The sequence below is a fragment of the Eptatretus burgeri genome, chromosome 4 (genome assembly GCF_056783735.1).
Source record: "Eptatretus burgeri isolate ZD-2024b chromosome 4, Ebu_testis_v1, whole genome shotgun sequence".
NCBI classification, from domain to species: Eukaryota; Metazoa; Chordata; class Myxini; order Myxiniformes; family Myxinidae; genus Eptatretus; species Eptatretus burgeri.
In genome coordinates, this window is record NC_140964.1 from 89,735,915 (window position 1) to 89,808,003 (window position 72,089).

Here is a 72,089-nt window from a genome sequence, read left to right on the forward strand (position 1 = left end):
TGGCCTTTTCTTTTGTTTCTGTGTAAAAGTGTGTGTGTGGCGCCAGTCTGGTGAAGTAAAACTGTTAAGTGTTGCCGTGTGCCGGTCTTATTCGGTAGTATCTCTGCGTCATTGTTTCTTTTGTTACATTTGCTTTTTGTGCATAATTGTTTTAATTGTATATGTGTGCTCTCCGTGTGCCGTGGAATAAATGTGCATTATGTTGAACTGTTTTCCCGTTTCGCTTCGTCTTTTCTTTCATTGAATCTCCATCTTGCTTCACATAAAGGGTTGGTAGTGGGCTTAATACGCCCAATAATTAATCGGAACCGTCGAGGCCGACGATAACACCGCTCGGTTATCCCGATAGTACGGAACGGATAGCTCAAGCGGCCCGTGTCCAGAGTCGACCTGCGGCGAGGTGCGATCACCCGGTCTACCCTCCGCGTGGGTACTTAGGTAGGTCGAGTTTGGCGAACAACCCTATCCCACGTGGGTGGCCGATTGGCACGATCGTGGTGAGGCCGAAAGGCCCACCTGTGACTAGCTCCCGGCGTTAGTCCGAGAGGGTAAAGACAGAATTGTCCGTCCGGTGGGCGACGTGCCGCGATTCGAGTCACGTGGCCGTTCGCACGCCGGCGGGCGCGAATTCGCAACAATATATTATGATGCAAAGATGAACCGATTCAATTTCGGCATCAAGAGGTTAAAGGTCAGAGGTCGTGTTAGGTAAAAATGTGATTGAGAACAGTTGAAGTGATTTAAATCAAACTTGGTTCAAGTCGGTATATGATGTAATAATGTGACCAGAGGCATCAGTTGACGTCGCGATGTCGAAGAGTGCCGTTCTAGTTTAAGCAATAGCTGGTATCGACAGCAATGGCTGGCATCATGCCAGTCATATAGAAATGATAGTTCTGAACCATTTGAGCTTTTGACTCCTTTAAGACGATGTAATCATATTACGTTCATAACTATGTCGTCTTATTTCCTTCATAAGTACTTATTCAAATAGTTATAAAACAACTACATAGCCAAATAAAAAAACAATTTTATTTTAAAGAGAAAATTATTCATAAAGTTTTTTTTTCATTTTTATGCCCAATTTTTACCACTGCCACCAAAGGTGGACGAAGGTTATGTTTACACCCCTCTCTGTCTGTGAGCAGGATATCTCAAAAGGTGATGGACGGATTCGGTCGGACTAAACCTGGTGGACAGGTTGGGTGTGTGACAAGGAGGAATTGTTTCGATTTTGGTGAAGATCCAGATCTGCACCCAATAATTTTTAAAGTGATTCTTCACCCTTGAGAGATGGGGCCAAATACAATATTTAGCTTGTTATTTCAAAAAAGTTGTGGACAAGTTATGACAAAACCTGGTGGATGAGTTGGTTTGGTGACAATAACAAGATGATTAGATTTTGATTAAGGTCCAGGCCTGGTGTTGGCTTAGTGGTTAGGGTGGCGGCTTGGGATCCTAGGGTCCTGAGTTCAAGCCCCCGTTGGCCGCTGAATTAAATATACCATCAGGGATGGGGAATCCCCCGCCATTGAATGAAAAAGGTCATACATATTCCAGATAATGAGGGAGGTGAATTGGAAACAAGACACCATTTGGTCATCATTTCAAAAAAGTTCCCCAGGGGTGAGGAACGTAGTAACCAAAAATAATTGAAATCAGATAAGCGGTTTTCCATTTATTACAAAAAAGATTTTTTTAAGATGGCCGCCCCAGTTGGCCATCTTGGATCCGGCCACGCCCAAAATCAATAGGGTTCTTCCTTTTCAGGTGGTACATGTGTGACCCGAATTTCAAATCGATATGGCGAACAGTTTATGAGTTATCGCACTCACAGCTACAAATGTTGACACCGCCCCAGTCGGCCATCTTGGATCCGGCCATGCCCAAAATCAATAAGATTCTTCCTTTTCAGGTGGTACATGTGTGACCCAAATTTCAAATCGATATAGCAAAAAAACATTTTTTTCAAGATGGCCGCCCCAGTCGGCCATCTTGGACCCGGCCACGCCCAAAATCAATCGGGTTCTTCCTTTTCAGGTGGTACATGTGTGACCCAAATTTCAAATCGATATGGCGAACAGTTTATGAGTTATGGCACTCACAGCTATAAATGTTGTACTGGTAAGGGGGACACTGCACCAGCGGCATAGCCGCGTCCCAACCAATGATGCAACCAGCAGCCACAGGGTGTTGACGCAAGACATTTCAACTTTTCATTTTTAATTAATTTGTAAACATTTCTCAAAACATGTTTTCACTTTGTCATTATTTTGTGTAGATCAGTGACAATTTAAAAAAATATATAATCCATTTTAAATTCAGGCTGTAACACAACAAAATGTTGCAAAAGTCAAGGGGTGTGAATACTTTCTGAATCCACTGTGTGCCTCTTTTTCTTCCTCTGAATTCTGGTTCCAGGTTTTGAGGCAAGAGCTGGTTCACTCAGGGGTCTCTGCCAACTTTCTCAAAGTTATGTTTCTGGTCGTTATTTGCCACGTTTTAACTGTTTATTTTCGTACCTACATGTTAATTGTACCACAGTGTATGCCCCGGTTAGAATAGGTGCACCATATCCCTGTGTGTCGTAAGAGGCGACCAGGGTTGCGTCAGGAAGGGCATCCGGCGTAAAAACCTATGCCAAATCATTATGCGGACAACAAAACGAATTTCCATACCGGATTGGTCGAGGCCCGGGTTACCAACGACCGCCACCGGTACACGGTGGTCAGCAGGGTACCAGTGGAAATTGTGCTACTGCTAGGCGAAGGAGGAGAATGAGACGGGGAAGGCGAGTCCGGAGGCAGTGGGAGAGGGGGAAGGGTAGAAGTGTGGAGGTGAGAGTTGGAACTCTGAATGTTGGTACGATGACTGGCAAAGGGCGAGAGTTGGCTGATATGATGGAGAGAAGAAAGGTGGACATACTGTGTGTACAAGAGACCAAGTGGATGGGGAGTAAGGCGAGGAGCATTGGAGGTGGTTTCAAACTGTTCTACCATGGTGTGGATGGGAGGAGAAATGGTGTCGGGGTAATCCTGAAGGAAGATTATGTCAAGAGGGTATTGGATGTGAGGAGAGTGTCTGACCGAGTGATGAGTGTGAAGTTGGAAATTGAAAGGGTGATGATGAATGTCATCAGTGCATATGCCCCACATATGGGGTGTGAGATGGAGTATAAAGAAGATTTCTGGAGTGAGTTTGATGAAGTGGTGGAGAGTGTATCCAAGGATGAAAGAGTGGAAGGGAATAAAGAGGATGAGGAGGTGATGGGTAGGTACGGTCTCAACAAGAGAAATGTGGAAGGGCAAATGGTGGTAGAGTTTGCAAAAAGAATGGAAATGGCAGTGGTAAATACGTATTTCAAGAAGGAGGAACATGGTAACATACAAGAGTGGAGGAAAGTGCACACAGGTGGATTACATCTTCAGTAGGAGATGCAACCTGAAAGAGATTAGTGACTGTAAGGTGGTGGCAGGTGAGAGTGTAGCTCAACAGCATCGATTGGTGGTCTGAAGGATGATTTTAGAGGTGAGGTTGAGGAAGAGAGTGAGGGCTGAACCAAGGACCAGATGGTGGAAGCTGTAGGAGGAAGACTGTTGCGTGAAATTTAGGGAGGAGGTGAGACAGGCGTTGGATGGTGGTAAATATGGGTGGGATGATTGGGCAACAACAGCAGAAGTTGTGAGGGAGATAGCTAGGAAGGTACTTGGTGTGACATCTGGACAGAGGAAGGAAGATAAGGAGACTTGGTGGTGGAATGAGGAAGTACAGGAAAGTATAAGGAAGAAGGGGTTGGCGAAAAAGAAGTGGGATAGTCAGAGAGATGAAGAAAGTCGGCAGGAGTACAAGAAGTGGCGGCGAAAGGCAAAAAGAGAGGTGGCAAAGGCCAAGGAAAAGGCATATGACGAGCTGTATGAGAAGTTGGATACAAATGAAGGTGAAAAGGATTTATACCGATTGGCAAGACAGAGGGACCGAGCTGGGAAGGATGTGCTGCAGGTTAGGGTGATAAAGGACGCAAATGGGAATGTGCTGACGAGTGAGGAGAGTGTGTTGAGAAGGTGGATGGAGTACTTTGAGGAGCTGATGAATGAAGAAAATGAGAGAGAGAGAAGGTTGGAAGAGGTGGAGATAGTGAATGAGGAAGTGGGGTGGATCAGTAAGGATGAAGTGAGGACTGCTATGAAGAGGATGAAAAGTGGAAAGGCGGTTGGCCCAGATGATATACCATTGGAGGCATGGAAGTGCTTCGGAGAGATGGCAGTGGGGTTGTTAACCAGATTGTTTAATGAAGTCTTGGAAAGTGAGAGGATGCCGGAGGAGTGGAGATTAAGTGTGCTGGTTCCGATTTTCAAGAATAAGGGTGATGTGCAGAGCTGTGGAAATTACAGAGGGATAAAGTTGTTAAGCCACACCATGAAGTTGTGGGAAAGAGTAGTGGAAGCTCGGTTGAGAGGAGAGGTGACGATCTGTGAACAGCAATATGGGTTTATGCCAGGAAAGAGCACCACTGATGCAATGTTTGCTTTGAGAATGTTGATGGAGAAGTATAGGGAAGGCCAGAAGGAATTACATTGTGTGTTTGTGGATCTCGAGAAAGCTTATGATAGGGTGCTAAGAGAGGAGTTGCGGCATTGTATGAGGAAGTCGGGAGTGGTGGAGAAGTATACTGAACAAAAATATAAATGCACCAAGCGCAAAAATATAAACGCACCAAGCGATTGTTACTATTTTACCTCAAACTCATTAATACTAAATCTTCACAACAATTTGGTTATAGAATCCATGACAATTGAGCATTAAATTTCAAAGAGTTCCTTGAGAATTCTGGCGACAGTCTTTGCGCTACAACAGCCGACACAACCGAGGTGTCACTGTCAGAGTTCACACAGTCAGTAGCGGGTGTGTCCACCGTTGGTGTCGCGCAGAGCGGTGCATCTCCGGCGCATGGACATCACCAGATTATCGATGGTGGCCTGAGGGATGTTTTCCCATTCCTCCTGGAGAGCTACACGGAGCTGACGGACGTTCTCTGGGACTGCGTAACGTTGTCGAACGCGTCGATCAAGAACGTCCCAAAGGTGCTCGAAGGGTGACATGTCGGGAGAATATGGAGGCCAGTCGAGGACATCAATGTCCTCCTCACCGAGGAAGTCCATGCAGATCCTGGCAACATGGGGGCGAGCATTGTCGTGCTGAAACCTCACATGGTGAAGGCGCACAAACGGCACGACGATGGGTCTGAGTATCTCGTCCCTGTACCGCTGCCCGTTCAATTTGCCTTCAATGAAATGAAGCCGAGTGCGCTCTCCATGGCATATGCCTGCCCACAACATAACACTGGCACCACCGTGTGACACCCGACGAAGGACATTGGCATCAGTGTAGCGCTCCCCAGCCCGACGCCAGACGCGGAGTCCGCCATCAGCCCGATACAGCTGGAACCGCGACTCATCGGTGAACAGCACTCTCCTCCATCGTGTGAGGGTCCAGCGCAAGTGAACATTGGCCCAGTTCAGTCGGGTCTGACGCCGGACTGCAGTGAGGTCGAGTCCCCGGTGTGGTCGGCGGGCTCGGAGGTTGGCCTCCCTCAAGCGGTTACGCACCGTCTGGGCTGAAATGCGCCTGTTATGCAGCCCGACAGTCTCATCGGCAGTCCTCGTGGCCGGTCGGAGTCGATCCCGGAGATGTTGCAGCCTCATGTGACGATCCTGACCGGCGGTGGTCACACGTGGTCGCCGGGCATGTGGGCGGTTCATGGTGCTTCCAGTCTCTCTGAGGCGCGTTCTCGGGCGGCTAATGGTGGAGTGGTGGACATTGAAGTGTGCTGCAACGGCCCGTACTGACGTCCCAGCATTCAGCATGCCAATGGCACGCTCCCTCAAGATTTGTGACATCTGTGGCATGTTGACATTTGGCACCAGTCCACATTTTGGGGAGGCCTTTTATAGGGCAAGCTATAGGGAGTGTTTGTGTCCTGGTCATGCTCACTGACCATCACTCTGTCAAGCCCCATGGTGCTCATGGGAAGGATTACTCAACGTGTGAGTCCACACACTCAGAGTGATCAATTTCAATGGGAACATCTGTCTTGAGCAAAACAAAGGAACCATTGCTCAAACATATCATCGGTTTGACAATTTTCCCATAATGGCAATCTTGACCTAGATATTTAGGTTGGTGCGTTTATATTTTTGTTCAGTATATGTAAGGATCGTGCAGGATATGTATGAGGACAGTGTGACAGCGGTGAGGTGTGCGGTTGGAATGACGGACCGGTTTAAGGTAAAAGTGGGATTGCACCAAGGATCGACTCTGAGCCCTTTCCTGTTTGCAATGGTGATGGACAGGTTGACGGACGAGATCAGACTGGAGTCTCCATGGACTATGATGTTCGCAGATGACATCATGATCTGTAGGGAGAGTAGGGAGCAGGCTGAGGCGAGCCTCGAGAGGTGGAGATATGCACTGGAGAGAAGGGGAATGATAGTCAGTCGGAGTAAGACGGAGTACATGTGCGTAAATGAGAGGGAGGGTGGTGGTATGGTGCGGTTGCAAGGAGTTGAGGTGGGGAAGGTGGATGGGTTTAAATAATTGGGATCAACTGTCCAAAGTAACGGAGAGTGTGGGAGAGAAGTGAAAAAGAGAGTGCAGGCAGGATGGAGTGGGTGGAGAAGAGTTGCAGGAGTGATTTGTGACAGAAGGGTAGCTGCAAGAGTGAAGGGGAAAGTATATAAGACGGTAGTGAGACCAGCTATGTTGTATGGTTTGGAGGCGGTGGCACTAACAAAAAGACAGGAAGCGGAGCTGGAGGTGGCAGAGTTAAAGATGCTGCGATTCTCCTTGGGAGTGACGAGGATGGACAGGATAAGGAATGAGTATATAAGAGGGACAGCGCAGGTCGGACGGTTTGGAGACAAAGTGAGAGAGGCGAGATTGAGATGGTTTGTACATGTGCACAGGAGGGAAGCGGAGTATATCGGGAGAAGGATGTTGAAGATGGAGCCGCCAGGCAGGAGGAGAAGAGGAAGGCCAAAGAAGAGGTTCATAGATACGGTGAGGGCGGACATGCGGGTGGTTGGAGTGTCAATGGAAGATGTGGAGGATAGAGTGAAATGGAGACGGTTGATCCGCTGTGGCGACCCCTAACGGGAGCGAGCCGAAAGAAGAAGATGTTAATTGTACCACACCTCGTTCAGTTTTGTTTCAAAAATTGTGCTATTTTGTGAGTTTTTGTCGATCTTGTCTTATCAGGTTTCCTCGAGGCCAAACCGTCTTTCCTGTATAGATGTACAATTGTTGTCATTTGTATTTTCTCCCCATTACCATTAGTTCATATTTTCCCCACTTTTCCCACCACCCCCATCTATCCCTCCCAACGACACCCTCTGTTTCTTGTCATAAAATTAAAATATATATACAACAAAAAAAAAACCCATTCTCCCTCAATCCCAATGATTACCGATCCTTCTTCTTCCTCTTCCCCCTGCCGTCACACGATCTTCCTTCTATTTGAGCTGACCCACTCTCACCATTACCTTCACGATTTCTTCCTACAACCTCCCATTCCCTAATCTTACCTAACATTCAAAATCCATCAAAAAAAAATTCCTTGTATTCTTTCTGACAGTCCAACTCCCGAAGTCTTTCTCTACCCTCTTCCTGTTACTTTTCATTGACCGCAGAGCTTCACTCTGCATTTACCGATCCAAATACACCATACACCTCCACAATTTTACTTTTCTTTTCCGAATCTCACGCAATCCTTTTTTTTTTTTTTAATCATAAATAAAAGAAATGATTCACTTTTGACGAGACACCTTCCATCACATGTTTCTGCTGGATTTGTTTCTACCCTCTGCGTTTGCCAATCCAAACTCACCATTCACCTCACAATTTTTATTCAACCTTTCCGTTACCTAAACTTATACAATCTTTATCAAAAAATAATAAGAATAAAAACAGTCTCTTATCATGCTTCAACTTCCTCTTTCACACGTGTGGTTCTCATTACTGTATCACAATTCACGACTCTTTTTCTATTTCAACAGACTGCTCTCAATTTGACCTTTCCTTCATACCTTGTCTCGAGTCCAACTGTAACGTTTATTCTCTCCATTCTCTTAATTTGCCTTTATTGCATCCCTCAATTGATGTCTTTAGTCGCATCTCTGAACTAATAATTTTAAAAACGACAGTCTCCAATGCATGTTTGTTTTCCATCAATCATCCTTTTTTTCCTTCAGTGCCAATTCACCCCTTCTCCCTCCAAGCTCACCTCTCACCTTTCTCAAAAGCTCCACCCTCACCTTTCACCCTCAACTCTCCCCATTCACCCTTCTTCCTCCAATTACCTCCCCCCCCCTCACTCCCCCTTCTCAAAGTTGCCCCCCACCCTCACATCCACAAAGCTGCCTCCTTCCCCTGCCCTCTCCACTCCATCTCATCACTCCACCTCCTCAAATCCTCAACTGACTTCTGCCCCCTCTCTTATTACTCTCCACTATAACTCAACCCAGGACCACAGAGCTTTTTCTACTTCTCATCTGGCCCTCTCCCATCACTCTTCTGCAATCCCTCACACTCTTTCAACAACTCTCCTTACCCCCCACCCCTTCCTATCTCATCCTACCCTCCACCTCCTTTCCCTTGCACCCAAAGCCTGCTTCCCTCCCTCTTCCTTAACCGTGTAGACCTCAAATATCAGGGGCCTTCACTCAAACTTGGCAAATCTTTCCATATAGGTTGCCATTGACAAATCAGACATAATCTGTCGATCTGAAACTTTCCACCTTCAAGACGTCTGACTCTCTAGTATCTCTCCCTGGTTACTCCCTCCTCCAGTATGACAGACCTGAGCCTCGTCCTGGGGGAGTTGCACTCTCCATCAAAGACTAATCCTCACTCACCATGCACTGCCTTCTCTCTCCCACACCCCCAGGAATACTTTTAGCTTCAGCTTCCCCTTCACTGCCACCTCATGTTTGTATGTGTGTTGTACCGTCAACCAAACAGTGATGACTCCATATACACCTCACTCTCCAAAAACATGGACCAACTTCTATCCTCTCATCTGAACTCATTCTTCCTCACATGTGGTGACTTCAATTGGCATCGAGCCAGTCAGCTGGGTGTGGGTACCTGAGCAAAAGACTTCTCAAAAAGATTAGGACTGACTCAATCGGTCGACTTCCCGACCGGGATCTCAACAAACGGCACTCCATCTCTTCTGGATCTGATTTTGACAAATTTCCCTGAAAATATCTGCTCTTCTTCCTCTGCTCCAATCGGTTCTTCTGACCACATGCTTGTCAAAATAGACATCTCTCTGGCTGTCATTAGAGAACCACCTCAGTGCTGTCTGGTATTTCACTCAAGCCAACTGGCAGGGTCTTCAAGCAGCTATCAAACTTCCAGACTGGTCTCCCATCGCTACTTTCTCCAACATCAACTCGTCCTGGGAATTCTTTCAACGAAACTTACTTACTCTCTCATGCACAGATTTATCCCCTCTCGACTTCAGTTGTCCTACCCTTCCTCCCGCCCATGGTTCACTGAAACTTGTGGCGAGGAAGTTGCCCTGAAACAACTTGCCTTTGCCTCATGGAAAGCAAATCCAACTGAGGGTAATTTCAGTTCCTTCCATAAAGCCTGGAAGAAGTGTGTATCCACCCTCAGGAGAACCAGAAAACAACATCTTTCTAAGCTCAAATCTTAACTCTCAAACCTCTCTCCCTCCTCCAACTCCTGGTGGCATCTAATAAAATCTGTTTCTGGTGTATGTTCCCCGTCCATCCCCTCCCTTACCTCAAATGGCCGCACTGCTGAGACCGCAGGTGAAAAGGCCGAATGCCTAAACTCCGTGTTTGCATCTAAATCTTGTGTCCGAAACCCATCGCTTTCTGTACCCACCTTACCCAGTCACTCCCAGCTGTCCCTGGACGCTGCGTCCTTTTGTTCTGACAAAGTGGAGAGCTTGCTGGCAAACCTCGACTTGGATTCTGCAACCAGTCCAGACGGCATCAGTCCAGGTGTCCTAAAAACCTGCTCCTCTGCTCTTGCTCACGCTCTCTCTGTTCTATTTACCCTCTTATTTGCTCAAGATCATCTACCATCTGCTTGGAAATCAGCAAACATTACCACTCTGCATAAAAAAGGTGCAAAAACAGATCCTTGCAACTACAGCCCAATCAGCCTTCTCCCTATCATCAGCAAGGATATTGAATCCATCATCGCTTCAGACATTAAATCCTTCCTCTTCTCCAATGGCTTGATTTCAGACCAGGTCACTCTACCCTGGATATGCTGCTTCTGCTCTCCCAAAAATGAATGGAGGTACTCAATGCCAGACATGAAATCAGAGCCATATCCCGAGACAAATCACGTGCTTTTGACACGGTCTGGGACACTGCCTTGCTCACCAAACTCTCTTCCTATGATATCCAAGGCCATCTCCACTCATGGCTCACAGACTTCCTCTCCTGTTGCAGCCAACGTATGGCCCTAATGGAGTTCTCTCATGCCCTCTTCCTGTCCAAGCTGGAGTTCCTCAAGGCAGCGTTATTGGCCCCGTTCTCTTTGTGGTTTTCATCAGTGATCTCTCCAACTTTCTGGAAAATTCTCTTTATCTCTTTGCTAATGACTCCACCCTCTGCCATACCATCTCTCATCCCTCAGAGCCGCAAGCACCGGCTTTTTTGCTCTGCAGATCTGGATAAAATCACAAACTGGTCCAACACGTGAAACATGTCTTTCAATTCTGACAAACCTCTCACTCTCACGATGTCTCTCCAAAAGGACTGTTTAGAAGCCCCCCACCCCCACCCATTTACTTTCTCAACAATCCTCTGGAAGAATTCCTTTCATTCAAGCTTCTGGGTCTCACCATCTGTCATGATCTTTCCTGGGAAAGCAACATTTCCAACCTGGCCTCCAAAGCCAGTCACCAATTGGGAATCCTCCATCGTGCAAACTCCTTCCTCGGCCCACCTGAGCTCCAGACCACATACAAAGCTTTTGTCCGCAGCCTGATGGAGTACTGCTCTCCACTCTGGGCTGATTTTCCTGCTTCTCACCTTTCTCAGGTTCACGCTGTGGACACTAAGGAATTTAGGATCATTGGTATCTCCCACAGTGAGGCTGAGTCTTTGGGACTCTCACTCTCTCACCGCAGGCAGGTTAGTGGTCTTTCTGTCTTCGACTGTCTGCTCTCCACTCTCGCCCCCCTGCTCTGTCTGCAATATCCCCCCCCCTGCTATATTTCCGCAGGGCGCTCAAGGTCCGCCAGCAAACCCCTTCTGATAAAACTACCAAAATCACGAATCACTGCTCACCTTCACTCTTTCATTCCTCTTTTTCCCCACCATTAGAATAAACTCCCTCACTCTCTTCAATCCCATTCTTCCCTCCAGGTCTTCAAAACAGCTGTCCACCACCTTCTCTTATCTTCCCCCATCCAAAACCACGATCTTTTTCTACTATCATTAATCCACCCCAAACCCACCTCCTTCAAATTCCCTGCCTTCCTTCTTAAAAGTTTCCTGTCATGCCATGTTCTGAAAGTCCCTGTGGTGTCCATCTTGTATACCCCATGTTCCCTGCCCCATCCCTCTCCCTTCCACAGATCTTATATCTCTGTTCCCCACTGTTTTGTCCTTCCCTCTTCCGCCCCTCTTATCTCCTGCCCCCCCTTTTTGTGTGTTGTTTGTTAGCTCTCATACGAGCCTCAACAATGCATACAAGAAAAAAAAAAAAGAGGGATTCTTTTTCTCCGGTTTTTGTCTGCTCTGTGCAAAATCCACAAACCTCAAACCTCATCCCCTCCTGCCTCCCGCAAACTCCCCACACCTCTGCTCATCCAGCACAGTGACATGAGAGCCGGTTTCACAGGTGGGAAAAAGAGGAACAAATGAGTGGAGGTGAGAAGTGATCCTGGTTTTAGGTTGTTTCACCAGAAAAGGGTTGATGGTGTAACTCCCCACACCCCACACGTGCGTTTAACAACCATTCAAGTCTCCCATCCGATGATCTTTATCACCGTTTGTCAAAGTTGGGAATATGGTATCAGAAAAAGCATCCACCCAACCCCACCCCAACCTCTCAAAGCTTCATGCCCCCTCCTTTCTGCATCCCTCCTCATCCCATCCCCTGAATGCCTCCCCCTCATCTCGCCCTCTAAAACTTTCCCCAACACACTCAAACATTCCCCCCACACATTCAAATCTTCCCCCTCATTCCACTCCCCAAAGCCTCCCCTTGCATTCATATAGCCTCCCATCCCATCCTGCATTCAACGCCTCCTCCCCGCACCCCCCCACCACACCCCATCTCTAACTGTATGGACCTCAAACATCCGAGTTATCCGCTGGAACCTGAAAGATCTCTTAATCCAGGCTGCTGATTATAAACCAGACATCACCTCTTTTACAGAATCCTTCCTCCCATAGGACATCCTAGAGTCCCGAGTGTCTCTCCCCGGATACCATCTCCTCTGAATTGATAGGCCTGAACCACGCCTCAGTGGCGATGTTGCGCTTTGCATCAATAACTCATTTTCCCCTTATATCTCCACACCCCCAGGAGAACCTATGGCTGCAACTTCCCCTCTACTCCCACCTCATATTTCTCTGTGTGTTGTACCGTCCTAACAGTGATGACTCCATCTACATCTCTCTCAGAAAACATGGACAAACTTTTAACCATTTATCCCAACTCTCTCTTCCTCACATGTGGCAATTTCAATTGTCACAATTTAACTTGGCTGGGTGTTGATACATCTCTCACCAACCATAGCTCTTCAGCAAAGGACTTCTGTGACTCCACAGGACTGACTCAATCTGGAAACCTTCCAACCCAAATTTTCCCAAGAGTAAATCCTCCCTTCTGGATTTGGTGATGACAAACCTGAACTCCTATCCACCGACAAGGTGTTCATTCACAGTTTGATGGAGTACTGATCTCCCCTCTTGGCTGGCTCCCATTCCTCACATCTCGCTGAAGATGGAATCTCCTGTGCTAAAACTGAGACAATGGGTCTATCACTTCGCCATCGCAGACAGGTCAGTGGTCTGTCTTCTAGCACCTCCTTTCTGGTCTTGCACCCTCTGTGCTTTCCATGCTTTGTCCCCCCCCCCCACCCCAAGATCTCAGCAGGGCTCACACGTTACACCATCAACCCTTTTCTGGTGAAACAACCTAAATCCAGGATCACTTCTCACCTCAACTCATTTGTTCCTCTTTTTCCCCACCTGTGGAACCGGCTCCCATGTCCCACCTGTGGAGCCAGCTCCCACATTCTCTTCAAAACGGTTGTTCACCACTATCTCATATCCCAAATCCATAACAATCTTTTCTACCCTCGTTAACCCCACCCAAAATTCTTCCTCTATCCAATTCTCCAGTTTTCCCTCCTTGGAGTTTCCTTCTGTATCCATTTTGTCCACCTTATGCATGCGTGTTTTGCATCCTATTTTCGTCTGTTACGTCCTTTCCCTTTACTGTACTAAAAAATATCATCGTTCCATTTCATCCCACCCATGTTGTGTAGGAGAATTTCGGGTGAAACAGCTGGCCAGGAAAATGTGGGAATGTTCCGTTGTGTGATGACGTTGGTGACCACTCGTGCTACGTGAGGGCATGCGTCAACCTGTTGAAGTGTGATGTGCCATCCATGAACCTGCAGGAACATGAGGACCTTAGGATGGAGAACTTCATGGTACCGAATACCTGTCGATTTACCCATGATGACCTCCTGCTGGGTTCTGTGATGTGTGGTTATGCCTCCCCATACCATCACGCTTCCACGACCGAACGACAAACGTTGCACATTGTACAATGCATGAATCAGCGTAATGTTCTCTTTCTCGTCGATAAATGTGACAATGGCCATCACCACTGTCAAAATGGAACCTCGACTCATCTTTAAAGAGGATAGCAGTCCAATCTTGTCTCTTGGACTTCTGACGTTATCTACACTCGACGTCAAGCTGGGCATGCATGTCGATGGCATAGCAACAAAATCAGATGTACTGGTGGTCGTTGTGATCAGATGTTAATGCTTGCATAACTGATTCATGACAGTTCTGGCACTGATTGGTCACAAGCCAGAGATGCTGTAAGCTGTCAAACTTGCTGTCTGAAACCGATTCCCAAGGTGCACCAACCAGATATGATTATCCTACTGAAGTGACGTCACATGTGGTCTCCCAGAACATGGACAGTCTCTGATGTTTGCAGTTTGCTGATAATGCATTCAAAGTGACCGATGGTGTTCCGATGAACACAAAAACGCCTCGCCACAACATTGGATGACATTCTTGTCTCAAGCGTGCCGATAGCACATTGACGTTCATTTTTGGAAAGGCGTAACATCACGTAAACGACATTTATAGGTCCATAAACTTTTTCATAGCTGGGATGGTTCACCGAATCGTGCTGGGTTGCAACTCGCTCAGTACCACATGTAACACTGTCATGTGACTCAATACACATGCACGGCTATTTGTGCACGCAGTGCATGGTATGCTCATACAAATTCTGGATATTCATGGGTAACCTGGGGAACATGTCAAGGCACATGTTGGCTGACTATTATATTGCTCGGGTACATGTCAGTATCATTTTGTGGAATTTTTTTAATGGTTTACAGGAACTTTTTCCTGCTAGCATGCAATGGAGTGAACAGGATGTTGTACGTTTCATCTACTCCTTCAAGAGGATTTGACCAAGGAAGCTGAACCTCCCAGGGATTAAGAAGGATACCCTGAAATAATGCCTGTGCAAGTTTCGTTTGATTCCATCAAGTTTTGAAAGAAAAAATTCTGCTCAACTTGGCATTTTGTTCCTTTGGAGGAGGGGCATGTTATATATCAAAAATTAAATAATTGACACCACTTAGCCTCACAAGCCTGGTTGGTATGTACCTCCTGTAGCATAAGCACATTGACTCTGTCACTTTTAGGTGATGTACATGACTGTGCCTGCCATTTCTGTTTAACTAGCAGAGTACTCACCCTTCGGGTGATCATGTTCCAAGCGTGCAACACGTTCTTCAGACACATCTCTTTATTGGGTGGTGTATAGGCCACTGACAGCTGCCTCAATCGCTCCTGAAAAATAAAAATAAAACCACCACCCAGGTTACATGCATGAAGCAAAACATCACTACTGCTTATAATCCAAAACACCTCACTGTACTGGAAAATGTGGGGACAGGAATACTGTACTGTTAAGGGTGGGACATGTAATACCCTCCCCCACCTGGAGGCGAGGCTATACGATACACATTTACATGGACAATTTGCGCCCCCTCCCCCTCACCCTCCCCCCCAACCCCAAAGACCACTGGCAAAGATAAAAAAAACACCACTCGACATAATTGGGATTATGCTGATCTTCTGTGGCAAGTCTGGATGTAATTGACCCAGAACTGTAGCAGAGTAGCGGATGTTATGACCTGGCCTCTGAGTAAAAGGAGGTCCTAATTGACGTGGTCAGGAGACTAATATGTTCCCTGTATGCGGATCACCCCATACAAGTAGTCAGATGTGACCAAACAAAGTTACCATTCAAATGCTGATGCAAATTTACATCTCCCACTCTTCAACACACAGTATGCAAATGTATGCAAATCCAATAATGCAATGCAAATTCAAAACAGTGGAATGAATGAAAGTCCTTTACTCAGGACAAATAAAACACAGGGTATACCACCAAGCAATAGATAATTCATATTGATAAGAAATACCGCTGATATGCAGTGGTAACTATCAAGTAATTCAGGACAGATAGGCACCAAAACAAAATGGACAAGACAATTGAATGGCCCACCTGTTATTCCCAGCTAATCTCAAGGGGGAGGGTGAGCGGAAGCAAAATAACAAAGGAATATTGGCCAAAATTTCAAGAAAATAATGGTTAAAGGAAAAAGGGGGCAGGGTGGGGGAGAATTCAGGCCTGGTTGAGCAGCCTCGCCCCATCCACAGGCCACAAAGATGACGTCTCACCACCACCACCACCACCACCACCACCATTTTCTCTTTCTCTTTCTCTCTCTCACTTCACCAACGAACGAACCAGAACAATTCCTGCAACACCTTGAAGCCAACGTTGCCTCAGGTCAGCTTAAATGATACTCATTCTCGGGGTCGGACATCCGGGAACTTAGCAGACCCATAATGCAATGTCCGCATAGCAACGCTGGCGAAGGGGAAAACAAAGTACCTCGTTCGCTCGGATTGCCCTGCTATGCGTTGCAGCGGTGTATGTAGCGCTAGCGCTATTGCACGGCACTCGACTCGTACCTGCTACAAGTTTGTTTCTTTCGTAGCCTTTATTACACATAGTGGGGCAGATAACAGCAATTTTTGAGAGGAATCGTGCAAATGATGATACAAGCATCAAATTTGGCACATTTGCTCTCCAGGGGATTAGAATCAAATCTGCCTGATTGGCCATTTGAAAATCCAAATTTTGAAAAAAAAAAAAAAAAAAAAAAACTTAAAAAAGTTAAGGTCATGAATCAATGTTGGATGCTGGCTGAGATTGGTGAATGTTTCAGAAATATCATCAAAGACGTTCCAAGTCTGCCATGCAGTTTTCTTCCCTTTACCGCAGAAGGCAGACACGACGTCACATCCAGTGAACGCATGGAAGTATGGGATCCCTCCAGCTTTCTCAGGCCCTATTGCAGAAACTACCTCATGGACTGGAATCCATCACACCTTGGCTCCTTGGCCAAAGGCAATCCACATGTTCAAGACCTAATTCCTGTAAGGATGGCAGTACAGATATTGCTCTGACTAGTACATCCATGTCATTAGCCTTAATGATAATGGACTTGCTACCATCCATCCTGGCGTGTACAAATATTTGAGTGTCAGCTTCTTCATGACAACATGGAGACACAGCATCCAGTGACTTCCTTGTGTTGCTTATGACATCTCCTTTTGTGACAATGACTGTGCTTGTCGTCTGTGCTTCACACATGTTTTCCGCAAGGAAGTGAAACAGCTCAGTCTTGTTGCTGTCATCTTGAAGAAAGCTTCTCCAGTTACTTGGGGTCTTACTGGTTCCTGTCACTCTTCTTCCGATTCCTTGCCTCGGACTTCAGACTTGACTTCTTGTACACATCAAACACTACGTCCACCCTCTTGTACCTGGCACCATAGGATTCCACCTTTGGGATGATGTCTTCTTTAGCATAGTCATCAAATATCTTTGAAGTGCGTGGAGGTCGGGCATTGATAAGTGCTGAGCCATCACTGATGACTGCATCTCCCCTTGGTTCTCTGTCTGGGATGTTCACTTGCGCTTCAAGAATTTCAGCCAGCTGTGACTTCAAAAAAAAATTTTTTCTTCAAATTTTTCAAATTTGGATTTTCCAAATGGCCAATCAGGTAGATTTGATCAGAAAGCCCTGCAGAACAGAAATGCCAGATTTGATGTTTGTATCATAATTTGCATGATTTTTCTTCTATCGACTACACTGACATTATTATTTGAAACAATGCCGAAAAGTTGCTGTATTTTCAGTTGTTCTAATAACAAGGTAAAAAATTTAGAACTCTCCTTTTATCTCATACCAAGTCGGGCTACTGAACCAGAGAGGAGACTTCTGTGGCTTAGAGCCATCAATCTCTATCAAATGTAAGGCCAAAAAAAAAAAATGTTGCATTGGCGTAACGGGTCACTGAAAAATAGGGTAGGTCGGTCGGGATCTTTTTTTTTTTTTTTTTTTTTTTTCCTAATAAATCCCTCCCAAAATCTCCCCCGGCTCGAGTACCACCCTTTTTGTCGGCGGGTTCTGTCCGAAACACTTCCGGGTTTTTGCGATCGCGATCGCAATCAACAAGATACTTGAAAACGATAGCAAAACAACAAAAATAGCAATAAAATAGGGTCGGCAAAATTTTTCGATAGCAAAAAAACAAAAAAAAAACGTAGGGTCGGCGGAATTTTTAGGGTCAGGCGGGTTACGCAAATGCAACATTTTTTTTTTTTTGGCCTAAGAGTTTGATGGTTGATCAAACAAATGTTAGAGGCTCTAACATGGTTACCTCCAATATTTTTGTGTAGCACAGTCTGCACCCAACCAGAAACAAAAAAAATTTGTGGGCTTCCAGTGATTGGTAGTTATTCATTGCCTCATGTGTAAACACTCCTTTGATTAAAAAGAAAAATATATTCTGTGGCAAGTTATTAAAATAGTACCATGGAAATTAAGCAATGGTACATCACGCAAAAACATTAACGCCTTGGCCCTTGATTGCCATTAATAGGATTAGAACTTGCAAACGAAGTGCAATGACAATGTGTCGGCCTTTCCTTTAAGTTCACCGCAGTCTTGTCCTCAGCCCAGGCGAATCAACTCAGCAGCCACAAGAAATAGCCACGCACTGCTACATCATTACAAAACGTTGACACACACAGGCAAACATGCTCACTCACATACGGCAACGCTCATACACACAGTCATACACATAATTACAATCAGGGATAACACAGAATTTATACAACATGAATGTGAGCAATATTTTAATCATTCATTGACATTCTTGCTGGGTCAGTGGGTGACCCACAACTAGCACAGATGACTCACTGTCACACAGTACAGACAAGGCAGGTCAATTAAAACAATTACTAACTAGCCACGTCAACTAGCTCGGGAGTTCATAAATAATTGAAATAATATATTAACACTCCAGTACAGTAATATTTGATAATACACAGTTAAAACTTGGTTTAAAATTCAATTACATACCTGGTGTCTTGACTCGATACGTGTGGACGTCCGGGTATCGCACGTTCGGCCATTCCTTCGGGTTGTCGATCCACGAATCACCGGGGTACTGGTAGGGCCACGAATCAAGGCCAATCAACTGTACTTTGGCTCGATATCTGGACGATGCATCACCTCACAAATGTTCTATATATTAACATTCATTGCAAACACTTGGGTGAACACGATGTATCAACAATTTATCTGAAATACATCGACAGAAAAAAAAAAACAAATCACTTGGCTTTGCGTGCAAGTAAAACCACGATGTGCGTGCGTCTGCGACCGGTGATGCGTTTGTTTTCCCCTTTGCCAACATGGAGGGTCGCGTGACCAAGCGAAGTCACGTGACTGTGACGTATGATCGACCTCAATAATGAGGAGCAAACCTCTCCCTCTTGACTACACGATGCCACGTGCACCGAGAGGCTCTCCTCCACACCAGCCTCTTCAACACAGACGGTCCCTCCAACAGACAGCCCTCGGAGGGATCGCTCAAAATCCTCAAAGAGCTACCCAGGCCAAGTTTGTCGTCGCAAGATGGACCACGTGTCCTGCGTTCATTCCCCCCCTCCCACTCAACTCCCTCTTCCTCTTTCCCTTCCTCCTCATCTTCTTTTTTTTTCCCGCCGTCGTGGTTCTTTTCACATGAAATTATGTGGAGCTCTCGAGGGAGGGAGAAAGTCGATAAGGAAGATCTTTTCAACAAAATAATAAAATAAAATTGTAAGGAAAGGAAGAAAGAAAGGAGCTACTCTGGTTCCACAGCCGACCTAGCATTTCACAGGAGATACACCCCAACGGTCACAGCTTCTCATCATTGCAAGCCGAGCCCCACGAGTGCACCATCATCAAACAATAAACAATTAAACAAACAACAAACACACACCGAATTCTTTATCTGCCCCACAACTCTTTTTCAGCTTTGGTGGCACCACATTTCCTTCAGCATTGAAATTGGGGCTCAGAAACATTTGTTTGTTCAGGCTCTCGAATCATATCTTTCACCCTCTGGAGAAAAGCATGTAGATTTGAAAAATAATCCTTAAGCGCACACCACTCCTTCCCAATTCCATATCCAGGCGATGCATGACGTCATCGCCGGGCCCTGAAGGAGGAGGACATACTCGGTTTTTACTCCATTTGTTTTCTTGCTTTCTTTCTTGTTTGTTTGTTTGTTTGTTTATTTGTTTATTTGTCTGGACGATATTTCAGCCTTCCTTTGATCTAGTAAGCTGAAATTTGGGGACAAACTTGAAGATGTGCTTTGGCAAAAACGCCTTTTTTTGGCGGGGGGATTAATCAATTAATTAATTAATTAATTAATTATTATCGATTTATTAATTCCTTATTTATTTTCTTTCTCACCCTGGCAATATCTCAGGCACCTTTTGAGATATTTGGACACGACAGTGAACAAATGATTTTGCTACAAAGTGTATTTTTGATTTATTGATTAATCAAGTAATCGATTAATTATATTCATTCTTCGATGAATTACTTAATTTTCAAAAAGTTACAGACTCGGATGAAACGTTGGTGGTTTCGGTATGCTATTCGGCAATTGATTGAGAAATCAATTGTTTTACAATTATCATTTATTTTAATTATGCAATTAATGAATAGATCAATTATTGCACACAGCTCCTTCCCAATTCCATGTCCATGTGCTGCTCGGTGGGTGGCATCACAGGGTGCCCTCAGTGCCCCAGCAATGTCGTGTGCTGGAGGATTTGTTATTTATTTATTTTTTTATTTGGCATGGTGGCAGTATACTTTGAATGTACCTGTTCTTGTTTTTACATTCCCTTTCCTAAAGGTATCATTTAAGATCCTCTCCTCGCTCAACGTTTATTCCCAAGTTTCCATAGCATTATAAACTCTGCATTCCCTGAAATCATTTTCCAACCTCACACTATCACCTTCACTCTTGCACTCACCACTCCCTACATCTTTCTCAAGAAGGGAGGTGGTCCCGATCCTATCTCGTACTGCTCTGACACCAACAGACACCTCTGCTAACTTTGCAATGCAAGAGGTTTTGTTGCTGTTGTTGGGGGAAGCCTGACTATCGGTGCCAACACTGATATTATCGGAGAAAGTGAGATTTTATCCACTGTCAACACCACCCTCATAAGAAACCATAGCCTCATCGGGTGAGGCAGAGGAATTAGCCATAGTCACAATCGGGTCACGTGCCGTATCGAGGCCACATTTAGATAATCCTCCATGTGAGAGGCATTTTGAGAGCCCTGACAATGTGACACAAGGAGCAACTCTGTGACAGGTTCGTGTCAATTATTATCATTTTGGTTTATTGAGAACTTCAAACACTGGACAAGGCAGTCGGAAAGCTGATATTTGTCAAGTTTACAATAATAAAACAAACTTACAAATATATACATATTTAGAAAGACTTGCCTTGTCGAGGCAATCATATAAAATTAAATTGCATGAATATGTATATTATGCATTAAAATTAATGTATGGAATGAAAATGCAAATTCGCCAGAAAGCAGAAAGAGGCATTTTAAATTACAACAAAAAGTGTCCAAGCTCGGAGTCCCCACGGCTCAAAGCTCACTCAGCCAGGACACACAGAGCGCTGGCATCAGCGACGAGATCACCTGCACCATTTCTGCAAACGGCGAGCAGGACCTGCGAATGTCCAGGGTGGACAAAGCGAGCACTGCTGCAGTCCGTGTGCCCAGGCACCACAAATGGGCCACTGGAATGGACCTGCAGACGCAGAGCAGCAGGAACTACCAGCCCAGAACCTGGGATCCTGCGCTCCCGAACATCAACATGAGACCGAGTGCGTCCCACTCCAGCATCCCGGGCACTTTGTTCGCCCTGACGGCGAGCTCACTCTGAATGCTGCTGCACGAACTACACCTACTCGGCCGCTTTTCTTCTTGGGCCTCAGTCGTCATAACAGCGTCCTTCCTCTGCGACCACCCGACTCCACCACTCCCGTGGGTCGGAACAGCCCCGACACAGCGATGCCACGGTCAAGGCACGTTCAACAGATCGGTCACAGCTTCGGCGATAAACCCAGCGAGACTTGGGCCACGTGGCTTGGAATGGCTCATCAAGCAAGATGCGTGCCCGGGCACAGCCACTCTGCACGCCACGTTCTCGAGAGGAGGCCACGGCAAAGCATCTCCCATGCGGTGACGATGGACCAAACCCAGATGTGGAAGTGATGCAACAACGTTATCATGGCGTTAATCAGCTTCCAACATGCTGCAAATTACCTCAGGACAAACCCATCTATCCCCTTTCTCACAGTCACTGTCACAACAACTTCCATGCCATCCTTAGTGCTGTCCCCTGTAGTAGTTAGTGGGAGGTTGGTCACCTCCTGGTCAGCATGAGGTGGGGTGGGGGGGGAGAGTGAATAGGGTTCCACCACCTCCTTTTCCTGCCCACCTGATAACATCACCAGATTAAGCCAGAAGCTCCTTACATGCTCATAAGCTCCTCAACCAGTCCATATCATGTCAAGATCTTTGTATAGCATGTCAAGATAGCATGTCAAGATCTTACTGAAGCATACATTCAGTAACCATAACCATTAATTTTTACACTCAGTACATTTAATGTCTTCCCATTCTCAGCTGTGACCATTTGCATGATCTTTCTCAAAGACACATGTTATTATAGTTTATAAACTAAACACAGATAACATGGTTTGAAGATTACCAAAGTAAATCACACTATTCTAACCATAACATGTCAGACAAAACTAGTATGGCACAATTTGACGTCGTGACATCGAGCAATATGCCTCCGCCCACATTATTACATTATTATAATACTTCTATCAAGTTTGATTTAAATCCCTTTAGCTGTTCCCAAGCATCACATTTTTATCTGACATGACCTCTGACCTTTGACCTCTTAATGACAAAATCTAATCAGTTCATCTTTGCATCAAAATATAGACTGAAACCAAATTTTGTCAAAATCCCATCACTGGTTCACAAGATAGCATAGTAACAGAATTTTTACCTATCGGGACCTCTGACCTTTGATCTCTTGACCCCATAATGGAATAAGTTTATCTTTGCATCATTATACTTACTCGTACCAAGTGTGACTTCGATACCTTCAGCTTTTCTTAAGTTATCGTGGTAACGAAAACCTAATAATACTTGTGGCAACTTAGTCAGTGGAGCCATAAAAAAATAAAAATAAAAATCGCTTGTCTATGAAGATGAATAAATAAATACCTAAATAATGTGAAATTTCCATAAATCACTGCCAACATCGTTATAATATTTTCTACCACAATTAACCTTCCTCCTCCCCTTCGCCCAACCCCCCCCCCCACTCCACCACCCCTCCTCTCTCTGCTGTTCCTTTTGTTCTGTTGCATCCTGATCTGTACAATGTTCTCGCTCTTCCACGAACCTTAACATTGTATAGAAGAAAAAAATTGAAAGAACTCCAGAAGTGAAACTGCACAAGGAGTACCGTACACACCATTGTTTTGAAAAAAAGAAACTTCAGGATACAGCTGGAGATGACACCAAAAACCTGAACAAAGCACATCATCATCCACTAAAAGGTGACGATTCCGTATCTTCTGTTTCATTGATATCTAATATACATACAGTAGGTTTTGCCTCGGAAATCAAATACTGTAATTAGCCAAGAAACATTCATCCTTACACCCAGATTTAATGCCAAAACCAAATATAAAAGTACAAAAACCAACCCTGAACCTTGAATAATACGCGATAAGTAAAAAGCGGTATCAACCTTGGGCATCCAACAAAGGCATGAAAAAGAGTTTCTAAGGCCTCACATAAAGGACATGTTTCAGGAATATCAGGACACATTTGGTTTAATAAAATATTTGAAGGTAAAACATGATGTGCAGTTGCTATTGCAAATCCCTTGGTACGTTTAACAATAGGTGCTTTGTAAATGACAGACAATATGATTCATATGTGAGGCCGAGTAGTCAGGTGTACCGTGTCATCCCATGTAAAATCTTTGCCAAAAGAGTTTTTTTTTTCTTTTTCTTTTTGCATGAATGTATTCTATAGGATCTCAGTAGATAGAAAAATATGGAAGGCAAAATTACTTTTCCTTTTAAAGTTTTTTTTTTTAATGGGGTTTCATGCAGACCTGTGACCAATGCCTGTATTTTCACCCGAAATGGCCAAATACGACATTAAAAAACCTATATTCACATATATATATATATATATATATATATATATATATATATATATATATATATAAATATATATTCATTCAGAAATTCCAATACAATTCAGGAATGTTCAGGAACCAAGAACCCACCTATATACCACATATTTAGTCAATAACTTAGATATCTTTAAATTTAGTGAAATAAATGCAATGTTTTTTACAGGCACCATTGCCCATCAATTGCTTATGTCTCCTCTGACCTTGAAAGGACCAAATTGGAAATGACAAACAACATGGACAACATATCATAGGATCATCTGTTCTGACCACTGAAAAGGCGTTAAACAATGCAACCACTGCCATAACAAGATGTTATTATTCACCAAGTAAAAGCCTTTTTCACATTAGCTGAACCTATTTCCCTTTCATCATTGGATGAATTACAATAGAGATTGAAAAACAAACAAATACCGTTGAAGTTGTATATTGATTTCACAAAAGATGCTTCAGTCATAAGAGTTTCACCAGCCAATTATTAATTTCTGGACCATATACAGTGCCAAAAGAAAGTTGACAACCCCCTTTCAAAATTGTCACCTTTTGTTGCCTTCTTGCCTGGAATTAAATTGCAAAAAATCAAACTTTTTTCCACATCGTAGCCCACAACTTCCAAGTGAAAAACAAATTCTACAAATTTCATGAAATTAATTGAAAACACAAAACTAGAATATCTTTGTTGGATAAATGTCCACCTCCCTTATAATAACAATTGTAAATTAGCTCAGGGGTAACAAACCACCTTCAAAATCACACACCAAGTTAATTAGCCTCCACCAGTGTTAAATTGTAATGACCCTGATTATTTCAGGATAAATTCAGCTGTTCTTGTGGGTTCCCTCTAGTGGGTAGTGCATTTCACAGCAAAGACTCAACATGAGCTCCAAAGAGCTTTCAAAATACCTCTGGAATAAAGTTGTGGAAAGGCACAGATCAGGGGATGGGCATAAAACGATTTCAAAGGTCTTGAATATCCCTTGGAGCACAGTCAAGACAATCATTAAGAAGTGCAAGGCATATGGTACCACCAAGACCCTGCCCAGATCAGGCCATCCCTCCAAACTGGATGACCAAGCAAGGCGGAGACTGATCAGAGAGGCCACCAAGAGGCCAATGGCAACTTTGAAAGAGCTACAGACCTTTATGGCAAAGACTGGTCACTGTGTGCATGTGCCAACACTATCCCAAGCACTCCACAAGTCTGGCCTGTATGGTGAGGTGGCAAGATGGAAGTCATTACTCAAAAAAAAAAAAAAAACTCCACCTGTATGCTCCATTTGAGGTATGCAAAAAAACCACTCCTGAGATTCTGAAGCCATGTGCAAAAAAGTTTTGTGGTTTGATGAAACCAAGATAGAACATTTTAACGTAAGACGGCCGCTAGATTATGTGGAGGTTTGAATAACGGCTGGTAACCCCACCCCATTCCTCTCCCTTCCACATCTCCTAATATCTCCATTCCCAACTGTTTTTTGCTTCCCTCTCTTGCCCCTCTAGTCTCCTGCTCCTTTTGTCTTATGTTACGTGTGTTAGCTCTCATACGATCCTCAACAATGATTTTTTTTTTTTAAAGAAGAAACGGCCGCTTGGGTTTAAGGGGTTAAAGAAATTCAAGATATTGACAACATATTTTGTATATAGGTAAAACTTCTTGGTTTCTTCTTGGTTAGCTTCTTGGTTTCTATATGTCACTGAATTTTTATCAGAATTTTTGAATGAATAGTTTATTTTCTTTACTTTATTTAGTAATGCAAAATGCAGAAATTTCAGGCATAAATACACATACTTGGGGTGGGAATGTTTGAGACGCCAAAAAAACTTGAAAAACTAAAACTAAAATTGCCACCCACGTTTTTCTATTTACTGACACCCGAGAGATAACATTAATGCAAACCAAAAATAAATCACTTTTTGCCAAAACTATACACAGGGTCATATTTTGGCAAAAACTATACATGTACCAGACTATAGCATGGAACATCCCTTTCCAGTGAGCCTGTGGCTCCGCAGGTCTTTGAGAAATAAGTAACTAAAGGTAACTAAAGAAAGATTAGGAAAGAGGAGAGGACTGATATAAGGTGAAACAGCCTCTATCCGTGGATCCCATTTGAAACGTGACTGTTAAAAAAACACAACAACATAGAATCGCAGAAAAGATTCTCTCGATGTACTGGGTGGACTAAATCACGGTCGGTAAGGAACCTCAGCAGCCAATTTGCACACATGTGAAGAGGGATCCCAAATGCTCAACTCTGATGAGCCCAGCATCAGTAAAACGCTGCACTTAAAAAAAGTCGCTACGGACCCCTTCAAAAATATGATTTTAAAAGATAATCCCACAAAAACGTAGGGAAGGAATATGCAATGGCATCACGATGAATGAGGCTTCAAGCAAACATTTATTTAAAAAAAAAAAAAAACATGGGGACTGACTTTGCCTCCACTCTCCATGTCCGTAATAAACAATCCCTGGCTTTAGCCAAGTATTTCAGCTTTCCTAAGCAAAGCTTCAACCCCCTGCTCCTGCTCTGTCTGCAATATGTCCCCCCCCCCATATTTCCGCAGAGCGCTCAAGGTCCGCCAATGACCCCCCTCTAGTAAAACTACTAAAATCACGAATCACCGCTCACCTTCATTCTTTCATTCCTCTTTTTCCTTACCTTTGGAATAAATTCTCAAACTCCATTGAATCCCACTCATCCCTCCAGGTCTTCAAAACAGCTGTTCACCACCACCTCTTATCTTCCCCCATCCAAAACTTCGATCTTTTCTTCCCCTGTTAATCCACCCCAAACCAACCTCCTTCAAATTCCCTGCTTTCCTTCCTGAAAGTCCCTGTAATGTCCATCTTGTATTCCCCGTGTTCCCCACCCCATCCCTCTCCCTTCCACAGATCTCCTAATGTCTCTGTTCCCCATGGTTTTGTCCTTCCCTCTCCCGCCCCTCTTGTCTGATGCCCCGTTTGCTGTGCGTTGCGTGTTAGCTCTCACACGAGCCTCGAGAATGTAGAAAAAAAAAGAAAAGAAAAGAAAGACCTTCCACAAAGTATTTCTGTACAAAAGTCTCCGAAGAGAAAGGAGGCGAAAAGCCATCACTTTGCTGATGACATCAAACAGTCCCTGTCCTCCTTTGACGACAGGCAGGCTGGGCACAACAGGCCGGATGAAACCAGCAATTTCACTTCTAAAATAGTTTTTTAAGGCTACAAGAAGGGGGCTGGAGTGCCATAAACTTGTGCAATAGCAATAGTGCCAAGAAAAAACTTCTACGTAATGAATGCCATTCCGCATCCATTTGAGTTTCGAGGGAAAGTTAAAGGAGAAGCATTTTGTCGATGCAGGTAAAGAGCTTTACTATTTTGCAAATTAATTTTGGTAGAACTCGCTAAACCAAAATTATTGGTCAACTGCAACAAGGCAAAGACATCATGATCAGAGTAAATGCTTGCACAAAGATCATATGCAAAAGCAATGATCTAAACTGGATCTGCCATTGGAAGAGGGAGGAAACCATGAAGTTGCCCATGCAACAAAATGAGCAAAGGCTCAATGGAGAGGGAGTACAAATTGGGATGGGTATGGGGCATCCTTTCCAAATGCCTCTGCTGACGACAAATGGTTGGCACAAAATATTATCCTCTTTGAGAAGGCAATAAGTATTGGTGTGCAGTATACTGTATAATAAGTGAACATAAGAACTAGATTTATCCCCAAATCCAAACTACCGTAATTCAGAAGAAAGTAAACTATGGTCAATGATATGAAAAGCTTTTTCCTGGTCTAAAAAGACCAAACCAACATTCCTCTGTTCATTGTTAGAAATATCTATCATTTCTCGAACAATAAAAATAGTATCATGCATTGCTCTTCAAAACTTGAATTGACATGACTCACCATACTCTCAATGTCATGATCCTTGCGTGGTCAAAAAACGTAGTTCTGAGCAAACATATCCATCTCGACTCTGCCTGGATAAGCACCATGAAGCATGTCAAGAAGGTGGATCTTTTAAGGCGGTGGGTATAACACCCGGTTGCCCAAAAGTATGCATCCTTGCTGTGGCCTTAACTCAGTCCTTCATTTGAAGAACGGACGTAATTCTTACTCAATAATATTAGGCCATCCCGACAACAGAAACATCAGCACCTTTCTCAGCACTGTGTCTGTTTTGGTCTGGAATGCAACTCTTCTTGAATCCACACATGTATTGGACAGGAATTCCATAAGATGCCTTGTGAAGTGGAATGCAGATCAACACATCAGTGTGGCCCAACTGCAGTCCTGGCTTGTACTTGAAATGGTAATTATATGCTGACAATGACAAATCCCAAACACTGTATCCTTCCAAATGCCTTATTAGATATTACTAAACAGAGGAGTTTCAAGAAGCTGGTCGTCATTGTTGATCGTGAATTCATACCCATAGAGATAGGAATGAAACTTTTTCACACCCCAGATTACTGACAGTGCTTCTTTCTCAAACTGTGAATCATTTGTTTCTGCTGGTGATAATGTCCTTGAAACACGTGATGGGCCACTCAGTGCCATCAATGACATGTGACGATACTGCCCCGAGACCAAAGAGTGAGGCTTTGCAGGAGAGCCCCAACGGCTTAATGCTATCATAATGCATCAAAACAGCCGATGACTGCAGCGGTTGTTTTGACTTCTCAAAAGCCTTTCGTTCAGTTGATTCCCAAATGAACTTTCTTCCTTTCTGGAGTAAGGTAATGCAAAGGTGCAAGCTTTGATGAGATGTTGGGCATAAATTTACCAAAATAGTTCAACAGCCCCAAATGTGCAGCCGCATGTCTGCTTCAGACAATCTCAGAAGCACCAGATCCAGATTGTGTGCATTATGTTGGTCATCCACCCTCGTTATCAAGATGTCGTCTTGGTAAGCACATTTGAGGAATACCTTGGGGTAATTTATCCAAGATGGATGGTGTCGAAAATATCCTGAAGGGTAGACAGGGGGTGCATCTAAAGAGTCCTCATGGGGTATTTACCGGAGTGTGCATATGGCTGTCCTCATTCAACACCACCTGCAAGAATGCATTGGACAAGTCCAGCTTTGTGAAGGTCTTACCCCCAGCGAGAGTGGAGTAAAGATCTTCAATTTGAGGTAGTGGATTATGGTAATGGTTGATGGTGACTTTGTAGTTGTTGCAGATTCATACATTCCCATCTGATTTCATAACTGGTACAATGGGAGCCACCAAATCAGAGAACTGGACAGGCTCCAGGATATTTTCACTTTCGAGTCAGCAAAGTTCAGCATTAACTTTAGCCCGCATTGAATAAGGTACGGGCAGTGGCTTGGAAAATCTCGGAATGACTTCTCCCTTCCACAAAAGTTTCCCGTTTGTGCCTTGTAAATCACACAGGTCATCCTCCCACAGGAAGGGGTAATTCTTCAGAACAGAAGCAGCCTTGTTGACATGGCAAATCTCATGCCAGGTTTCCCCAAAGGTCCGTCTATATCTTTAATTCTTTAAATATTTTAATAATTCTTTTCCTCATTCTTTAATTATTCACAATTAGCCATCCGTTCATCCATCCCTCAATGTAGACAATCCTCTGGACCAGTCGAATTACCTTCCCACATTCTTCCTTCCCTGCAGTCCTGCATTCGTCATGCGGGACAACGCTTCTCAAACACGCGTAGTACAAAGGAATGTTTGTGAGAGAGGGAGCAGAGGCGCTCCCTCACTGCACACCCACACCATGAGGGGAGGGGTGGGGGCACCCACAGCCATAATGAGGCAGGGAGTCTCCACAGTCCAATCGCTGCACCCACCCTCCTCTGACGTGCACCAATGGCAAAGATGCTCGCATGATGTTTGCTCCCTCGAAGCCATGCTTAGTGTGGCGCTTATAACAAGCCAGGACTTGGCTTGGTTCCTGGTTGTTTGTCGATACTCCAGCAATGCTGTTTGTTGATGCATGAGGAACCACTGTTGTTGATGCCCTGAGGGTGCAAGTACATCTCAGACTACCTGTCAGGGAGATTGTCTGCCAGAGTGCATGTCGTTCTGGACCCGGCTGCGCTGGGGTATGAGGTGCTTGAGCAAGTCATGCTAGGGCCGGAGGCCAGCGGCCCATGAGCCGAGGGCACAGTGAAATCCCTCGGGTGTCACACAGCCATGTACACACACCACATGCTTCCAACACAACACCCCCACTCCACCACCCAACCCCTCACCCCATAACACCCCCCTCAATATTTGGCCCAATGCAACACCACTTGGCTGTGCGAGGTAATGGAGGAGTCATCTCCATACTCTGCTTTGCTTCTTTCTCCTCACTTCTTCTCATCTCTTTCTTCCCAGAATGAATGATGGTGCCGTGTCTGTTGTCTAAGTAAGTCTGTATGACAGGGAAATATGTATTAGGGGTAAGTGTTTTCTTTGTGCCAGTCATTTGCCTTTTGCCTTTGATTGCTCGTTGATTGCCTGCTTGAAAAGCTAAAGATAGCTGTTGCTTGCTTGTAAATACATGTTTGATGATTGTGTGTGTGTTTGTGTTTGTGTTTGTGTTTGTGTTTGTGTGTGTGTGTGTGTGTGTGTGTGTGTGTGTGTGTGTGTGTGTGTGTGTGTGTGTGTGTGTGTGTGTGTGTGTGTGTGTGTGTGTGTGTAGTTGTTACATTTCCAGACTTGTTTGTCCCTTCTTTCAATGATTCGACATAGCGTGCTCATAATCGATAAGCGGGAAGTTTTTGCCCCAATGATTGGCCCCGCTCATTAACCAATGCTGCACTCACAGTTCCACTCAGCCATAAAAAGTACTCGGGTGCACGTGAAGGGAGTGGACTCAAGATCAGGTAGTTGTCCCAACAAGTATGTAATGTGGTTGTGGACTTGAGGACCCAGCTCTGTGTAATTTCTTCTTGCTGAACAACCCATCACACCTTGGAGTTATCTGTCATCCAGGAGCCTCAGGGCCGGTAGTTGCGGTGGGTCCGAGTGTGCACCTCGTGAGTCCGGTGCGTATGCTGATACGACAACAATATCATAAAAAGTGGGCTCATCGTTTGAGGGAAGAACATGGATCACCGATGATGTGGACTGGCTGCGGTTGGTCCCGGGCACCCTTAACACTGCTTGATTTACAGACCTTCCACAAATGGACTGTCTTTCCACAGGAATGGCACTTGAAATATTTGTATAAACAGGTACGACAGTCATGCAGGTCGCTGCAATGGTAACAAGGTTTCCATGTCTTCACTTGGTTTGGAGAGGTGCACTGTTGACTGGAATGCGATTTGCATTGGCTCTTCCGACACAAATGCCTGTGTGGAGGGGAGACCTTATAAATTTGCTGAGGAAGTACCTTCTTTGTCGGTACTGAAGGCCGCAGTTTGTTGAAGATCCCAGGCACTACATATGTAGCAGATTTCACACCAATACAGTTCTCGAGTGCCTTGTTGAAATCCAAGATCCTGCAGTCTGTCGTTGGCAGATGTTTTTGTTTCGCCTCGTCATTTATACCAGCCAACAAATGAACATTCAGCATGTCTGACAGTGTCGAGCTGTAGTCACAGTATTCACTGACTCTACAACGCTCAGTAACAAAACCAGAGACCGATTGACCTTGCTTGCACATGTATCTGTTAAACTTACAGCATTGCATAATGGGTGATTGCTTTGGTTGGTAATGCTGCTCTAGGAGTTCAACGAGTTCATCGAAAGTCTTCTCTGAAGGTTTGGAGGGCACAACTAAACTGCGTATTAGCAAGTTGACCTTCTTGTAAACCACGCATAGCCGAATGACTCGACGTTGATCCTCATTATGAACGTGGTTGCATCAAAGTATTGGCAGAGATGCTCTGCATTCACACTGTGGGCCCAGTAGTGCGTCTTGGGGCAAAATTCTTCAATTCTCCTGCAGGTGGTCATCACAGCACCAAAAAAAAACGAGTTTTACTGAAGAAATATTATTTATCCTCATCACCAAATATGTTGTATGTATAAATAAGTGGCAAAAAGATTGGAGAGTATTGACATTGGCAGCTTTTGTCAAAGACCTGTATTCGTTTAATGATCATATGGAAAGCAAAGGAAACATGTAACCTCAACGATAACGCGGCCTCCCTCTCAGATGCCATTTTTAAACCTCCTGAATGAAGAAGGTAACGTGACACAACTAGAACGGCCCTCGGTAGAGCGCATACCTCTGCAGGCTGAGCAGTTTACGTTTGGTAACCTACCGATGGGCTTGATCTACATCCAGACCTGAACCAACATCTAATCGGCTTGTTCATCACCTACCCAACTCATCCACTAAGTTTTGTCATTACCCGTCCGTAACTGTTTGAGATGTCATGCCGTATATCATGATTGGCCCTTTCTATCAATGGTGAAGAATCACTAAAAAATATTTATATAAATATATGTAAAATTATAGTGTCCGGATCTTCACCAAAATTGATCACCAATTTGTCCTTGTCACGCACCCAAGCCGTCCACCAAGTTTTGTCCGAATCGGTTTTGTCCACCATAACTTTTCGAGATATCCTGCTCACAGACAGACAAAGCGAGGTAACGACTGAAAAAAAAAAAAACCCCATAAATCGACCTGAGAACTCCAGCAGTTATAGGCTGCTTCGGGAATCTCATAAATACCACTATTGTTATATTCAAATTAGAGATGTAGCCAAGACATAAGTGAAGCTTTAAAAATGATCACATCATCATCAACTAAAGGGTGAGTGTCTTGAATTTTATGGCTCCTCAATAAGTATACCACAAGTTTTGTCCAGGACAACGAGAGAGAAAAGGAGAGAGAAGGGAAGGGAAGAGAAGAGAAGAGAAGAGAAGAGAAGAGAAGAGGAGAGAGGAAGAGAAGAGGAGAGGAGAGAGGAAGAGAAGAGAGAGATAGAGAGAGAGAGAGAGAGAGAGAGAGAGAGAGAGAGAGAGAGAGAGAGAGAGAGAGAGAGAGAGAGAGAGAGAGAGAGAGAGAGAGAGAGAGAGAGAGAGAGAGAGAGAGAGAAAGAGGAGAGAGGAGAGAGGAGAGAGGAGAGAGACAGAGACAGAGACAGAGAGAATCATTGGCATTGAGAGCAAAGCTGCTGTCAGTCAAGCAGTGCGGGCCCATCTGTGCTGACAGGCTGCCAAGCATGGATGGAATTGTGTTCAGAACAACACACACACACACACACACACACACACACACACACACACACACACACACACACACACACACACACACACACACACACACACACACACACACACACACACACACACACACACACACACACACCTTGAAGGATAAGGTAGAATTGTAAACAGCCAATCAACTCAATATTTGAGAAAGTCGTTCAAGCTGATGAGTCTTCAATGTCTTTGTTGTTCGATGAAAGTTGGGTTTTTTTGCTTAAGCGTCTTATTTCACGGATAGGTGCTTACAGATGGCTCGCTGCTGCTTTATATATACAGTATTTACCTAAGGTTTGGTCCATGCCTTGACTTTGCATCGCCAGATATTTTAGCATTCTGGCTCACTGTACAACTATGAAGGTTTCCTTTCACTTTGTCAGATAGAAAGAGTCGTCTCGCGAAACGTGAAATGTCCATCCTTGTGTCGTTTCATCGTTAATAAGATTGTGGCACGACTCCACCTATGTGTGGTGGGTGAACATTGCCATCTAGTGTTTAAAGTTCCAGTTCAGTTGTTCATTGTCATTTCATAACGACAAAATGTTTTATTTATTTTGAAGAAAAGCTGTCCATTTTAGGCGATGCAATTGTCTTCATAAGTTTGAGAGTTTGCTTATTTACCTATTCAAGTCATAGCTTCCTTTAGTTGAACTTTTGGATTACCTCTGATGTAACAGTAATTACATATTCATATATATATATATATATATATATATATATATATATATATATATATATATATATATATATATATATATATATATATATATATATATATACCATGATGTAATTTCAATCCAACACCAACGCCCAACCCTCAATTTAAAATGTGATATGATCATTTAAAAATAATTCCTCCATGCTTTTAAGATTTGACTCTAGGTTTTATCATGTCATGGAGCAATGATTCAGAAAAGTCGGTTTATCCGGTGAAAAGCTCTCACGGTGATCGTGGGGCTGAAGCTGCTATTCCAGTTTACATGTCTTTATTGTTTTCACCTCCAGGACACATTTTACTCTCCTACGGGTCACAGTGCAGTGCACATAGCTTTGTGACTCACATGTCCTTTGTTATGGCAGGTCGCGGTGTAAGCTGAGTGTCCGGTAATTGATTTTTTTTTCTCCGTGAGTCCAAAATAACCTTGCAGCAGCGTGGAATCTGTGATGCCCGATGAATGGGGTCATGGAAATTTCTCACTCGTTTGCTAATAATGTCTCTTTTTTCTGAAAAATCGCAGTGTCTATAAAAAAACAAACCATTGCGTAGAAAGTCTGTATTTATCCATGCGCTGCAGGATGGTATCTCTCCTGATCGACCCTCGGAGGCGGGCCACAAGGTAGCATCCCGGAAAACCCCATCCGCTTCTGGTCAACAAAAAACCTATGTGGTTCTTCGGAAAATCCTCCACACTCCAGCTTGTGTCAGACAGTTCCTGATCACCCACGTGACAAATAGGCCGCAGCTGCTTCCCCGTCTGCAAACCTGCAGAAGATAAGAAACTGGTCAACCACCTGGAAAATGACATTCAGTGCTTGCCAAGTCTCGTACTCTCGCATCGCTCATTCACAAAGATTGGCTGCAAAATCTACAATATAGTTTTGTGTATTTTTAAGGAGTGTTCAGTATTTATACCTCCTTGACCTTACAAATCAGCCTTCACCTGTCCTCAGGTGCATGATCATATTTGCAAGCTGGCCTCAAGTTGCAGTCACGACCTCGGAATACTCTGTAACAAGCCCTTTTTGCATGGAAAGAGGATGGCTCGCCCACACAGACTGAAGATAGTACAGTGCCTTCACAAAGTATTGAATTGCATTAAAATTCTTGTTACCAATCCACACATAATACCCCATAATGACAAAGTGAAAACATGTTTTGAGAATTTTTACAAATTTATTAAAAAATAAAATACAGAAATATTTAATTGACACAAGTATCAAACCCCCTGAGTCAATATTTGGTAGAAGTGCTTTGGCCAGTGATTACAGCTCAGAGTATTCTTGGGTATGTCTGTATCAGCTTTGTGTAACACATATCAAAAGCATTGCACTTATGTAAGGTGTTCACTGATCATATAGTAATACAAATGAGATACTTCCAATAGTCTTTGCACATCTGGATTTGGAGATTTTCTCCCATCCTTCCTTGCAGATTTGCTCAAGCTCTGTCAAGTTGGATGGGGAGCGTCGGTGAACAGCAATGTAAAAGTCTTTCCGCAGATTCTCAATGGGATTCAAGTCTGGTATTTGGCTGGAAAACTCAAGGACTTTCACATTCTTATTCTGAAGCCATTCCAGTGTTGCTTTACCTGTACGCTTGAGATCATTGTCCTGTTGAAACATAAATCTTTGCCACAGTCTAAGGTCTTTTGCACTCTGAAGCAGGTTCTCTTCAAGGATTTGGCTGTATTTGGCACCATTCATTGTTCCCTCTATCATTACAAGTCTCTCAGTACCTTCTGCTGAAAAGCATCCCCATAAAATGAGGCTTACACCACCATTCTTCACGGTATGGATGGTGTTAGATGGGTGATGAGTTGTGCTTGGTTCTTCCAGACGTAGTGCTTTACATTCAAGCCAAAAGAGTTCAATTTTCATCTCATCAGACCACATAATATTTTGCCTCATGGTCTCAGAGTCTTTCACATGTCTTTGTGCAAAACTCCAGGTGTGCTGGCATGTGCCTTTTTCTCAGGAGTGGCTTCCATCTGGCTACTCTCCCATCAAGCCGAGATTTGTGAAGTGCTGCAGAGATTGTTGGCCTTCCAGCAGGTTCTCCCATCTCAGACAAGGTACTCTGTAGTTCTGTCAGAGTGGTCATTGTGTTCTTGTTCACCTCCCTGACCAAAGTCCTTCTTGCCAAGTTTGGTCAGATGGCCAGCTCTAGGAAGAGTCTGGGAAGTTCCATATTCTTTCCATTTCCTTATGATGGAGTTCACTGTGCTCTTGGGAACTGTCAACACTGGAAATTGTTTTATATCCTTCCCAAGATCTATGCCTCCTCACAATTCTATCTCTAAGTTCTACGGACAGTTCATTGGACTTCATAGTCGAGTTTCTGCTCCGACATGCACTGTCAACTGTGGGACCTCATACAGTATAGAAAGGTGTGTTTCTTTCCAAATCATGTCCAATCAATTGAATTGGCCAAAGGTGGACTCCAATCAAGTTGTAGAGACATCTCACGGATGTTCAAAGGAAATTGGATGCACCTGAGCTCAATTTGGTGCGTCATAGCAAAGGGATTGAATACTTATTGACACAAGATATTTCAGCTTTTCAGTTCTAATGAATTAACTTGTAAATATTTCTAAAAATATCTATTTCCACTTTGACATTATGGGGTATTGTGTGTAGATCACACAAGGATTTAAAAAATTTAATCCATTTTAAATTCAGGCTGTAACACAACAAAATGTGACAACAGTCAAGGGGTGTGAATACTATCTGAAGGCACTGTATGTCTCAGGTCACTGTCTCTGGGGTGCTATGGTCAAAAGCTCTTCGTCCCATCTGTACCTCTTTGCAGGAAGTTGAGGCATTCTTGGGATTCCCAAGTCCACTCATTTGTCTCTTTCCCCCAGTTTGTGGAATTCCCTTCCTGCATTTGTTCTATCCGACTCTTTGTTCTCCCTTTTCAAGTCAGAAACACACATAACCATCTCATGCATGTTGCCTCCCATACCAACTGGTGAGCACTTCTATTCTCATCAAACTTACGTCTCTCTTATTTGCTTGCAACTTTAGCTTGTCACCTTGAAGTCCTTTGGCTGCAGGTCCTTTGTTCATCTGTTACCATCCAAGCTGTTGTCATTTTTTTCATCTCGCAATGTCATTCATCCACCTTTTCCACAAACCGCAACTTTCATACTGTGTTTTAAATAATCAGCGAACTCTCTCTATTCACAGTGTTTCACCCGAGGCGAGACCAAAACTCATACCAAGAGCCTACTTGAGGCCTCATCTCACCACCACCATCACCTGAGACCACAGCTCACACCATCACTTGAGGCCCTGAGAAACCATCACGGACCAGACAGCCAAGATGTGGACCATTCAGACTTACACTTTTGGAACTTTAAATGGTTTCTGTGGAAATCCTGAAGGATGATGTGTGTAAATATTTAAATGAGGATGAATATTTCTATTTACCGTGACTGCACACATGAAGCTCTTCATTTAGTAGCATGCTTGCCTCTGAGCTGTTTGATTAGGAGATGTTCTCCCGTGGTGTCGAATCAGATGAAAACCCTGTCCTGGCGAGATATTTGTGTGGGGTGTTGCATCTCAGAGCATCCCATACTTTGGTTGGGGTTGTTAAGCCAGCTGTCTCATCTGCATTCAGTTTGTGTACGTTAAAGATCCCACTGTACCTCTCAAAGTGCAGGCCATTGTGTGCGAGTATCTTGGCTAAACACCTCACAAAGAGATTAATTACATGGGATAGTTAAAAGGGACATAGATTAATTAGATGATGAGAACTGGGTTGCTACATAGAAAACGAGAAGGGCACTCGGTAGAGCGCGTACCTCCGCCATGCAATGCCTGATCCGTGAGAACATATCAGGCGCAATACATTTTTGAAATATGCTATATATCGTTTTTGGCCTTATCTCTCAATGGTGAAGAATCAGTTTAAAAATGAGTCTGGTGTTGGCTCAGTGGTTCGGGTGGTGGCTTGGGATCCTCGGGTCCTGAGTTCAAGCCCCGTCGGCCGCTGAATTAATACACCAGGGAGTTGACTCAGCCTGTCATCCTTCCGAGGTCGGCGAAATGAGTATCAGTTACAGTGTGTGTACTGGTAGAGGGGCACTGCATCAGCGACACAGTCGCGCTTCAAGAAATGATAGCCACCCCGGCAGCTAATCTGCCATACGACCACCACCACCAGTTTAAAAATTAAATAATTCTCGTGTTCAGATCAAGATTCGGATCTTCACCAAAAATGAATCAATTCTTCCGTGTCGCACACCTAGCCTGTCCAACAAGTTTCATCCGAATCCATTCACAACTTTTTGAAATATCGTGTTATATATCAGTTGAGCCCAATCTCTCAATGGTGAAGAATCACTTAAAAAATTATCAGATCCAGATCCGGATCCAGATCTTCAAACAAATCGAATCAATTCTACCTTGTCACACACCCAACGTGTCCACCTAGTTTCATCCAAATCCGTCCACAACTTTTTGAGATATCTTGCTATATATCATTTTTGGCCCGATCTCTCAATGGTGAAGAATCACTTAAAAATTATAGTTGTCGGATCGGGATTCAGATCTTCACCAAAATCTAAGCAGTTCGTCCTTGTCACACCCCGAACCTGTCCACAAAATTTCATCAGGTTCCGTCTCAACTTTTTGTGATGTCCTGTACATGAACAGACAGACAGACAAACAGACAGAAAGGGGTGAAAACATAACCTCCTACACCTTCGGTGGTGGAGGTAAAAACGAAAATTACAAAAATAAATATCAGCAGATATATTCTGACAAATAGGAGAATGACAAAAGAGCAAGACGATTTTAAAAAGAGCTCGACAGAACAGGGATCGACAGGGAAGTCTCTGTGAAATGGTAAAGAAGAGGTCAAATTAATTGGGATGGAGAACGAGTCATCATCAATGCCCAAGACCAAGGACATTACACTAATGCCTTTAAGAAAATGGTGGGATTGAATCAATCGGACGAATGCAGGTTTTGTTGGGAAGAAACAGAAAGAACCAGTCACCTTCTTTCAGGGTGTAAAAAAAAACTCATGTCAGAACAGCTGTACACAGAAAGACATGACAGCATTTGCAGAGTAATCCACTGGCACATCCATAAACATTTCAACATCCCAGTCCCAGAACAATCATGGAAACACAAACCAGAGCCAATCCTCGAAAATGAACAAATAATGCTCACCTGTGACAAGATGATCCCGTCAAGTGTGGACATTGCAAACAAAGCATTGCGTCTGGACATAGTGCTCAAACACAAAAAGGAAACATCAGCATTGTTGATTTTCGGTTTCAGTTCCCAGTGACTTTGGAGTAACTGCTACAGAAATCAGGAAAATGACCGAATACCAAGATCTGAAAAATGAAGTCGAGGATTTGGAAATTGAGGAAAGCTGAAATTGTACCAGTGATAGCTAGAGCTACAGGAATGATAAAGAAAATCCTTACTGAATACTTAAAATCACTCCAGGGAATATCATTACAAACAAGCCATAAGTGGAGGTTGTCAGAGGTTCAGTGAAGATTCTGAAAAGAGCTGTTGGAATGAGGCTATGAGAATGAAACTTCACCTTTTGGTTCGTGAATCACGATCCTTCACCAAAAACAAGGAGATGGAGATTTTGAGTTCTGGGTGATCTCCCTCCTACCTCCTCCTCCTGAAACCCTAAAATAGAGATAACAATCAACATACACACATACATACATACATTACATAACCACATACACACAACAGTACCAACGTAAATACTACATATACACATTACAGGCAGAGTACATACGACATTCACGAAGAATATTGAAAACCTGCTTTCTCCCTTCCTTCTGTCCTATCCTCTCCTCTCCCTCCCTCCTCTCCTCTCCTCTCCCCTACCTGCGTCCTCTCCCCTCCCTCCTTCATCCTCTCCTATCCTACCCTCCTCACCCGCCCCCCAATTACATGGATAACAGGTTTTGAAATACACACATACATTCATACACACATACATACATATACATACACATACTGTACATACATACATATACATACACACACATATATACATATACATATACACATACATACACACACACACACACATATATACATACACACGTACATATACATACATATACATACTGTACATACATACATATACATACTGTACATACATACATACACACATACATACATATAGATACTGTACATACATACATATACATACACACACATATATACATACACACATACATACATACATACATACATACATACTGCACACACATACGTACATACATTCACACTGTAATAATAATATAAAATGACCGTTTTTACAGCCATTTTCCCTGCTGTGCAGGGGTTTGGCTTTTTCTTGAGGCAATGTTTTATGGCCGGATGCCCTTCCTGACGTCAACCCTGGTCGCCTCTTACGACACACAGGGATATGGTACACCTATTCTAACCGGGGCATACACCGGGACCAGTACACTGGCACTCATTTCGACGACCTCGGAAGGATGACAGGCTGAGTCAACCTCCTGGTGTTAATTCAGCAGCCAATGGGGCTTGAACTCAGGACCCTGGGATCCCAAGCCGCCACCATAACCACTAAGCTAACACCAGGCTTATACATTCACACTGTAATAAACACATATACATACATACATACATGTATACATATATACATACGCAGTGCCTATAGAAAGTCTTGACCCCTTTCAAAATTTTCACCTTTTGTTCCCTTGTAGCCTGGAATTAAATTGCATTAAAACAGACTTTTTCCACCTTTATTCATCATAACCCACAACTTCCACCTTCATCATAACCCACAACTTCCACCTTCATCATAACCCACAACTTCTACCTTCATCATAACCCACAACTTCCACCTTCATCATAACCCACAACTTCCACCTTCATCATAACCCACAACTTCCACCTTCATCATAACCCACAACTTCCACCTTCATCATAACCCACAACTTCCACCTTCATCATAACACACAACTTCCACCTTCATCATAACCCACAACTTCCACCTTCATCATAACCCACAACTTCCAAGTGAAAACAAATTCTACAAATTTGAGAAATTTAATTTAAAATACAAAACTAGAGTATCTTGGTTGGATAAGTGTCCACCCCCCCCCCCCCCCCGAGTTCATACTTGGTGGAAGCAGCTTTGACAGCAATTACAGCTGTGCGTCTGTTGGAATAGGTCTCTACCAACTTTGCACACCTTGATTGGGAAATATTTGCCCATTCTTCTGCACAAAAATGTTCAAGCTCAGTCAAGTTGTGTGGGGAGCATTGATGGACAACAATCTTCAAGTCATGGCACAGATTTTCGATTGGATTTAGGTCTGACTGGTCCCTGACTGGGCCACTCAAGGACATTTATCCTTTAGTTCCTTAGCCACACCAATGAAGCTTTGGCTGTGTGCTTCGGGTCGTTGTCATGCTGAAAGGTGAACTTCTGTCTCGATTTCAGCTTTGTTGTACAGGGCAGCAGGTTTTCCTTGCGGAATTTTATGTATTTTGCTTCATCCATTTTCCCTTCAAACCCGACACGTACCGCAGTCTCTGCTGATGAGAAACACCCCCATATCATGATGCTGCCACCACCATGCTTCACAGTTGGGATGGTGTTCTTTGGTTGATATTCAGTGTTGGGTTTGCACCAAATATAATGTTTTGAATTTAGGCCAAAAAGTTCCATCTTGGTTTCGTCACACATCAAAACGTTTTGCCACATGGCTTCAGAATCTCCACAGTGTTTTTGTGCATACCTCAAACGGGATTCAAGGTGGGCTTTTTTGAGTAATGGCTTCCTTCTTGCCACCCTTCTGTACAGGCCAGACTTTTGGAGTGCTTGAGATATTGTTGTCACATGTACACAGTGACCAATCTTTTCCACAATGGCATGGAGCTCTCCCAAAATTGCCATTGGTCTCTGGGTGGCCTCTCTGATCAGTCTCCTCCTTGCTTGGTCATCCATTTTGGAGGGACGGTCTGATCTGGGCAGGGTATTGGTGGGACCACACGGCTTACACTTCTTAATGATAGTCTTGACTGTGCTCCAAGGGATATTCAAGGCCTTTGAAATGGTTTTATACCCATCCCCAAATGGAAAGGCACAGATCAGCATCCCCTGATCTGTGCCTTTCCACAGCTTTATCCCGGAGGTCTTTTGAAAGCTCCTTGGTGTTCGTGGTTGAGTTTTCACTGTGAAATACACGACCCAGCAGAGGAAACCCACAAGAACAGCTGATTTTATTCTGAAATAATCAGAATCACTCCAGTTTAACACAGGTGGAGGCCAATTAACTTGGTGTGTGATTTTTGAAGGTGATTGGTTGCACCTGAGCTAATTTATAATTGCTACTATAAGGGAGGTGGACCCTTATCCAACCAAGATATTCCAGTTTTGTGTTTTTATTTAATTTTCTGAAATTTGTAGAATTTGTTTTTGACTTGGAAGTTGTGGGTTACGACAAAGGTGGAAGTTGTGGGTTACAAAATGTAAATGAAGGTGGAAAAAGGTCTGACTGAATACAATTTAAGTCCAGGTTATAAGACAACAAAAGGTGGATATTTTAAAAGGGTGTGTAGACTTTCAAAAGGCACTGTACATAAATATATATATATATATATATATATACATACATACATACATACATGCATACTGTACATGCATACACATACATACAGTACTTTTGGCCACGCAGTGTCCATAATTTTTTGTTGCAAGAGAACGAATGAACTGCCATCCTCCTGTAACAGAGTATACTATTGTAAGTGTAAGAAACTGCTTGTAAGAAGGAAGAGGAGGATGAGAGAAGGTGGATAGCTGTTTTTGATGTATCATACTCTGTTACAGATCGTCAGAGCTGCCGAAACAGTTTCTTGGCATTAGGGGTTATGCTGGGTGGTTTGCCATTGTCCTCCCAGAGACACAAACATACATATATAGTCATTCGCCAACAATCACCAAGAGGCACCCTGACATAGTACATAAAAGGAATGGCTATTTCAATCACTCCTTTTGAGCCTGGTGTTGGGTTAGCAGTTAGGGTGGTGGCTTGGGATCCTATTTGGAGCCTGGTGTTGAGTTATCAGTTAAGGTGGTGGCTTGGGGTCTTATTTGGAACCTGGTGTTGGGTTAGCAGTTAGGGTGGTGGCTTGGGGTCTTATTTGGAGCCTGGTGTTGGGTTAGCAGTCAGGGTGGTGGCTTGTGGTCCTATTTGGAGCCTGGTGTTGGGTTAGCAGTTAAGGTGGTGGCTTGGGGTCTTATTTGGAGCCTGGTGTTGGGTTAGCAGTTAGGGTGGTGGCTTGGGGTCTTATTTGGAGCCTGGTGTTGGGTTAGCAGTCAGGGTGGTGGCTTGTGGTCCTATTTGGAGCCTGGTGTTGGGTTAGCAGTGAGGGTGGTGGCTTGGGGTCCAAGGGTCCTGAGTTTGAGCCCCGTCGGCCACTGAATTAACTCCAGGGGGTTGACTCAGCCTGTCATCATTCTGAGGTCGGTGAAATGAGCACCAGTATACTGGTGATGGGGCACTGCATCAGCAGCCTAGCCGCGCCCCTAACCAATGATGCCACCAGCAGCCAAAAAGGCAGCACATGATGGGAACCAATCCTTTACGAGCTGAAGCCAATTTGGAAATCCGCGCAACGGCACATTCCAAGCAAATATTTATTTTCAGTACTCGTATTTGATTTGAATCTCTTGACATTACAGTCTGACCTACTGAATGAATCATAAATTTCATCAATTTACATACATGTACTCTCTGTATGTTGAGTTTGCAGGATAGCCAAGGGGTTTGTAAACTCGCCTCTATAAAGCTGTCTAACCTGGGTTCGAATCCCGACCGAGCTACAAACTGTCATCCCGGTAGTTTCACAGGCAGCGTGATTCATCACTGTATGTGGAGTCCTATGGATGGACGTTAAACTCGCCGTCCCTTCTGCTGGCATTCGTTGGTGGATGTTAAAGATCCCACGGTGTCCTTCATGAAGAGAAAGCAAGCTATTGCTGGCACAATGGCCATTGGCCAAATTCCAAATTCCTGCCCGAACCTTCATCGAACGTCAGGCCTGGTCAGCCAATTCGTGAAAGACTTGGGCAAGGCTTCCCTGGACCAACCCCACAAGAACGTATGAATAACCTTGGACGTTACAGAATAGCAAGAATGACCAGACTGTGGTCACAACCTGCCACAAAATCCAGCAACAGGCCAATTGGGAAACACATTTAATGCTTCATTATTAAAAGATTAACTCGACACCTCTCATCCATGTCAGCCTCCACTACAGTTATATCATAATGACCTGATTCGTCACATGGTTACGGATTGCTTCGCACCAATGTGGCGCAGTTCAAAAAAATTGCAACGCTTGTCCTCTCCTCTCCCCTCCCTTCGTCCTCTCCTCTCCCCACCCCCGCCCTCTTTCCTCCCCCCTCCTCTCTCCACCTACTCCTCTCCTCCCCTCCCCCACCTTCTCTCCCCAGCACCGTCCTCTCCTCTCCTCTCCCCCTCCCCCAGACTTGGTCATTTCCCCTCCCTTCCCTTCGACCTCTCCTCTCCCGGAGGAGTGAGCCCTCCATGAGCAACAAATTTTAAATGTGGATGTGTCCTGGTCTCGAGCGTGGGAAAATCCTCATGGATTTGGGATCCACGCCGGCCCCGCGAGGAACGCTTGGACGGCGCGTCCGGGAGTGCGCACGATCCATACCTCGCAAACCACCTAAGCACGAATTGCTTGGTTTAGTGACAAATGCTGAGGGACTGGCGTGTAAACGCTCTGTGACAGAAAAATCACTGGAGCACGGATGGCGAAACAAAAGGAATTTGGCTGTAAAATTATTTCACGGGAACCAGGTGTACAATATGCACGGTACGCCGGCATGAACAGTGGGTGCGGTGAGCACGGCTTGGTTCCATGTGGGAAAACCCTAATTCTCAGTGGCAAAAATTCAAAAACAAATTGCTTTGCGACAGACATGGCTGAGCACCTCTGCGGACGCAAGGGGGCTCATGTGGGTAAGAGCCGGCAACAGTAACGCCCATGTGTGGAGCGCAGTGGTGTAACCGCCCCACACAGAGGGCCCAGGAGCACTAGCCTAAAGGGGATGGTAGTTAGGCCCACATGGGGGTGCCAGCGATGGTTACCTACAGAGGGCCCTGGAGCACTAGCCTAAGGGGGATGGCATTGTTAGGCCCACATGGGGGTGTCAGTGATTGTGGCCTCTATGTGGGTACCGAACCAGTGACCATGAGGGAGGGCTAGGATAAATTTAGGGATCAAGAGTGACAATAGGGACTGTTTAGGTGGAGACAATGAACATGTAGTGGGGACGTAGAGAGGTATAGAAGGTCGAGTTAAATGGGAGCGTGCATAGTACAAGGGAAGACGAGGGTGCACGAGTTAGTTAGGGGAAATTAGTTCGGTGATGTTGTGTTGGTGAGTGGAAATGTGTTTGTGTGTGGTTGATGACTTATGAATGTGAGGGCAGGGCAATGGATGGTATGAGTGCGAGTCATGGAATGCATAGTGTGAAGGATTGAATGGGGGGAGTGGATCCCACCCAAGGAAACCCGGGGGTTAGTTTAAAGTTAGATATGGGGATTTGGTAAATTTACATATGGATGTCGTTATGCGGTTGGTGCTGATTGTGGACAGTTAAAAAAAAAATTGTTTTTCTTTGTGAGGTGCAGGAGACAATGGACTGGCTGGGGGTGTGGCTTGTGAGCATAGAGTTCTGATGAAGTCAGGCACCCCGGGCGCTGGGGGCTCGTCGGCCAGTTGAGGCCATAGGTAGGTCCAGGGGGCCAGTGATGTATTAGTGGACGCAGGTACCCGAGGAGAGGGGCCTAGCTTGCCAGTGCAGTGTTTAGTGTAGTGTTCAATGGGCCCGGGTGCCCGAGCAGCGGAACCCAGGGTGCCAAAATGCCATGTAGGCATCGAGGGGGGGGGAGTGCCGGTGAGGGCATCCCCCATGTTGGGGTGAGGAGCAGGCAAGCTCGGAGGCAGCTCCAGCATCTCCGGGGTGCTAACGGTGAGTATGCAGGTGGGCAGACCTGCTTGTGGAGCCACACTACCCAGCCACTAAATTGTGCGATGGCACAGAAAGAAAATTTGGTGGGTAAGGCCCGAAATTGTAAGAGCACCAAGACTTAGGTGATGGGAATTTGGGTTTTTAGATACCCATAGTTTAACAAAGGCCTCTTGGCAGGATATTACCCCGGGGACAGTTTAAAAGGATAACAATATTAGCGTAGTTAGGATTGATGAAGACCCCTCGCACCATCCACTGTCGCGATGATTGCCGGCTGCTGGACTTGCCTTCCTGAAGGACTTCAGAATGAGACGTGTCACAATTTAAATGTAAGATTGCATGTAGTTCTGCTCTTTTTCCTTTCCATAGAACCTTGGAGGGATTTGGTATGAATTTGGCAATGGGGATAGTGGGATATCGGAGACAAGATGTAGCAACAAATTGTAAAAAGAGGGGGGCTAGGGTAGTGTATGTGAGGGAAAAAGACGGATGGGTGCAGACGAGTTGGGCCAACCTCGAGCTCTCTCTCTCTCTCCCGGCACCACCAACACTGCCCCAGGTATGTGCACACCAGGGACCGGCTGACCATGTTGGTGGGACCTGGTGTTTGGCATTACCTGGTTTACCTTTTTCCTTTCGTGCTGTTTGTTTGCTGTTTTGCTTTGTCTCGCCATCACCAGGACCATCAAGGCATCACTCACCTTGCTGGATCACCTGTTCTGCGTCCATTGCATCACTCACCTCACTTCACCATTTGCTCTATGGCCTGTTTTCCACTCCACCTATTCTGTGGACTGCCACTCGCTGCAGCCTCATATCAGGCAACACCGTTCCAATTATTATGGTGGTTTTGTTTGTTTTCTTTTGTTTGAACTGCATTTACTGCAGCAGCATGCTACCACACTTATGGACTGCCCCTTTGTTGCATCCTCATACCAGCTTCATACCAGCCACATACCAGTCTCATGCCACTTTGCTTCACTTCTTTTGACACAAATTACCATGACCATGAACTGCACAAACGCAGTTCGGTGGAACAAGTGGCTCGGTTCTTGTTGCTGCTTCCTTTGATCATTTTTTATTGAGAAGGTCACAACATTTATGGCCTGTATGCCTGTCACTGGCCTGCCGATTTGCTTTGTTAGGTGTGCTCGTGAAGAGCATGAAGGTGGCAAGAACTCAACAGGTGTTCCCCCCCCCCACCCTCTCCACAATTTTCCTTTAGAATTTTTGTAGCTCCTGGGTCAGAAATTGTAAATAGTTGTATAGTTGTGTAGATTATTAAAGCCAACCGGTTATATGTTTAGTTTCAAAAATTCCGGCAATTTCGGTGTAGCATAAGGTTGTTTGTGCGAGTCAGTTCGGTAGTTCCCAACGCATCAGGCGGGACATATCCAGTTTAAATTGTTGCACACACGAAAGGGTAGAGTTAAAACGTACTAGGTATGGGGTAACTTCACCTGCATGCCACACGGTAATGCTAACTTTTAATGGCAATTATGTAACTTTTAACCAATATCTCCAGCTGTTGGACAACTCGTGGCGAGTCTGGGACAGGGAAGGGGATAGTGTTATGGATTTCAGAATCGGATCTGACAAATGCATTCAAGCATTTAGGTCCTCAGACAGTTATTTCCCGAAGTGCATGTCCAGGATAGACCCATCCCCATGTCTGGTGGGATTCTAACTTTGATGCGTTGAGAATGGTAAAGAATAGATTCCCTTTCTTATGGGATGGCCTTTTTCTCTTTACGACAGACATATTCATGCATGTGAGACAGCTGTTAGCCCAACGGAAGCTCACCGACCCTCTTTCCATCGACGTTCGACACCCACCTCTTTCACCGACATTGACATCCACCTTTTTCTATCGACGTTTGACCCCATTCAGCAGCTCTACAGATGCTAACTGGCTCTTTTTAGTATCGGGCTGAATAGTATCGGGTTGTTGACGTTTTATGAGCACTTCATGTTTTCACTCAGTAATTCTGGCAAATGGCTGCTTTCTGCCCTTTGTCCAGCACCACAAACATGGCATCGTAGGCCAGGAATGATCGCAAGACGGGCGGTTTGTGACGTGCAACGATGCGCCAATAGGCAAGGTGGATTTGGCTGAAGTCTGCTTGAGGCTCTGTCCTGACGGACTGCCTATAAAAAGGATGAGTGGACCATTTTTGTCAGTCAGTTGGCGACAGTCAGGTGGTTCATAGCTGGTGGCGGTTCTTACAGCTTGGAGAGTTTTGCGACAGTTTGTGTCAGTTGGTGACAGCTGGGTGACGACTATTCTCAGTTCGAGTCAGACAGTTGCTTCAGTCAGTTCCAGTCCGACGGTTGCTTCAGTCAGTTCCAGTCCAACGGTTGCTTCAGTCAGTTCCAGTCCGACGGTTGCTTCAGTCAGTTCCAGTCCGACGGTTGCTTCAGTCAGTTCCAGTCCGATGGTTGCTTCAGTCAGTTCCAGTCCGATGGTTGCTTCAGTCAGTTCCAGTCGGACGGTTGCTTCAGTCAGTTCCAGTCGGACGGTTGCTTCAGTCAGTTCCAGTCAGACAGTTGCTTCAGTAAGTTCCAGTCAGATGGTTGGTGAGCTGGCGACAGTTGGTGACATCCTTACAGCCTTACAGTTTCTCACAGCGCCTCAGCTTCTCACAGCTCCTAACAGCTATCCATCGGTTGTGGCTCCTGGTGGCTCCTGACGGTGGGTGATGCTCGGACCGTTAATGCTGGTTCTGCTCGAGACCTGCTCTTAGCGGACCTGAATCTTGGTGTCCCTGGTTCCTCAGGGTGACGACGTGACGTCGATTGGCGTTCAAGCCTGTTTGCGAGTGGGTGCATGGCAAGGCAGGGCGCTAGCAACGGACAAGGCACGCTCACACATTTCAGGACGTTTTATTTGACAGACGACGACTTCTACTTGGTGAGCGAGACTGGATTTCTCTTCCCTCCTGAATGATCTGCTGGGTACCCTTATCTCGTGTTTAATTGTTAAGTAAGGCGTAGTGATAAGCATCTGCTCTTTGTCTCTTTTTGTATCAATGCCTGATCAATTCTTTATTTGCTTGCAATTATTTTGATTGATTTGAATTTACTTATTTTCACCACAAGGAAATAAAAAGTGTTTTTTTTTTTCCTTATTAATAAATTCCTTGTTGACATTCCAACCTGTCTGTGCTTGTCCTTGCCTTCCATTTATCCAGCATTGTCTGAACCTAGATAGGCTGGGAGGTAATTCCCGAACTAATTGACCTGTCATAGTCGGCACGCACCAGCGGTTAAATGCTCGGCCACCCTAATTAAGATCTAATCAAGATAAGATTGGTGCTTTGCCGAAGGCACGCTCCCCGTTCAGGAAGCCACATGACCTCGAGTTAAATGGCAAAATTAGATGGTGGCCACTGGAACTCGTGGTTAACTGATTGGCGTTCGTGGTTCTAAAGCAACCCACCGCATCACGAAGTTAATTGTGAGAGGTGGTCCTAGGTCCGGCTCTTCTGAGGACAAACGGCGATTAACCCCCTCATGATACACTCAGTACGCGTGGCCGTAACAAAATACAATATATATATATAAATATATATATATATATATATATATATATATATATATATATATATATATACATGTATGTATGTATGTATGTATAATTTGTAACCCCTCACAGCTCCCATAACTCTGACCCACCCCCCTCCCCAAACACGATTAATGGTAAATATTATTGTTTTAAGCTTACCCTGTGTATTACCAAGCCCCAGATATGACCTTGCCATCGAAGTTCATAAGCACTCGAACCAGATCGGAAATTTCACCCGGAAGGGTTTAGTGGAAGAACACATGCAGACTGGAGTAGCTGAGGAGGGTCATGGGGTGGAGATAGCAAAATGAGGAAGACCTCAGGAGAGAGGGTAACCAGAGAGTTGGTGTCAAAGCCACCCAATGCTCGCCTGTTTATACATTTATCGTTTTTAAAAGACGAGTCTAATAATATTTTGTATAAAGCATTGCAGTGAAGTCTGATCCAAATAATTTTAAAGCAATATATGTATTTGTATATTGTAATCAGTAAAAAATAGTGTGGTAGATAAAAACATTAAAAAGGAAATAACTTGCACCAAAAACTTTAACATTTTCACGCTCACACCGGGGTATAGCGAGAGCTCTCTGTTCTTGGAACAGGCGAGCTAAAAAATGGAGGCCACCCTCCCTTGCTGCAATGTGACAGCAACAGACTTTGTGCTTCTACTTCATCAAAGTAAATGATGATAATATTGAGAGCATTAGAAGCCACAGATCCCATGCACAAGAGACAGATATTATGCTGGGGTTCCAGGCCAAAGGGAATAGCAGTACTACATTGAGATATGAACAAAGGCCTTGCGGGTTGTGAGTCGTTCTGCTTTTCCAATGAATAACTTGGAATCAAGGAGAATTCCCAGTCTGTAGCTGGCTTTGAAGGCCAGCTTTGTGACATGGTCAACCTATGAGAGATTATGGCTAATGATGAGTTTTAGAAGTTGAAGAGAATGAACCTCTTTCACTGGTTGACGATGGAAATAGATAAGTGGATTCATTTGATGGTCCTCCTGGATTTGACAGGCTGAGACCATGATATTTGCCATGATGGAAGGACAAGATCTATTTTATCAGACCAACATCTAATCAATTCCAAATTAGCAGAAAGTGATACAGCTGCCATTATTTTGTGAAACGTAAATGTTCATTCAACAGTACATTTGGAAGAAAACAGCATTCAGGACTACATATATTTATTACCGATGCAAACATTGCAGTTTTTAAAGTCCTCCTCCCTCCTACCAGTTTGTTCCAGAGATGGATCTATTCCGTTCTCTGAGGGAGGAGGGCTCAAAAATTCTGCCAAGTGTGCGTAAGTTGGCAATGAATACCCTGCACACCATGAATGCCATTTTCTTCCAATTTTAGTATTCTCATCCAGCATTTTTTAGGTAGTAGGTTATAGACTGCAACCGCTCAGGGTGCTACTACTGTTCTGACTTCGGAGCGTTGAAGTAGTGCCCAGAACCATCTTACACACTCCATGTCAGGATTGCTGGTCTTAATTTCTGTCTCACTCAAACTATAACTACCGGGGCTAGCTTTAATCTCTCTTTCTTGCAAAGAAACATCATATACTTTTCAAACAAACATCACACACTTTTCAAACAAACATCATACACTTTTCAAACAAACATCATATACTTTTCATCATACATTTTTCTTACTCACTCATTTTCCCTCCTCACATTACATTCTCTCTTTTTTATTTTTCTTTCCTTTCGTTTCCCTCAGACAGCCTGCAATGAAATATAAATATGATAAAGTCCGAAAAGTTAATGGCCCCTACTTCCCGGCATTAGGGGTGCGAGGAATCTCCGGTGACCTGCCTGTCTCTGCTGCCAACGAGAAGGGGGGCTCGGACAGTAGTAGTATCGGTCCCTCTCAAGACCCTTGCATTTTTAACCAACGTGACTCTTTTTCAATTCACTTCACCAACATCCGTGGTCTTTCTTCGAATCTTTCCTCTGTTGAACATCATCGAGCAAGTTCCTCTCCTAATATCTTGCTTCTCTCAGAGACCCAATTATCACATGACGTTCTTGTTAATTCTTATAACATTTCGGACTACAACCTTCACTCACTATTCCGCTTCAAAGGAGGAGTCTGTGTCTACTCCAACATCAGCACGCCTGCTGTACGCATTGTGGACCTCAAATCTCCAAACTTTGATGTCATCTGGCTTAAGATTAGTCTCCCGACCATCACGATCTTTCTCTGTTTAACTTGCTGCTCTCCCAATTCCACAAACTTTCTAGCTTTCTTTGGCAATCTTAACTCTTGCCATGAGGCCATCACATCCGAACACCCTCAAGCAAAAGTTCTCTATCTTGGAGACTTCAATGTACACCATAGGGAGTGGCTGAAATATTCCCACACAGATGCTGGGGGGGGGGGGGTGGGTCGAAGCTCTTACATTTTACATTCTTAATGATTTGAAACAAATTATCACCCACCCTCTCCATATCCCAGATCGTCATGACCACACAACCAATACTTTGGATTTATTCTTCACTTCCAATCCGTTGCATTATAACCACACAATTTCACCTCATTTTGGTTCTTCTGACCACAATCTTGTGAGCATCACTTTACTTACCACCACTTCTTCTCATCCGACTGCTCCGACGAAACGCCGGTATTGGCATTTTAATAATGCTGACTGGACTGGTTTTCGAAACTTTTCTCTGACTTTCCCTGGAAAGACTACTTCCTCTCCTCGGGCGATGCCTCTATTTGCTGAACGTATAGCTGAGGTTATTGTTGCAGGAATGGAGGCTTATATACCCTCCTCTTTCAAGTCTCTCTCTCCTACCAATTCTTGGTTCAATAATTCCTACTCTGCGGCCATTCGTGCAAGGGATGCCGCATATCGGACATGGAAAAACTCTTCTTCTTCAAACTCGCATTCAGCTTTCATATGTGCCAGAAATCATTGCAAACATGTTATTCATGAAGTGAAGCATTCCTTTATTCAAAAGAAATGTGACAACCTCTCATCTTCTTCCACTAATAGATCTTTCTGGTCCTTAGCTAAAAGTATCTCAAACAACTTCTGTCGCTCTACCTTTCCTTCGCTTTTCCATTCCGATGATACTATCGCTGTCTCTCTGACTGATAAAGTAATTCTTTTTGGTTCTCTTTTCTCCTCTAACTCCACACTGGATGACTAGCATTCCATCTCTTTCTGATGTTCCCCTCACCAATGCTCCCAATATCTCCCAGTGGGGCAAATAAAATCAAGTTACGTTTACTGCTTCAAAAACTCAATTTCTTCTCATCTCTCTCTCTAAAACTCCTCTCAACTCTCCAAAATTACACCATGTGAGACAATAAACCTACTAGGTATCACTATCCTGGAATCCATGCATTACTCAAATAGCTAAGTCTGCCTAGAAGAAATTAGGAGTCCTGTTCAGATGTTGAAGATTCTTCTCCTCTGAACAGTTGCTCCAACAACATAAAGGATTGATTCGTCCTTGTATAGAGTACTACTCTCACATCTTGGGAGGTTCCAGCTCCACATACTTACTGGACAGAATTGAATCCAAAGTTATTCGACTTGTTAACTCTACCAATGTGACCTCAAAACTTGACCCGCTCAAATTACGCCACATAGTAGGCTCTCTTTCTATTTTCTACAGATAGTACTTCGGTTTCTGCTCGCAAGAACTTGCTGCTTGTGTACCTCCACCATTAGCGAGACCAAGGAATACTCGACAAACCACTACATCACATGATTATTGTGTGGCCATTGGCAACTCAAGCATGGGCCATTAAGATGTTTGCTTCTTCCCCTCCACTGTCAAACCCTGGAACCCTTTACCTTCTCATGTCTTTCCAAACACTTATGTCCTTCCCCTTGTCAAAAAGCAGATTTTTTACTTTCTCAAAAACTCTTAGTCTGTTCTCTCTTTTCTTACTTTTCGATTCATGCAGTTCTTTCATTTAAGGCTTGGCCTTGATGAGGACTATTCAGTCCATGCCTGAAGCCTTCAACATTAAAAAAATGCATTAAACAGATAGCCCGTTACATTTTTTTTTTTTAAACTAAAAGCTAAAACAGATATTTTTAATACTTGCCATTCTTCATTCTCATCCATTAAACTTGCTCTTCCATAAGCCTCGCTGTGTTAAGAAAAGAAAATACAATTGCCTGTACGAGAAAGATGCAGCAATATCTCCAAGTAAAAATGTGGTAAGAGGTCTCAAAAGTTCTGAATGTACAAACGAAAGATTAATGTGGTGCAGATTAAAGATGAAATTAGTGAAAATAAGAAACATTCCAAGCTTGTGCTCTGACTGATACCTCTGATGTTGGAATAAAAAGCGAATTTTATCAGGGATTAAACACCGTGCCAAATATTGGAATACGGCATGACCAACTATTACTAATGGATGATTTTAATGCCAAAGTAGGGAAGGATAGACCATTGTGGGGGGTTTGGAATAACAACTATGAATGACAATGACGAACCTCTATTATAAACGCGCCTACTCACAATCTCCGAATTAAGAATACATTATTGCACACAGATAGAACCACAAAACAACACGGATAACACTGAGAAAAGGAGAGTGAGAGGGTGTGTGTGTGTGTGTGTGTGTGTGTGTGTGTGTGTGTGTGTGTGTGTGTGTGTGTGTGTGTGTGTGTGCACGCGCATATTCAGATGGCTTTATAACTGAATAATTTCAAAATTGAGAATTTTGGGGCTCTATATTTCATATATATGCAAATCTGGTGGAATTTTAACACAATTCCTCCCCTGCCCAACACAATTCCTCCCCTGCCCCCCTCATTTCTTACCTCAAATGAAATGCATATTTAAAGTAAAAGTGGAAGTCTCAAAGCTTTAAAAACCACTGCAATAAAGAATCAATTTGATAAAGCTTAAGCCAAACAAAGTACAATGCTGTGTTTGCTTCCACCAATAGAGCAGCTGGGGTGCCCAATGTTAAGGAATTTGAAGGGGGGAAAAAAACGTATGTATGTAAATTAAACTTTTATTAGCTTCCGCCACAAAAGGTGAACGGAGGTTATGTTTTCACCTCTGTCTATCTGTCTGTCTGTGAGCAGGATATCTCAAAACATTGTTGATGGGTTCAGCCGAAACTTGGTGGACAGGTTGGACGTGCGACAATGATGAATGAATTCGAGTTTGGTGAACATCCAAGTCGGGATTTGGATCCGGATCCGAGAATTGTTTTCAATTTTCGAAAGTGATTCTTTACCATTGAGAGATAGGACCAAAAACGATATGTAGCGCAATATCTCAAAACGTTATGGATGGGTTATGACTTAACGAAGTGGATGAGTTGGTTCGTTGACAAGAACAAGCCGATTCGATTTTGGTTCAGGTTCAGATGCAGTTCCAGCCCATCAGTGGGACACAAAATGTAAACTGTTCAGCCTGGTGGAGGAATGCACTCGAGTGCCGTTCCAGTTGATCAATAAGATATTGTAACAACCTTCACTCTACTCCGTTAATGTTTGCAGAGAATATCGTGGTTGTGGATGGGGGATGACCTGAGATGGTGGTGAATAGCTGTCTTGAAGCGCTGGAGGGAAGAATAAGATTGAAATTGATGCGGTTTGGTTCCATGGTAGGAGGAAAAATAGGGAATGAATGAGTGGAGGTGAGCAGTGATTCTACATTTTGGGAATTTCACCAGGAAGGGGTGACCTTAGATGGTCTGGCAGACCTTAGATGGCCTGCAGAAAGCAGAGGTGGAGGGGGAGGGGGATGGTGGGGTTGACAGGGCACAGAAAAGATCAGAAGGTGCAAGACCAGAAATAAGGCAGTAGAAGACAGATCAGTGACGTGTCTGCAATGTGAAAGTGATTGGCCTGACACTCACATTCATAGTGGGAGATTCCAAGCATTTTGAGGGACTTGGTTTCCATGGCATCAAGCTGAGCAAGGTGAGGCTGCAGATGAAGTCCTTGTAGGTGGATAAGAGTTCAGGTGTGCCAAGGAAAGATTTTGCATGATGGAGGATGACCAGTCAACAACTGGCTTTGGTGGCTAACTTAGAAGTGTGGTTTGGCCCACAGAGATTATGACTCATAGTGAGACCCAATAGTTTGAGTGATTTCACTACTTCAACAAGATGGTTAAGGAAGCAGATGGAAAGGTTTGCCATATTGTCATTTCAGAGAGACAGACTGAGGATATGTGATTTGTCAAGATTGAAAGACATTGCCAGTGTTTGATCATCTCATAATTCTATCAAGAGATAGAATACTACTAGTACTACTACGTCTACCACTATACAAGAAGCAGTGAATCCCACATTGTGATGGGGTCAGCCAGGGAACATTTTTTGGCCCAAGTCTTCTCAGAACCATCTGTACAGGCAAGAATTTGTTCAAATGAAGGTGAATTGGGCAGAAATTTGGAATTCGTTAAGGGTGTCAGCGATAACTCACCCACTCTTCGTGAAAGACACAGTGGGATCTTTAACTTCCACCAATGACTAGTGCTGCTAAACAATTCCTCCAGCTTGATGTTATTCCAATGGATGGCCCATACATTGATGCCTCTCTCTGCATGCGATATACCACGATGGGAGTATTTTTTAAGCTGGGTCGAGATTCAAACCCAAGCTCTATAGCTCAAAGGTGAGTGCACATATCTCAAAGCTATACGGGCAGCCCCACAGAATATTTGGATAACTCTCGGAAAGCTGGAAAAGTTCCAGTTTCTGTCTGTGTAAGAACAGTATGAACAAGAACGGCACTCAGTAGGGTACGCATGCCTCTGCAACGTTGAACTGTTTACGTTTTGTTTCCCACTGAAAGGCCATATCTGCATCTGCACCTGAACCAAAATCTAATCGGCTTGTTCTTATCACCTACTCAACTCAACCACCAGGTTTTATCATAACCCATCCACAACTTTTTGAAATATCACGCTGTACTCCATAATCGCTCCATGGTGCACAACCACTTCAAAAATAAAAAACAAAATTCTCGTTTCCGGATCCAGATCTTCACCAATATCAAATCAATTCATATGTGATGGACACCCAATCTGTCCACGAAGTTTCGTTCGAATCCGTCCATAACTTTATGAGATATCATGCTCTATGCCGTTTTTGAGACGATTTCTCAATGGTAAAGAATGACTTGAAAAATTCAAGTCTCTCAATTCAGATCTTCACCAAAATCGAATCAGTTCATCCTTGTTGCACATCCAACCTGACCCACCAAGTTTCGTCCGAATCCATCCATAACGTTTTGAGATATCGTGCTCACAGACAGACAAACAAACAAACAAGCAGTCATAGACTGGGACTTATGAAATCGTCAACTTGACCTCTGACCTTGTCTAATAAAAGCTGTCTCCAGAGAAGGTAGCGACGCAAACCAGAAGTTTCTACGATGATTCTGTACCAAACCATCAAAAATCGTAACGTCGACCGAAGCAAAAATCTCCATTTCTCCACGCAATTATTTTATATTATTTTATCAAAGTCACAAAACCGTAATATTCGGCCATCCACCAACAATCTTTACATAATCCGACAGCTTAGCGAGTCAGGCATGCGACGATAACCTTTAATGGGATAAAAAATGACATTTAAACACCATCTTTATCGAAAACACCGTCAGCGCGCACACGGAAAACCTTTACGTGATCAACGACGCTTCTGCTCAAGTGCACTGCACCACGTGACGACCCGTGACGCGCGAGTGAAATATTTTTTATACAATCTTGAAACGTCTCCAAAACATCCGATTTTTACCAGAATTTCGACAACCGAGTTTTAAGCATCCCAAGCGATCGCAAAAACCGAAGACAAAATTAAAATCGAAGTTAAAACGAACTCGTAACGTCGAGCGAAGCAAAAATCTCCATTTCTCCACGCAATTATTTAATATTATTTTATCAAAGTCACAAAACCATAATATTCAGCCATCCACCAACAATCTTTACATAATCTGACGGCTCAGCAAGTCAGGCATGCGACGATAACCTTTATTGGGATAAAAAATGACTTTTAAACACCATCTTTATCGAAAACAACGTCAGCGCGCACACGGAAAACCTTTACGTGACTCAACGACGCTTCTGCTCAAGTGCACTGCACCACGTGACGACCCGTGACGCGCGAGTGAAATATTTTTTATACAATCTTGAAACGTCTCCAAAACATCCGATTTTTACCAGAATTTCGACAACCGAGTTTTAAGCATCCCAAGCGATCGCAAAAACCGAAGACAAAATTAAAATCGAAGTTAAAACGAACTCGTAACGTCGAGCGAAGCAAAAATCTCCATTTCTCCACGCAATTATTTAATATTATTTTATCAAAGTCACAAAACCATAATATTCAGCCATCCACCAACAATCTTTACATAATCTGACGGCTCAGCAAGTCAGGCATGCGACGATAACCTTTATTGGGATAAAAAATGACTTTTAAACACCATCTTTATCGAAAACAACGTCAGCGCGCACACGGAAAACCTTTACGTGGGTCAACGACGCGTCTGCTCGAGCGCACTGCATCACGTGAAGACCCGTGACGTGCGAGTGAAATATTTTTTATACAACCTTAAAACGTCTCCAAAACATCCGATTTTTACCAGAATTTCGACAACCGAGTTTTAAGCGTCCTAAGCGATCGCAAAAACCAAAGACAAAATTAAAATCGAAGTTAAAACGAACTCGTAACGTCGAGCGAAGCAAAAATACTCCATTTCTCCACATGAATTTACGGAATTATGTTTGACCTCACTGTGACCTTGACCTTTGACCGATTTTGACCAAAATCTAATCAGCGCTAGCCACCATCCTCCTGAATCACGTGGTGTAATTTGACATTGGTAGCTTATTCCATTCTCGAGTTATCGTGCCTACAAACAAACACACAAGCAGTCATAGACTGGTACTTACGAAATCGTCAACTTGACCTCTGACCTTGTCTAATAAAAGCTGTTTCCAGAGAAGGTAGCGACATAAACCAGAAGTTTCTACGATGATTCTGTACCAAACCATCAAAAATCGTAACGTCGACCGAAGCAAAAATCTCCATTTCTCCACGCAATTATTTTATCAAAGTCACAAAACCATAATATTCGGCCATCTACCAACAATCTTTACATAATACGACAGCTTAGCGAGTCAGGCATGCGATGATAACCTTTAATGGGATAAAAAAAATGACTTTTAAACACCATCTTTATCGAAAACACCATCAGCGCGCACATGCAAAACCTTTACGTGGGTCAACGACGCCTCTGCTCAAGCGCACTGCATCATGGGACGACCCGTGACGCGTCGAGTGAAATATTTTTTATACAATCTTAAAACATCTTCAAAACATCCGATTTTTACCAGAATTTTCGACAACCGAGTTTTAAGCGTCCTTCGCGATCGCAAAAACCGAAGACAAAATTAAAATCGAAGTTAAAACGAACTCGTAACGTCGAGCGAAGCAAAAATACTCCATTTCTCCACATTAATTTATGGAATTATGTTTGACCTCACTGTGACCTTGACCTTTGACCGATTTTGTCCAAAATCTAATCAGCACTAGCCATCACCGTCCTGAATCACGTGGTGTAATTTGACATTGGGAGCTTCTTCTGTTCTCGAGTTATCGTGCCTACAAACAAACACACAAGCAGTCATAGACTGGAACTTACGAATTCGTCAACTTGACCTCTGACCTTGTCTAATAAAAGCTGTCTCTGGAGAAGGTAGCGACGCAAACCAGAAGTTTCTACGATGATTCTGTACCAAACCATCAAAAATCGAATGTTTTGGATGTTTGACCTCACTGTGACCTTGACCTTTGACCGATTTTGACCAAAATCTAATCAGCACTAGCCATCACCGTCCTGAATCACATGGTGTAATTTGACATTGGGAGCTTCTTCTGTTCTCGAGTTATCGTGCCTACAAACAAACACACAAGCAGTCATAGACTGGTACTTACGAAATCGTCAACTTGACCTCTGACCTTGTCTAATAAAAGCTGTCTCTCGAGAAGGTAGCGACGCAAACCAGAAGTTTCTACGATTATTCTGTACCAAACCATCAAAAATCGAATGTTTGACCTCACTGTGACCTTGACCTTTGACCGATTTTGACCAAACTCTAATCAGCACGAGCCATCACCCTCCTGAATCCCGTGCTGTAATTTGACATTGGTAGCTTCTTCTGTTCTCGAGTTATCGTGCCTACAAACAAGCACACACACACACACACACACACAAACAAACAAACAAACAAACAAACAGAGGACGGAAGTCATCAATATACTTACGAAATCTTTAGATTTCGTAAGTAACAAACTAAACAGGGGTGAGAACATAACCTCCATCCTTCCACGGTGGTGGAGGTAACTCGTGAGTTCATAGAACACCTTACCCTGCATAGTCTTAAGAAAAAGGACATGGTTTACCATATTGGAATACGGCATTGGAATATGGAATACAATAGAGAAGGGTCTTTTCAACTCTTGCTTTGTGTTTGAGCACAATCTATATTTTCTATAAGCTGTGATTTTGTCTGAATCTCGATATTCCCCCAACGCATGTGTGGCAAATAAGAGCGTGGGTGACAAATTTGATCGGTCGAGATTGCATAAAATGTCCACGTATCAAATTTTGTCCACGTATTGTGAAACTGGAGTTTTTTGGAAGTGCCATCAAGGTTAGTTGTGTTCTACAGTGTTTAAGTATATAACTGAATTGGAATAAAATTACGGTTTTAACGGTCATAGAAAAAAACAAAAACTTTTTCAGAAAGTTTACTGCTGGTGATGCACCGTCTTTTGCATCACCTTATTTACCACGTTACATTAGTTCTTCATGCTTGTTGTTTGTGTCCTTTCTGACGTCCCTAAAAACAGGAAGTTTCCTGTTTGGAATGATTTTCAATTTTGATTGAATGCCAGACAGGCAGACACACTGAAACAATAACCTTACTCTGTGCGCATGTGTGCTCGGGATGAGATTCCGAACAATTCGCCAAATTCAGAGCCAAAGTAGTGCTAAACTGCAGGTTTGTGTTCTGATCCATGTTCCAATTCATGTTCAAAATATAACATTCAATTGAAATCAAGTTGTTCCTCGATCATAGACCAATATCTGTAAAAAGATAAAGTGAACCAACTGCTTAACCACGCTTTGCACACGGGGTAAAAATATTTTTTTTAAGACATTGGAAATGTAGAGTGTGTCGCGCACGCACATGCACACAAACACGCACCTCCCTGTGTACTTTATATTAACTGAAAAATCACTTTTTTAGATCCTCTTTGAGGATCTCTAAGTCTTACTCACGTTGTTGTTCTTCATCTTCTTCTTGTGGACTTTTTTGTTTTACAGCCTAGTTTCCATCGAAACTTCCTGAAACTTGGCATATATATGTAAAAATACCCTGCGCAGACAGTAACCATCTCCGATTTTGAAAAATCCTCCAAGAAAAAAAGAAGTTATGATGTCAAAATATCTCCGCAAATGGAAATCGCCTAAAAAATTATCTCCAAAACTAGGCAAGCTTTTTGAATTCTGTTTGTGGGAATCGAATAGGGCATTAGCAGAGATGAATTACCGCACATATCATACATCACTATGACGTCATATCAATTTTTATGACGTCATTACTATTTTTTGTTTCACAACCCAGAGTTTTCATCGGATCTTCGTGAAACTTGCCATGTATATGCAGAAAGCCCACGCGCAGGCAGTAACCATCTCCGATTTTGGAAATTCTTCCAAGGAAAAAAGTTGACGTCATAATATCGCCGCTAATGGAAATCGCCTATACCATTATCTCTGAAACTCGGCAAGCTGTTTGAATTTTGTTTGCTGGAATCAAGCCGGGCATTAGCACAGATAATTTATCGCAAACCTGATACATCACAATGACGTCATTAAGAGAACAAGGATCTTAGCTCATTTGAGCTTGTTAACTTGTTAGAGTACAGACTTACTGATAAACTTATCCAGTGCAGTACATGTGTGAATATGCATCAAACATATATGATAATTATTCCTCCTCCATTAGTTCATTATTCACTGACGTCATTCCATCATTCATCAATTATTATAGATCAATCTCTATTCGGTTCAAAACCTCCTCCAAGCAATTATGATCTATTCAGTCGTGTTTTAAAAACAATTATCTTCATAAAACATCCATTGTTTAAAATGCACACATTTATGTATTGAAATTATCATTGTAGGATAGGTTCATGAAACCTTTAAACCCAGCACGGTTTGTACGTCACAATAATACAACCTGGTTAATGAAATGCCTTCCGGTGTAAAGACATATCTGATTGGGGGAGGAGTGACGTATTTACAAACGAAACTGGAAAAAAAAATCCTAAAATTGGTGAATAACGTCACATACGGTCAAAATGGTCCAATGAACCGAACGTTCCAATCAGCAGTAATCGATTCCACGTGACATCAAAACCGAATTTTTGTTATTCTTGCACTGATGCACAAAACGGGAGATCTTGCATAATCAGAATATCTGTAGATGGTTCCCACAGTCGGAAAATATGGTTCAGAGGTCGCAACCTAAACTTTGATCTGTCTTGTCTGCACTGGGTTCCCCACTTGACTATAAACTGCCTGGCTGGTGATTCGCAGACAAGGTTCCAAGTATTCCCACCTTCTCGTGGGCTTGGCTGGGGAACGATTCTGTCCCAAATCTTTGTGGCCAGGCCACAAGTTCGACCGAAGATGATTTGGGCAGGAATCTTTCATTTGTTCAGGGTGTTGGAGATAACTCACCGACGACACGTAAATCACCGTGGGATCTTTAACGTCTACCAACTAATTCTAGAAGACGTGACACCCAGCTTAACGTCCACCCGAGGGACGGCGCACTTTGTGGTGAAACTCTCTGCCCGTGAAGAACAGCTCTGGCAGTTTATCGTGTGGTCGGGAATTGAACCCAGGTGAGACGGCTTCAAAACAAGTGAGTCTACCTCTGCACCATCCTTGTGGACCAATTTCATTTTTAAACTCGCCAGATGTCATGGTATTGCAAATGGGTCCATTTGTTCGTTTGTCTCTGTCTGTCTGTCTGTCTGTCTGTCCACACAAAATCTGCTAACGATACCAACAACGCCACCCGGTGGCTGCTAGTATTACACGTTATCTTTTTTTCAACCGAATACCAATATAAAGTATGTACTATTAGAATGTGAATACTGGAGAGAGTCTGCAATCTTTGGATGCTCTTTCCAGTGGTTCCTGTGGTCGTGTAAATAATATTGGCTTGACAGTTGTCCTCAAATCATTGCTTCAGTTCTTGCTTCATTTACTCACAGATATCAAAATACGAAGACGACGACAAACTTTTATTTTCGTTTCAACACCAGATATAAACTTAGTTCAAGGGTTCTTTTACTCATGAGTAATGTAAATCAAAGTACACATTAAGGAATACTCTGTAGTCTATAGGGTGGCCACCATGTCTTGTCAACCATTACTTTGTCCATTTTGAGAGCACTGCTTGATCGGTGTTGCTGCTGTGAATAAAACTTGCTCACCCAACCTTCTGCTCCAAAGAAACACTGAAATCGTACTTGCAGAGATCTCTAATTGCACAGGTATACATGTATACCTACCTCTGATCACATTGAACCTGCGGACAAGACTGAGCGCTTTGAAGGACGTTTGCCTGAGATTCGATGTGCCAGCCGGATGTGTCGTAGCGTGTCCTGTCCTGTCCGCGACGGACATGGCAGTGACAATCTTGGTGTGAATTTGTGCGCACGTTCCGAGTCCTCGAGCTGAGCGACTAGTTCGGTCACCATCACAGTGCAGCCCTGGAAGTGCAATTCGGTCTTGAGAGCCGATGGAGAATCCTTGGCTTGAAGCTGAGAGGACAGCTTGCGAATGAACAGCTCAGTGGACTTTAGATCGCCGCGGATCTCACACTGAGCCACAGCTCTTCGCTGATAACGATGAGGTTTCCATTTTTATTTTCGAGACATTGTACAAGCTCTTGATTAGACATGTCTCTTTCAAGGACCCCCTCGCGATGATTTGCCATAGCCAAGAAGACCGGTGCAGCAGCTGTCACATTTGCCATTTTGGTGTTGTATGGTGAGAATGCTCAGCCAATTCTGCGTGCACATTGATTGGTGACATCAGGACGAAAAATCTTACTCTTCAAAGCTTATTCGCATTCGTGATTTCCATTGTGTGCTCTGACATGATGGCACAGATTCATCTTAATCTCCTCGTTTGATTTGTTCAAATTCCGAGGATCACTTCTTTTGTAGTTGTGCTTCGTGAAGACTTTCCAAAGCTCCTTGACCATACCATACACCGTCCTTTCGGGTGGTGGGCGATTCATGCTGCTGGACTGTGAAGATGTCCCTCGCACGGCTTGGTTTCTCCATTCCTCCACCCGGACCAAACCCCTCTCTTTTTCTTGTGGATACTTCATTAGCCCGCGGCCATTCTCTCGCATTAAAACCGAGATGCAGTTTAATTTGCATAGTAATTGCAAAGTAATTGCTATTTCCTCTCGCACATATTCAAATTGACAGCAGCCCGGCTCCACACCCCCTAGCTTCCCCCAAAGATCTCTTCCAGGCAGCTGCCTAGGTAGAGTCTCGCAACTGCATCCCTGAGCACGGGGTAATGGCAGAGCGGTTAACTTAATGACCCCCAAGCCACCCACTGTAAAAAAAAAAAAGTAAAAAATGTAAAAAAAGAGGAGCACCTGTTAAAGGAACCTTTTCTGCAGCTCTGCCTTTCATTTATTGAGGGGTCTATTGGAAAGTCCACTCACCTTTGATGCTCCCCCACCCCCTCCAACACATGACCCCCCCCACCTCCCAACCCCCCTGCTGGTTTCCTCAACTCTCGAAAAACGCAGACAACCAACCTTTGTTTAATCATAAAACTGTATTTCAACGGCCACAACTATTTTGATCCAAAAAGTTGTGGCCGTTGAAATACAATTTTATGACCATCAAGTGAATGGTTGTTTCTAATTATGAAAACTTTTCTCGAGACTTCACTGCGCTTGAGGAAGTCAAGACAAACGTTGTTGATGAACTGATTTGAAAGCTAGTTACACGTTGATACTTGCACCACGGAAAATAGACAATCACGCTGCAATTAGGATGATCAAAGCACGCTGCTTAACAGTCATGTAATGATGATAACCAGAAATAAATTAACCCTCAATATATTTCCTTGTAATAAACCATCATTACTAATAATAACTACTAATATATGTGCTTACTTATCAGTCTTTATTGTAACCCTTTCTTATCCTCACCACAACCCCTCGATCATCATCACAACCCCTCGATCATCATCACAACCCTCAGATCATCAGTACAAAATGCCGAGCATCATCACAACAGCGCTATCCTCCCCACAACCCCCCAATTATCATCACAACCCCCCGATCATCATCACAAACTGCCGAGCATCATCACAACCCCCCAATCCTCACCACAACCCCCCGCTCATCGCCATAACCTTCCGATCATCATCGCAACCCCAGATCCCACCGCAACACCCTGATTATCATCACAACCCACCGATTATCAAAACCCTTTTCGCACCACAACCCACCGATTATCATCACAACCCACCAATTATCATCACAACCCCCAGATCACCAGCACAAGCTTCCAATCATCATCACAACCCCCCAATCCTCACCACAACCCCCCGCTCATCGCCATAACCTTCCGATCATCATCGCAACCCCAGATCCCACCGCAACACCCTGATTATCATCACAACCCACCGATTATCAAAACCCTTTTCGCACCACAACCCACCGATTATCATCACAACCCACCGATTATCATCACAACCCACCAATTATCATCACAACCCCCAGATCACCACCACAACCTTCCAATCATCATCACAACCCCAGATCCTCACCGCAACCCCCTGATTATCAGCACAACCCACCGATTATCAAAACAACCCTTTTCTCACCACAACCCCACTATCCTCACCACAATCCCCTGATTATCAACACAACCCCGTCCTCAACACAACCCACCGATAATTATCATCACATTCCCCCCGAACATCATCACAACCCCTATCCTCACCACAACCTGCCAATCATTATCAAAACCCCCGATCATCACCACAACCTGCTGGTCCTCACCACAACCTGCCGATCATCATGTTCACCCCCACATTCTCACCACAACCTGCCGATCATCATCATAACCCCCTATTCTCACCACAACCTGCCAATCATCATCACCCCCTATCCTCATCACAACTCCCCAATTATAATTACAACCCCCCGGTTATCATCACAACCCCCCCCAATCATCACCACAATACCCCCTATCCTCACCACAACCTGCCCATCATCATCATAACCACCCTATCCTTACGACTACCCCCGATTATCATTATAACCCCCTATCCTCACCACAACCTGTCGATCATCATCATAACCCCTATTCTCACCACAACCTGCCAATCATCATCACCCCCTATCCTCATCACAACCCCCCAATTATAATTACAACCCCCAGGTTATCATCACAACCCCCCCCCCCAATCATCACCACAATACCCCCTTTCCTCACCACAACCTACCGACCCTCATCACAACCCACCTATCCTGACCACAACATGCCAGTAATCATAACAACCCACGAATCATCATCACAACCTCCCATCCTAATCACAACCCGCCAGTCATCACCACAACCTGCCGATCATCACCACAACATGCCGATCATCACCACAACCTGCCGATCATCATCATAACCTCACATCATCACCACAACCTGCCGATCATCACCACAACCTGGCGTTCATCACCACCACAACCTGCCGATCATCATAACCCCACATCCTCACCACAACCTACCGATCCTCATCACAACCCACCTATCCTGACCACAACATGCCAGTAATCATAACAACCCACGAATCATCATCACAACCTCCCATACTAATCACAACCTGCCAGTAATCATAACAACCCACGAATCATAATCACAACTCCCTATCCTCACCACAACCTGCCGATCCTCATCATAACCTCCCATCCAAAACACAACGTGCGGATCATCATCATAACCTCACATCCTCACCACAACCAACTAATCCTCATCACAACCTACCTATCCTGGCCACAACCTGCCAGAAATCATAACAACCCCCATATCCTTACCACAACCCAGCTATCCTCACCACAACCTGCCAGTAATTATAACAACCCACGAATCATAATCACAACTCCCTATCCTCACCACAACCCCCGATTATCATCACAATCCCCAGATCATCACTACAAAATGCCGAGCATCATCACAACAATGCTATCCTCCCCACAGCCCCCCGATCCACACCACAACCTCCCAATTATCATCACAACCCCTTATCCTCCCCACAACACCCCTATCCTCCCCACAAACCCCCAAATATCATGACAACCCCCTATCCTCACCACAACCCCCAATTATCATCACAACCCCCGATCCTCACCACAACCCCCCAATTATCATCACAACCCACTCAATTATCATCACAACACCCCGATCATCATCACAAACTGCCGTGCATCATCACAACCCCCCTATCCTCACAACCCCCCGATCCCCACCACAACCTTCCGATCATCATCACAACCCTTTTCTCACCACAACCCCCGATCATCATCACAACCCACCGATTAATTATCATCACAACCCTTTTCTCACCACAACCCCCGATCATCATCACAACCCACCGATTATCAACATAACCCCACTATCCTCACCACAATCCCCAAATTATGACCACAACCCCCCTGTCCTCACCACAACTCCCTGTCCTCACCACAACCCACCAATTATCACCGCCCCCCCCGATCATCATCGCAACCCTCTGATCATCATCATCACAATACCTATCCTCACCACAACCTGTCAATCATTATCAAAACCCCCTATCACCACCACAACCTGCTGATCCTCACCACAACGTGCCGATCGTCATGTTAACCCCCACATTCTCACCACAACCCCCAGTAATCATCACAACCCCCATCTTCACCACAACCTGCCAATTATCATCACAACCTCCAAAACATCACCATAACCTGCTGATCCTCACCACAACCCCCTATCCTCACCACAACCTGCCGATCATCATAACCCCCGATCCTTACCACTACCCCCAAAATATCATGACAAACCCCCGGTTATCATCACAACACCCCCATCATTACCACAACACCCCCCATCCTCACCTCAACCTGCTGATCATCATCACAACCTCCCATCATAATCACAACCTGCCGATCATCACCACAACCCACCTATCCTGACCACAACCTGCCAGTAATCATAACAACCCCCATATCCTCACCACAACCTGTTGATCATCATCATAACCCCTTATCCTCACCACAACCCACCAATCATCATCACAACCCACCTATCCTCACCACAACCTGTCAATTCTCATCACAACCTGCATATCCTTCCCACAACCTGCCAGTAATCATAACAACCCACTAATCATCATTAAATTCCACATATCCTCACCACAACCTGCCGACCCTCATCACAACCCACCTATCCTCACCACAACCCACCAATCATCATCACAATTTGCCGGTAATCAAAACAACCTGCCGATCATCACAACCCCATATCCTCATCACAACCCACCAATCATAATCACAACCTGCCGATCCTCATCACAATCCAAATATCCTCATCAAAACCCACCGATCCTCAACACAACCAGCAAATCCTCATCACAACCCACCAATCCTCACCACAACCTTCCAATCCTCATAACAACCTGCCAATCCTCATCACAACCCACAGATCCTCATTACAATTTTGCGGTAATCATCACAATCTCCCGATCCCCATTACATCTGGCCGATCCTTGTCACAACCTGCCGATCATCACATCCCACGTCTCCTCATCACAACCCACCGATCTTTACCACAATCCAACGATCCTCATCACAACCCACCCATTCTCACCGCAATCCTCCAATCCTTACCACAATCCACATTGTCACACATCTCACCAATCCACATTACCACCTGCCAGTGCTCGTTGCAACATACCAGTACTCATTGCAACCAGGAAATGTTCACTACAACTCACCAGTACTCATTACAACCTGCCAGTATTGAATACAACCCACCAGTACTCATGACAACTTGCCAGTATTCATGACAACCCACAAGTACTCAATAAAACCTACCAGTATTGAATACAACCCACCAATACTCATAACAACCTGCCAGTATTCATGACAATCCACAAGTACTCATTACAACCTGCTGGTGTTCATTGCAACCCACCAGTATTCATTACAACCCACCAGTACTCATTACAACCTGCCAGTATTGAATACAACCCACCAGTGCTCGTTGCAACCTTCTCGTATTCACAACAGCCTGCCAGGGCTCATTATAACCCATCAGTACTCATTACAACCCACCACTATTCATTACAATCCGCCAGTACTCATTACAAGCCAGTACTCATTACAAGCCAGTACTCATTACAAGCCAGTACTCATTACAAGCCAGTACTCATTACAAGCCAGTACTCATTACAAGCCAGTACTCATTACAAGCCAGTACTCATTACAAGCCAGTACTCATTACAAGCCAGTACTCATTACAACCCGACAGTGCTCACCACAGCCCTCCAGTACTCATAGTAAACCGCCAGTGCTTGTTGCAACCCGCCAGTACTCATTACAATCTGACAGTATTCATTACAACACACCAGAACTCATTCCAACCTGCTGGTACTCATTACAACCTGCCAGTATTTATTACAACACACCAGTACTCATTACAACCTGCAAGTACTCATTACAACCTGACAGTATTTATTACAACACACCAGTACTCATTACAACCTGCAAGTACTCATTACAACCTGACAGTATTCATTACAACCTGCAAGTACTCATTACAACCTGACAGTATTCGTTACAAACCGCCAGTCCTCATTACAAGCCACCGGTCCTCATAACAACCCACCGGCCCTCAGTACAACCCACCAGCCCTGATTACAACCCGCCAGCCATCATTACAACCCTCCAGTTCTCATTTCATCCCACCAGTCATCCTTACAACACAAATCCTCTCTGCAACCTGCTATTCTTCAACACCACCCATCAATCCTCATTTCAACCCACCATTCATTATTGCAACACATAAATCCTCTCTACAACCTGCAGGTCTTCATCACCACCCATCAATCCACATTTCAACCCGCCAGTCCTCATTTCAACCCGCCAGTCCTCATTTCAACCTGCCAGCATCATTACAACACATAAATCCTCACTACATCCTGATAGTGTTCATCACCACCCATCAATTCTCATTACAACCCTCCAGTCCTCATTTCATCCCACCAGTCATCTGGACAACACAAATCCTCTCTGCAACCTGTTATTCTTCATCACCACCCATCAATCCTCATTTCAACCCACAAGTCATCTGGACAACACATAAATCCTCTCTACAACTCGCGAGTCTTCATCACCACCCATCAATCCACATTTCAACCCGCCAGTCTTCATTTCAACCCGCCAGTCATCATTACAACACATAACTCCTCACTATTACCTGCTCGTCTTCATCACCACCCGTCAATCCTCATTACAACTCACCAGTCCTCCTTTCAACCTGCCAGTCTTCATAGTCCCTACATGTTCATGATAATGATCTGATCTTCACGATAACTCTTTGACCCTCTTGAGAACTTGCTAAATTTATGATGTCCTGTGGAAGTACTGAACAAGTAAAATTCCCAAGGAAAAACAATGCCTCTCACGTTTAAGATATATATATATATATATATATATATATATATATATATATATATATATATATATATATATATATATATATATATATATATATATATATATATATATATATTGTTGCGGGCCGGGAATTGGCGGCGAGCACGACCGCCAGGTGGAGCAGTAGGGTCGACTCTACCGAACACCCAGAATCTAGATCGTACCGTTCGGAAAACTCCGAGGGTACGGGTCCCTTACAGGACCGTGAATCGTCAATAATTCCACCACGTGGGACAGGGTTATTTGCCAAACTTCAAAATACCGAGAGCTCCAGGTGGCGAGCTACTGAGTATACACACCCTCGACGGGACTCATACGGGACGAGCCGTATGCGTGCTCGACCCGTGCGTAACCTGAGTGGATGATTACCAAAGTCCTGTCGGTCCAAATGTACAATTTGCCGCTCTCCAAATTTCCTAACACACCTTGCTAAAGCAATGAGGAAAACGCAAAAACGAGCTGAAACATTTAACACCTGGATATTTATTTACAATGGGTGGGGAAGGAACACATAAGAGCAGAGTTAAAACTGACTAAAGCAAGGCAAATAACGTACAGCGAAAGCACTTAAACAATTCCTACTTACAGACAGGGCCCACAGACAGACGCACACCCAAAAGAAACCCAGAAGGGCATGGACCTTCCCGCCTCGTGCGGTTCAGGTGAGATGAGCGAACCAGGCCAGCGTCGAGACGCGAGCAGACAAACCAGGCGCCAGCGAGACGCGAGCAGAGTCGAGAGCTCCGTTCAGCGCTCGTCCCAACAACTAAAACTCTCCTCCTGGTCCGATCGTGCCGCAACCTTCTTCACCCTTGTCCGGGGGGGGGACGTCTCCTCCCTCCCCGCTCTCCCTCACTGGACAGTTTTGGCATGCAAAATGAGCTCGTCGCCCTGTCATTGGCCAAAATGGGCGCCAAGGCCGTTGATTGGACCGGGGGGGGGGGCGTGACGGCCGTCCCATGAACCGCCCTCCAAACAGGCAGCGGAACATTATCCTGCGTGGGCTGTGGTCATTGGACGACCGCCGAGGAACTCGCTCGCATCTCCCTGATTGGGCGAGAGCCGCCGCGAGGCTCCTCCTTGAACTCAGCCCCCCACAGCCGCCATGGCACCCTCCAGAGAGAGGTGAAGGTGAGGGTGATGCTGGTGTTGTTGTCGTTGATGTTGGTGGTGTAAAAATAAAATAAAACCCTGCCTATTAAAATAACTCCGCAGCGCATGAACATTGAATTACCCATTAAACAAGGGACGGGACCCGAACGAAAAACACACACTTAACGATAAAACTGTTCTATAGGGCCTGCATGTTGAGTGCTCATGGTTTCCAGATTCGTAACAATATATATATATATATATATATATATATATATATATATATATATATATATATATATATATATATATATATATATATATATATATATATATATATATATCTTTTTTCTTCCTCTTTCAGCTTGCTCCCGTTAGGGGTCGCCACAGCGGATCAACCATCTCCATTTCACTCTATCCTCCACATCTTCCATTGACACTCCAACCACCCGCATGTCCGCCCTCACCGCATCCATGAACCTCTTCTTTGGCCTTCCTCTTCTCCTCCTGCCTGGCAGCTCCATCTTCAACATCCTTCTCCCGATATACTCCGCTTCCCTCCTGTGCACATGTCCAAACCATCTCAATCTCGCCTCTCTCACTTTGTCTCCAAACCGTCCTACCTGCGCTGTCCCTCTAATATACTCATTTCTTATCCTATCCATCCTCGTCACTCCCAACGAGAATCGCAGCATC

At 44.2% G+C, this 72,089-nt stretch overlaps 1 long non-coding RNA gene across 2 annotated transcripts; it reads right to left on the reverse strand.

Moving 5' to 3' along the window:
* Positions 1-34,130: 34,130 nt before the first annotated feature.
* LOC147028645 (uncharacterized) lies at positions 34,131-58,032 on the reverse strand. Of its 2 annotated transcripts, XR_015057649.1 has the most exons (5): positions 57,960-58,032; positions 49,640-49,756; positions 39,451-39,545; positions 39,066-39,235; positions 34,131-34,644 (listed from the first exon to the last, which is right to left on the reverse strand). It is a non-coding gene; the product is annotated as an uncharacterized LOC147028645 (long non-coding RNA). The 2 variants fall into 2 exon arrangements; XR_015057648.1 differs by lacking the exon at positions 57,960-58,032 and having other exon boundaries at positions 49,640-52,812.
* Between the last annotated feature and the right edge of the window lie 14,057 nt (positions 58,033-72,089).